Source organism: Chenopodium quinoa, unplaced genomic scaffold (assembly GCF_001683475.1).
Source record: "Chenopodium quinoa cultivar QQ74 unplaced genomic scaffold, ASM168347v1, whole genome shotgun sequence".
NCBI lineage: Eukaryota > Viridiplantae > Streptophyta > Magnoliopsida > Caryophyllales > Amaranthaceae > Chenopodium > Chenopodium quinoa.
The window spans coordinates 1,272,583-1,344,168 of NW_018744582.1; the positions used below are offsets into that span (position 1 = coordinate 1,272,583).

Sequence of the window (71,586 nt, forward strand, 5' to 3'; positions counted from 1 at the left end):
GCTCTTACCACTTGAGCTATCCCTCATTCTCGATTGCCTTTGTATTTTGAGGTTACTCTAATTGTTAAATTTTTTTTTCTCAATGTAGCCAAAGCCCATTTTATAACCCAACACGTTGTAAAGTATTAAAAAGTAAAAAAATAAAATAAATAAATAAATAAAATAAAATAAAATAAAAATTTATATATATATATAGCTTGCAACAAAAAAGATTATTGTAGACCAAAATTGACTTTACGCCTAAAGATTGTAGGTATCGTTAATTCATTTTACATAATACATTGATGAGAATATTTGTACAAAGTTAGGACCACTTTTTAGCTTTGCCATGAGTGGTGATCACTCGTATACTAGGATGCACGGAAACGGATACGGACACGATACGGACACGGGAAAACGGCAATCCTAAAATAGGGGACACGGGTACGACGTATAACAAGGCATATAATATATTAAAAAAAACGAGAATTTGACAACTAATTCAATAAAACACTAAATAATTAGCCTCAAAACACACAATTTTAATTAAACAAGTAAATGAACAAAGCGTACGGACATAGTCGGATACATATCAAGAAACCATCAAACCAGACATGTCTTAATAGTACTCTTCAAGTAATCAAACAAAACTAGAAACATAACACAAAATCAAACATCTCATCAAGTAATCAACAAAACTGTCAAAACACGGTGGTGGGCGGTGGTTGTCTGGCTGACGACGAACAACAAATTGAATTATTGAAGCAATTGAATTTCAGAAAATCAGAAGTTCTTACACACTTACACTGATTAAAACCCTAAAAAATTCCCCAAATTAGCATTACTCGAATTCACTTCAGAATCACAGCAATTGTTGAATGGCAGAAATTGAGCTCCAGTAAAGATAACAATGGAGCTCAATTGTTGAATGGCAGAACACCAAGAAATAAGCACGAAAAGGCTGAAATTGAGCTCCATTAAAGACAACAATGGCGGAGACTCAGAAAATGAAGACCGATTAAGTTCTCTCCCAGACTCCATTCTCACCGACATTCTCTCACTTCTCGACATCCAAGGATGCATATTCAGAACTTTAATTGAATTTTTAAAAAAAAAAAGTAGAGAAGAACCATACCTGGTGGCTGACACGGACGACGGGCGACAAGGTGGGCGGTGGAGTGATAGGTGGTGGCTGAGGACGAGCAGGCGAACAGCAAGGGCCAGGCCAGCAACTCCAGCAACCCCCGCAACAATGAGAGATGAAGGCCACGAGCAGCAAGGGCCAGGCCAGCAACCCTGACAACCGGCAAGGAGGCGAGTGGCGGTGACGGAGACAGCAAGCCGGCGGTACGGTGAGACCTACAAGTCGGCGACTGAGCAAGTGAGCAGCAAGGGGTTCAGTTGAGACTTGAGAGGATTGAGAGTTTGAGAACTGGAAACTTGGAAAGAGGTAGAGAGGCAAAGCATAGGAATTTAGGTATTTCGCGTGTCCATACCAAAACGGCCCGTGTCAGCCCAAGACACGGCCCGTGTCCAAAAATCAAAAACGGTTAAAAAAAATCGGACACGGTTTTCTGCGTGTCGGACACGTGTCGCCCCGTGTCTCATCCGTGTCCGTGTCCGACACGCGTGTCGACTCGGACTCTTCAGATTTTTGGCGTGTCCGTGCATCCTTGCTCGTATACGAGTGAATTATTGTTATACAAGTGGTCCGCAATGGGACATTACTAGTTAGACTCCCTATTTAGTAAAAGTTTCAACTACCATAGTTACTATATTTCACTCGTGACTCACTCCAATTATGGTCCAATTTTTGTATTTGGTCCTGCGGATTGAATTGCGTGCTAAGTTGATATTTATTGCGAGTCGTAAGGCGTTGGTTTTATGAGATATCATATCTAGCTTTTATGAGATATATCTTTGCTTTTACTCCAATATGAAGAGAATTTTGTTTCCTGATCAGTGATCACCCCACAAGGGTTAAGTTGTACTGTACTTGGATCTCAGCAAACTTTACGCCGGATCAATTAAATCTGTGTACGCGAAATATACATGAAGGACCATATTGACATACAAAACCATTTACATTCATTCACATAAATGTTTGCCAACAAAATGGGTTGAACAAGAGACACGTAATTACATTTCAGAGCGCCAAAACCTAGAATCTATGTTTATATCTACATTTCTTTTAGCCATTCTAGGTCCAAAATACAGGAATACAAGAGAAGCAAGCAAAAAGGATCATCATCCTCACTTGTCAATCAATCCATTTCCTCCTCACTGGACATAAATGTGGAATCCTGGAAATCTGCACTGCTAAAAGTATGCTCCAGACCATCTGTAGCAGTGGTTTTACCAAAATTCCTCAAGCCGACAGTTCTTGCAGACCTTTCAGTAACTGATGTTAGTCCCACTGCTGCAAAGCTGTTAACAATGGCATTAACATCACTGATCCCACTGTACAGACCTCGGCTTCCAGCAACAACAAAACCTTGCTTGTCCTTATCATTCAGAACACCAGGAAAAACCCCCATCAAAGAGGCAGAGGACTGGCTGCTTGAGCTTCCAAGCAACAACCTCAAGGTCTCCCTTGCACCTTCGTCCACCATTGATTCACTCTCAGAGATCATTGGACCAACCAATTTGGGATACAATGGTGGTATGCTGGTCGCAATACCAGGCCCTGCGCTCACCAAATACCCTTGGCCAGAAGAGCAAACATCGACAACAGGAATGTGCACAATTGGGTCACACATTAGGGGTGTAAAGGATTGAAACTGTGAGTTTTGCGTAGAAAAGGAAAGCCTTGACAAAGGATCTGACAAGAAAGCAGGGAATTCAAGAGATGGAACACTTGCCAAGTCAAGTGGCGGAATTTGTGAGAGCATGCTGTGGGATCCTGTGGCTGGTAATAGAGTGGAGAGTGGTGGTAGTGAGAATGGTTCGACATACGGAGTCGGAAGTTTGGAAATTGATGCCACAGATGGAGAAGTGCAGGGAGGACACCAACAGTAGTAGGGGGAGAATAGAGAGCCAATGGGAGGGATTTGAGTTGTTGCGCTTGAAGACTCCGGAAGACAGCCATTCCCAAGTGATTCCAAAAAGCTCACTGGAGAAACTGTGTTGGTTGCAAAAGCTTCAGAAGACTTGCCCTTGTCAGAAAGATTCAGAACTGGCTCATTCATGAATGAGCTGTCAACAACAGGAAGATGGAGGTCTCCACGTCGCCTTAGTTTCTCTCTTGAGGTAACTCTCAAGGAAGTCAGAACCCTTGGCAAACCTTCTTTAAACGAACTGGGCCGCGGGCTCAGGCTTCCTAGATATTGTGTGTGCCCTTTCACTGTTTGACCACTACACAGTCTAGTACGAAGAGGCCTCACAGCAGTTGATGAAGAATGAGCGTTCAGACCTACTTCAAAGTTATCTGATCTTTTGTCGGTCCAGGGAGCAGACAAAGCAGTGGAAGAAGCTTGAAAATTGTTGACACTGGGACCAACAAGATAGGAGCGTAGGTGAGTTGCAAAGCACTCAAGACGCGATTCACTGATGCCAGTTAATTCAGCCAATGTTGGTTTCCTCTTCAGCAAATCCTTCATCTGGTGCACCACCAATAGAAAAATCACTGTCCACATTAGCAATGTATCCATATAGCAATTACTCTAGATCTTTCACATACTGCAAATAATGACTACTGCACAAACAATTTACATAAGCATATTCAACAATTCACATACCTTCCAAAGCAAGTCACTACCAAGTAATTTTGATTTCTCAGAGCACCAAAAGTAAAAAGGTTCTCCATCAGGAAGCTTCATCACAAAAGATCGACCGGACTGATCTGCAGGTATTTCCTCAACTATCACAGCAGAAGACTCAGATGTATCACTTAATGTCGCCAGTCTTTCAGTTTGGCCATTATCTCCCACAAATGAGATGCGCAAATCAGATGATGGAAGAAGAGTGAGGTTCAAATTTCCCCTGTAACAAAATAAAAATTAGACTCTCTTTCTTTTTACATTTAGCCAAATCAACACAAAAAGGAGAAAACCAACAAATTCTAACAGTAAAATTAAAACACGAGACAGTAACAAATTTGATAGAAAATAGCTTGAAGTATGAAAAAATTTAAAAAAAAAAAACCTTACAAAAATGTAACAGTGAACTAGAAAAATGTGCTTTCTAACAAACTCAATATCAGTCCCTCAAGAAACAAATGAACTAAGAATGTTATATTATTCACCCATGACCTACTTCTGCTACTTAGCTGCTAATTTTTTTTTCTCCTGAGTTTAAAAGAAATCCCCTATAAACTACAAGTAGCTATATTGTTATCTCAGACAATCGGATGTGTATCAGAAAATAATTATGCATCATGAGCTCAAAAAACATAGTAGCAGACCAGGGGATACTTGATTAGACTATAAGGTCATAAAATGCTTACTACAACAGAAATGGCTTGCTACTATCTGTTTCTAAAAGATGAATACAGGGACACTTCAGGAATCCACAAGGTCTCCAGGCAGGCAATACATCAATACATTTTATTATATTTTGGACAAAGAGGTAACATCCTTGCAAAAGTTTTAAAATTCTCCATTACAAAAAAAATCAATTTCTGATCAAGACTCTTATTTAGTAACAAGTAAAAAGAACTTTTGATAAAAATAATTATTTCAGGCTAAAACAAATCAAAAACAAATGTTCTGCATCAAACAAGAATAAGCTGTAAATACAAAGTAAAAGATTGGTGAATACGTTCAGAATCAATTCATCAGAAAATTTGAATCAAGAATACCAAAGTAACTGCTAAAGTTTATAGCATCACTAGTTCACTACAGACCAAAATTAACATGTTTGAAATAAAAGCAATGTTTATAGCAATATTTATACAAAAGCCAAGAATCATAAAAAATACAGAATCACACTATAAAAGGTCCTGATATTAAGTGCAAATGAAGCAGATTATATATAACATTAGGGTATGAAACTACCTTTGTTTCTTCTTAATTCAGAGATCATTATAGATACGTCCAATTTACCTACAAGTGAAAAGATATTTTCATTTGGAAGGATGAACATTGTCATCATCAATAAAATACAGGATCAGCATCCCTACTTAGATTTCACAACTATATGAAGTATTTCCCACCCACACCAATTGGCCAATTTTTGTCACATCAATGTTATATTAGCAGATAACTCAATAAGGCTACCGTCTAGAAAGGTAAGGAAGTCTAATGTACTAAACCTTAACCCCCAACCCCAATGCAAGTAAAAAGAGGAGGTTTACATAACATAAACACGATAATTAAGAAGTTTCATAGTAAATGAGCTATGATCATGTGATATGCGAAGTATGAGAAAAAACTAACATTGCACATCAAATCATCTAGATATGTTAGTCCTTAGAGATACAACATACAGTGATCAGAGTATAATGTTACTTCACATGAGTGATATTGTAATTCTATTTTTCTAATCAATCACTAAGACTAAACAAATAATAGCGGAAAGAAATTGATATTAAGCCACTCAAAATAATCACAATACAATATTATGCCAAAATCCGTATGCTAACAAGATGACATTGATCTACATGGTAGACAACCTGCCAAGACAACCTTATTCGGAATAACTAGATAAATGAAAAACCCCAACTAGTCAAGTAAAAATCAAAACCAGTACTGAACTATACCACTTAAAATAACAAGTTCTATCAATTCTTAAAGAGCACAAGTAGGGATACAATCCGAAACACACTCGACCTGGATTGATAATCTAGCATGAATGAGTTTCCAACACGTTGATCCCATGAAAACCTCAGAATATCCTGAAAAAACATAGTTTTTGTACACAACCAGAGACAATCAAACATATAAAGAAAAACTTAAATGAAAAACCAATTAAATTAAGCAATTTAGACACCTATTAACATCATCACACTCATAACACCACAGTTTATGCATACTAGACTACCTAGATCATCAAGTTACACATAATCAAAAAAGGTAAAAACTCCTAGCAGCCTACAAAAAATTCTAATTCAATAACATGTGCAATGAAAACCCGGCAAAAAAGTTCAAAAATCATACAGAGCCCAGCCCATAGATGCATATGTATATAAGTACCAACAACATTACTAAGGAGTATTCGAATTATTATAGAATCAAACAGAATTCTAACTTAAACCAGCTACAATATATCATAAAATATAGTATCATAGACTCATAGCTACAACATTTTCCGAAGATTCTCATATAATCTCACACAATGTCACCAACAAGGTTCATAATAAGTTTAATCGATATACCTCGCAGAAGTTGGACACAACATTGATCCTTGCTTGAGCACCTTCCCAACTCGCATTGAAACAAGAGGAACACACAAACACCTCGCAAGCAGCCCAACTTCAGATGTTTCAAAGTGCTGTTCATTCAACAAACAGAATCAAAACCTAAAAATTAGAATTCAAATACGAATTTCAATATCAGCAATCATTAGAATATACTTTTGAAGTTCAAAACAATCACCTGGCTGAGATGAGAGAGAAGGCGATCTTCGGCGGCACCGGAAGAAGCATTCGCCTTCAACAACGGCTTCAACCTCTCATCGGCACGACAAGCGCCCATATGTTGCACATCCAAAGCTTGAAGCCACTGCAAAAAATTGTTCTCCCTATCACTCTGTTGAAGCAAAAGGTCTCCATTACCTTCATCAACTAAAATCTCTCCCAATCGATCCGCCAAACTTGCTGATCCATTACTCTCACCATTCGCCGTTGAATTTCCGACCGAAGATTTAACCGTCGAACTCGCTTCTTCCGATTCAACATTCTCATCGCTGTTAAATCGTCGGAAATCATCTTCTCCATTAATTCTGTCGCTGTTCATCGATTCTTGCCTTTTCGAGTCCGCCATTTCTGCTCCGATTATCAAGATTCAAAACCCTAACACCTTAATTCCTCGAAAATTCCACCAAAAAATGGCACAATTTTAACAAAATTAATCGAATTAATAAATTATGAAATCCAAATCCCTAGATCAAAAGCTAAAAGTTCGTCAAATGGTAACAAAAATTCCAAGAAATCTCAGATGAATAATCGATCAATCAAAACCAAAATCTCCAGGGTAAAATCGGCGAAAATTTTCCGGTGTAAAGAAGAGAGAGATTGAGGAGAGAGAAAATGATAAATCTGCGATGAAAACCGCAGCCGTAGTTCGGAAACTCCAAAATAAGATAATCAGGGAGGAGAGAGAATATATTTATACAGCGAAAGAGTGGCGGACGTGAAGTTGTGAGGTTAACTAGGGTTTATTAGAAGAGGGTTAAATCCGGCGCGTTTTGATTAGCTAAGCCCCACGTCAAAAACTTTATGGACCACATTTAATGAAGAAAAACGCTAACCAGCGTTACGGCCTCACGGGCGTAAGAGGACTAAGGCCTTGTTTGGTTCACCTTATTTTTACTGATTTGGTCTGATTCGATCTGGTCTGATCTGATCTGATTGTCTGATTTGACCAAACTTTGACTTAAGTGTACGATAATCTATAAGGAAAAAATATATCAAGTGGGATCTTGTTAGATTCGTAATAATGTGTAGTTTATTAATATGTAATTTTCACAATTTTTTTCATTACGAAATTTAAAATATTTAGCGATAAAAAACGCACATAAAACGATATTCTGATCTGAACTTATTTTTTCTGAAATAAGTAAAAATAAGTTGAACTAAACAAGGCCTAAAAGTGAAACTAATGAACTATTAAAGTAAAATTAACTTTAATAACACCAATTGATATGCATTCATAACTTAATACGGCGTACAATTTTAAGTAATATATTAATTACTTTCAAACTTCCGGGGCGCTCGCTAGCAAGATCCTTTGATGAATTAATCTCGGTCTTGTTTAAGAATTTTTTAATCAAAGTATCAAAAATTTTAAGAGAATATCTTTAATTTTAGTAATTTAATTTTAGTAATCTAGATACGTTGTTTTAACATTGATTAATTAATAATTAATTACTGGTTTGTGGTGATTCACAAGTGGCAAATTGATAAGGTAAAGAAATGCACTTTGGTACAACATGGTAAGAAAATCAGAAAATCGATAATTAAAGATGCGATGTTGAATATCGTCACAAAACGTCGGTTTAATTAATGATTGTAAATTGCGGAATAAATTTAAGTATAATTTGAAATTAATAATTAAGTACGGAGTATCTCTAAAATTTGTAATTTCTTCATAAATTTTCGTTATTACCCAATACTCTAATAGTCAATATAAACTCTCAATTAGTTATGTATACTAATGAAATTTTGCATTGTAAACTAACTTTACCATGGAAAATAACATTGATATCCTTTCAAATTATTTTCAACCATTGTCCTTAAATAAAGGATCTTGCTTACAAGCCCCTCGAACATTAGATAACTAATTAATATATGACCTATATAGTACTCGTATTTTTTTTGGAATCTATGTCAAAATTACACGTCAATTAATGTAATTAATATTTATTTTAATTTAAATATTTTCACTTTTAGTTATTTTATCTAACATTTCGGTGGCACTCATTAGCTTTATTATTTGTTGTTTAGAGAGCCACAAGGGCAGAGGTAAGGTGAGATCGATTCCGAATCTCTTGGAATCGGGAGGAAAACGTCTTATGGGTTCATATTTTATGTATTATTAAGTATATTGCTCAAATGATTTTCTTACTAGTAAAGAGAAGACGTCTTATGGTTCATATTTTATGCTAAAAATACACTTTTATTATATTTTCTCCTTATCTTATTACAAAGTTGATGTTGATTATGATTTTTTTTCTTTTTTGTTAAGGAGTAGCTAGGTTTTAAAAAGAAGAATGCCAAGGGGGCTCCACGTAGATGTCCTATAATTGAGGGTCCCACTACGTTGGTAAAGTGATGTAAGGTGGGACCCGTAATCAGAGAAAGAGCCGGGAGAATAGCATAGAAAATACGTCGTGTGGGGTAAGTTTACTGTAGAGTCGCAGAGGTAGGCTAATTTGAGGCGATACTCTTGTCATTTTTTATTTTCTAATTGTAAGAGTAGATAATTATTTTTTATTTTCTTGGTGAAATTGTAGGAGTAGATATTATGAGTGCGAATACCTAGGGTTGGCCGACCTTTTGGCTATTATACTTATGGGCCGACTTTGAACATGCTCCTTAATTTTAATAAGATTTTTCAGACACACGTAATAACTTTGAGTATGGACATTTTTTGTGGCAATTGAATGGGTTGGGTAGTTGTGAGATCTTTATTTTATTTTGAAAGGTAACCGTACATATATGCTTTTAGAGCTACAAATAATTATTAATTTAAGAATATATTTTAAAATTAAGTACAAATTTATAATTATAAAATCACAAGAAAATAATGCGTCTTACGAAGGAAAGAAAGGAAGGGTACTTTTCATTAACGTTTGTCACACTTTCTCCTCCAGCTAAGGCAAAGGAACATCATTTTACTTGGTTTTGAATCTTGTGATAATCCTTTTGGACTCCAGTAAACATCAACGTATACTTTGGTGCCAGACAATAGCAAGTGACTATAACACGTAGCTATCCTTGTCGTCATAAACCCAAATATAAGGTGTATACTGAAAGCAGAATGCTTTGATAATTTACCGCTGCTCAAGATGCTGAAGCGCTGAGCTCCGATGGCAGCAATACATAAAGTAATGTGTGTTTGACAAAAAAATTAATATGAATAACACAATAATTAATAATCCAGCCATTTTTTTTTTTTTTTTTTTCTCCCAAGGCTTACAAATCAAGTTTAACATTTTACAATTTGGCTACTCGTAATATGAAACCCTTGCTTGACCATTCACAACAGAAGCTGCATTTCCAGAGACTCACATGATTCCTTCCTTCATCAGAATACGGTATCATAGTTAAAGCCCATAATTGGCTCAACTCCGCCATGATTTTACTTCACTTTTTTTTTATTTGCAGCTGGAAAGGTATACCTATATGGTGAGGATAAAACAAGCCTACAACTATTGAGGCTTTGATAAGGCACCATTCTTTGAAAGTAATAGACGTGCTCCTTTCACTAATTCCTCCTTAATCATAAATAGAACGGCAGCTGCAAGAACACTTTGTACAATCTTTGTGCTCATCCCTTTGTAAAATCCAGACAAACCCTCGTTATGAACTATCTTCGTGAGCGCATCAAATGTACCTGAAATGGTAGAACCAAATAAATAAGTGATAATATGGCACAGCATACACAAGAAGTTCAATCATAAACGCAAAAGAATGGAAGAAATCATTCAAGGCAAGATAAACTTCTCGATGTCTAATGTACGCCTCCACAAGCATGGTCATGGTGCCTTGAATTGAGAAATGAATTATCAATAGACAATATTGGCATTAGTTCCAAAAGTTATTGTGTGGCTCATTCTAGGTTGCAAAGCAATGCACCAGGTTAATAAGTTCAGAAAAAATAAGTAAGATAATTTAAGTTCAAGAAAAGTAAGGCCACCCAAGTTCAATTTACGGCTAATATAAGTTATGGTAAGTTCGAATAAGTAATAATCTAGTTAATAGAATGCACCCTATAGTGTAAAATATGTGGGGGTATAATTAGCCTTAAAGCCCCGATAGTCATAATAAGCCCACTAATGCATACATTGAGTTATGGATGTTTACAACATTACAAGTAGAATTCTGCTACCGTTGAAGTCATCTTGGTCCTTCTGTAAGGCACATGACTCTCTATCAAGTAGAGTTAGTGGATAAATGAGTAATGTTTGAAAGGTAGGAACATTGTCTAAAGGTCCTCAGTGGTACCCTTCTCACGGGCAAAAAAGTTGAGGAAGTGAAAAGTAAATAAACAGTTAGCAAATGGTGATATTGTGGTTATAAGGACCTGCAACAGCACCTTCCAAATTGGATTGGTCTAATTCTGTTGGGTGTTCTTTTCTTCCATACACGCACATAATTTTAATGGGTTCAAATGCTTTCTAAGTTCTACCTGCACGATATCCAGGAGGATCACACATGCTGTCTGTGATTTACAAATGAAATACAAATTCCTCCCACACCTCATGACTGGAATAGCATTGTTAATTGCCTGATTCAGAGGGTAAAGAAAAAATCTAGTGATACTCAGATTGTGTGCTGTAATTCATAGAAGTATTTGTGCAATACAGGAAGCCAGAAACCCTCAAATATACGTCAATCAGTCTAGTGATCCTATTGTGATTGCTGAAAATCTTTTTCTTTTTGATTAGGATGGTTGTAGATATCAGGCAAGTACTATGTTTTTCCTTCAATTATAATTCTGTAATGTGGTTGTGCCTGAAGCCAAGGGCAACCGGTCATTAAAGGTGGCTCTAAGGTTATGAACCTATGACCTCATGGGAATGGGAGTCTCCATTTCAACTCAAGTCTCCATCTTGTTTCTTGTAACTCCAATATGATTATGAACAGTTGACAGTTGAATGATTAACATAGAAAATTTTCTTAGAAAGACTGAGTCTAACACCAACACACTACCTGGTGTTGTGTTTTAGAATTGGGTCGTTGGATCAAAAAATGGGAGAAAATTATTAAGCAAAAGATTACATGCCTTTGTAGTGATGCTTTGTGTCTGTGCCAGCAATTTGCTTTGCTTGAAGCCTCGACTGCAAAGAGGAGCAAAACAAATAATTAGATGGCTTTTATACTTCGCATATAAATGGAGGTTTGGGAGTTGGGACATCACAACACAAAAAGGTTTAAATTAAAGGAATGTGAGGGAAGGGGCAACGAAAGTCAGCCTAATAATCTAATCTGCTTCAACAAACCTTTGTCAAAACAATTTGTCATTTTCTGCACCCATTGGACAGCAGCATTCAGGGGTTACTTTAAAGCAAAAGTCCTAACTAATTTTCCTACTTATTTCAAAGAACTAAAATAACTTTTGTGAAAATACCTAACTGACGATCTTTAATTAGATGTGTTAATGTTGCATACAACTAATTCTAACCAGACCTAGCCTAACGCAAATAGTAGAAGGTTGTTGCTGTAATGAGAATATAGCCAAATTCAAGATGTCCATCTCTGTGTAAATTTTCACCACCAACCATTTTCTAAAACCCAGCTATTAAAAAATATGAAGTCTTTACCTTTACCACCAAAAGGGGATATGTCACGACAGTAGCTCCAAGCTTTGCTACAGCCCCAAGTAAAAATGTCTACCAACACAAATGCAAACAATTCAAATGAATTGAAAATTAATAGGCAGTGAACAAGAAAATTGGGAAAAGGGGAAGTGCAGTTTTTTAAACAAGCAGGAAGTGAGCAAGCCACAAATGTGATGCCCAGAATTTGGTGACACACAACTTTTAAATTCAGATAAGTACAAACCTCTAAAGCAGTTACTCCCTTGCTACCATTTTTATTCATTGCACGCCTCTTCCTCAGCTTTTCTAATAGGGTCTCATACAGCATGAACTGTATAGAAGGATTACTTACCTGCAAACCCATCACACATGGTCAATCACATACCTTTTGTACGAAACAAATTTAAAAAAAATATAACAAAGAAATAACTTGGGGATATATACCATTATCAATGTTGGTATTACACCTTTCCAAAAGCCCCAGAATCCAGCTTCATCATAAACTTCTTGAATCTACAAAATACTACTGTTTGTCAGAGCAAAAAACAGTGCACTCAAAGACCACCCCCTCCTTTAAAGAACAAACTAGATGCACAATCAAGAAGCACCATAATACTTTTTAATAAATAAAAGACGGATCATTTTAAAAGAAGACTTGTGTCAAGCACTCAAAGTCTAAGGTCTTTTGTCTTTGTACATTTATGACCCCTCTTCTTTGGCACAATAAGCCTACATACAAGAAAGAGAAGCTTATTCCTGAAAAAAAAAGTTAAATTCATCCCTTGAACAAGATACTTATACAATTATAAACATGGCAATCATAGGATTAAAAACAACTAAAACATATAAACTCTAATGAAAAGAAGAGAGTACAAGGCATAACATTTACATACTGCATGGCTAGTTCCATAAGGTGGTGGCTCTATTGCAACTAAACTATCTTCAGGAGATCTTATAGCTTGATTGGGCTGTACTTTCTTGGAAGCCTTAGTGTGCGTCTGTGGAAAATAAAGAAAATTAGCATTATGTACACCAAAACATTTGACTCAACCTGTCAACATCCTTCAAATTAAGTAAGAAAAAAGGGATAAGTTACGGATGTTAGATGGCAGGCAATGTAGTCAAATGCAATTAAACAATATTCCGGAGAAAAATGTTCTCAGGGTGTTTGATGGAAAAAGGGGGCAACATCATCTAACATATATACTCAGAAAAAAAAAAAAAAAAGACCTTGACATTTACTTCCATGAGTTAGGACTCTAACAGGATTGAAGTGGAACAGATAGAGGTCAGGGGCAATAAAAAAATTAGCAAAAACAGCATGCCCAAAGATTGGTACGGGAATATATTAGACTCCCAAGGATTTAACCAGAACGATAGGTAGATTGGTAAGCAAATTAATCTCAATTCAAGTGTTGTGGTGTCATATCCAGCTAGTCTTATCTCCTGCCCATTATTGAGGTTCCAACAATATTTTAGGAAGCTTACTGAGAATCTAGCTTAGCTTGGAATCTCATGAGTGTTAATACGTACCAGACTTGATGAAACTTCAGTCATAAACAACAGGAGAAAGGATTTGAAGGAGACGACACAACACTAATTGCGATGCGAATCTGAAACTATTATTGATTAATGGACTGGAAATAAATTATTAAAAAAAAAAAAAAAAAAAAAAAAAAAAACACTAAATCTTAACAACTGATGTTTGTTCCAGTAGGAGAGGGATTTTAGCAGCAGCAAAACAAATTCACTACAAAACAAAAACAATAACACCACCCAGATAGCTGGTGGGCAAGAGATTGATGTGATCAAAGAATGTGTTTAAAGTAGTTCAGATAAAGTAAAATATATTTCTTATTGTGCTTCAGTTTAAAACTTCTTACCTGCATCCGAATGACAATAACCCATATGGGATTTGTCAGCAACACATTTGTACACCTAAAAAAATGGAGGAATTAAGAGTGTGTTGATCAGATAATAGGTTACAGAGCAATAGGATCAAATCAGGCTCTATAAAACAAATTTAGGAATTAAGAGTGTGTTGATCAGATAATAAAGCATCAATTACGTGTTCTGGTTATTATATGACTAGCACAATCAAAATTATCAGTAAGAAATAACCATCCAATCATGACCCATTGTGTGGGGTCTATGAAAGGAAGATGTAGCGCACCTTACAATAGAATAGTAAGGGTGGACAAGGCATGCGAAGGCCACGGTAACATACACACACACAAGAAACAAGTGACAATTACACAAGTATGAAAGGCCTAACTGCAAATTCATATTCACAAAAGAATGAATATAACACAGTAATCAAGAACTTTTTTTTAAAAAAAAAAAGGAAAAATTTTATTGTAAACCTTCTTTCAAAAAAATCAAAAAATTATGAACTCCACAAAGTCCCATTCTGAGTCATGCCATCAAAGTCAAAGCTGTGACTTTTGTTGGGAAAATCAAGCACAATGTTTTATTAATGAGTACCTTTTAAAAAAAATTAGTCATAGAAAGCAGATTTAATAGGTAGGCAAATTGTTCAGGTGTCCTAACATCCTCCTTCTATACACAAGATTGAACTTATATTCATTTCATCATTTGACTTCACCAATGCCCTACTTCCTTACCAGGGGCAAGAGCTGGCTCTGCAAAGTGAATTAAACTCCAATAGCAATTTTACAAAGACAAAGCATGATACAGGAAACAGGACATGTGATATGCGATATGCTATCAAACATATGTTCTAATTCTTTTAGCAAACATATCACATACTCATTTCATGCTACCCATACAAATATACAATATACTACCTCCGTTTTTTTTTTTAGTTGACACCATTCTATTATCACGCTTGCCTATGCACAATTTTAACGATTAATATCTCTAATTATAAACATTGTAAAATTATAAAAAGTGGATATTAATAAAATATACATTAGGACGATTCAAACAAGATCTCACATGACTATGTTTTATCGTAGCTATAGATCACAAAAGTTAGTCAAAGTATAGTTGGTGAATAGTGCAAAAGTCAAATGGTGTCAACTAAAAAAGACAGAGGAAGTAATATTTTAGAAAATTAACTTATAAGAAAGTACAAGAGGCAAAGTCATGTTTGAAACACCTCAAAATTACTTGTAAAACTAAATTTTAGAGGAAGCGTGAAACTGTGCATGTTGCAATATTTACAGAACGGACGAAGCTTTTTTTTTTTTTTAACATTTGTTGGGCTCAAGTCTTGCAATTATAAAGCTTTCGCTCGTGTATTCTGTTCAATACCAGATTTTCTTTTTTATTTTAAGGTGTTTCAAACATAACTTTGCCTCTTGCCCTCTTGTACTTTGTTAAACTTGAGTTAGAAAGGCGAGGAATATTGGACAACAAAGACTCTGACAATGCCTTAAAGAAATAAAACAATAAAACAAAATTATAGAATATCTAAAACAGAGAACAAAATTGGAAAAGTAATTACCCAGACATAGCAGCCACAATTAATGATGATAACATGCCAACAGATCCATCACCAAGTCCTCTCTTCCTGCGGTCAAGAGCAATAGCTTCAGCCTTATTCCTGAATATTTGATAGAAATAATAGTAAACACCCTGTATCATAAGAATATCAAATGAGGATCGAGGAAGAGAAATCAACAAGCAAGTTCAAACCACCTAAACGTTATAGACCAACTTCAGCTTGTAAACTAAGTTCAATTACATGGTAACCTAGCTTCTAATAACCATCCCCCACTTAAATGCCTTGGACAAAAGGCAAGGAGGCAAGAGAAAAGAAATGGGTGCAATAAAGGTTGTACTTGACTCTTTATAGGGCTGCGAAACAAATTGTAGATATAATAAGAAAGAACCAGGCATAACAATTACTTTATTCACTCATTAATAAGAAAGCATACTGTTCTTATATCCCCTATAATTCATCAATTAGCCATACATTTGAGTATATTTCAACACTATAGCATGTCAATGACAACTACCACCAAGCATAGCATTTTCGAAAAATGAAACAACAGGGGAGCTTTTTTATTGTGTAATCAAAGATGAACAAGAAGAAGAAAGAAGTTATTAATTCACTGCTCCAGAAATATCTGACTCATGCTATTCTCATGAACCAGCAAGGAGTAATAATTGATTGTATGACTTCTTTTCTATTAGATTCTGCTTAGATATGCAGGTCACAACCTTAGTGAAGGAATAATGTTTCAGATTGCATTATCCTAACTCAAGCCAACAGCCCGCCAAAATCAAAACAGGATTAAGGTCAGAATTAGGTGCCACTGTGCCAGTCTGCCAGATATAATTGTTACTCCGCATATAAGAAATCACCCATGATGAAAAAAGTCAAGACAGCTCGCAGCCTCGCGCACAATTCTTGAACTGCAATAGCAATCCCATATACCCCCTAATGCGCAAATGATAGTCACAAACTCAGAGTCACAGTTAAATACTCTGTAAGTTTTTTTATTTGACAGGAAAAATACTTCGTAAGTTAATGTTACTACTTCGTAAGTTAATGTTACTCTATAAGAAAAAAAATAGATTTAGAATTTCATTTCCAAAACATACCATAATTGTAGCAGATAAGGATATCAAATAATTTGACATTAATTATGGAAAGAAGCAAAATATAAAAACAAAATTTACTTCTTCAACCAGCACCATACAAAATGAAAGTAGCAATGCCAAATATCACTAGTGGACAAAAATTACAAAAACATTCCCTTCATTTCTCTTCAATAGCCACATTTCAATTTAAGGATGTCCAATATAAGATACATCACTCTCGGCAAGTTAAATTTCGAATTTCCTCGTATTAATCTCGCTATTTGGCATTATACTAAGATAACCATTTATAAAATATTGTAACCAAACGTGGCATATTAAAGTGCGACGGAGGTGTATTATTGACAGAAATTTCTCACCTGAGAAGCAGCAGTACCTACTAATGACGGAGTCAAACCTCCATATAGCCTCCCCCATCCTTCATGCTTCACAACCTAAATATACACCCAAATTCACACGAAAATCCGAAATCCAATCAATATTAAAGCTCAAATTTTAGAAATATACCTTCAAAATAAATTTCAAAAATAATGAACCAAATACCTGACACATTTGTTCAAGAGTTCCAAGCTTCTTCTTCTCCTTCTTTGGGTCCCGATCCGTTTGCTGCCGAGTGTTAACCTAATTTCAGTATATTCAAAAATAACACCAATGATCAAAATTGGACCATCGAATTTCAAGTTATTTCAAATTATGCAAATGAAAAATTGAAAATGAAGAAGAGAGGGAAAGAGAGGAGTACAGTTTGAAGAGGATAGGTGATGAGCTGAGCGATGATACCGCCGCCGGCGCCGGCGAGGCCATTGATGAGAGCATCCGACATACTGCAACAAAATTGTTGATTGGAAAATGAGGGTTTGTTGATCGATGAGAGGAGAGAGGAAATGAGGGGGGAGAAGACGGTATCTTGACTTTGGATGTAGCGAATGCAAGTTCGCTTTCAGTTGTTGCGTTTCAACATCAATTTCATCAAGTTTGATGTGAAGGAGAAGGAGAGTTTTGCGCGTGGTTGTTGCGTTCGAGTAATAATTAATCATTCTCCTAATTATAGCCCAAGATATTTGGGGATATTATTATCTGTACTGTCTATTAAAAGACGCTTTACATGCTCAAAAATATGATCTTACAAGATTTGAAAGTATTGAAACCATAATCTTAATTTTAAAATTCTAACATGTTAGTCAGCTATTACCATATTACTTAGTACTTACTGTTTCGGGGTTTTCTGATGTTCTGCGGGAGAGTTACAATTCCGAGACTGGAACCGGACGCCTGTACCTGCAAAATAACGGAGACTCCTGAGAGCTCCGCCTCCAACGGTCAAGTTAGTACCTGATTAAGGAGTAATTAATACGGAAATTAAAGTAATAAGACCTCTCTAGGTGAGAGTGTTTAATGTTGGTAATCTGCTTTGTTAGCGAGATTAGCCGGTTATTAGTGTTCCGTAATGTTTCTGTCCTTCTCTGTTCTTCAGGTGAGGTTAATTGCTTGATCAATTGCCTCTCAATTGCTTGATCCCTTTTAATGAGGATTAATTAAGTATTTATAGTCTTGAGAAGCGTGCCACTCTCTAGGTTTAGGGTAAACCTAGGGCTGACCGGGCCTCTAGACAGGATTGGGCCTTGTTGGCCGGTTTTCCCATTTGGCATGGGTGGACACGTGGCGTGCCTCGATTGGTCCGTAGAGGACGTATCTGTGATTGACACGTGGCAGGGTCCTATTGGCCTTCGTGAAGGACACGTGGCGGAACCTGGTTGGTCCACTTGTCAGACGGTGATTGGTGGATAAAAATCCTCTAATCATTTGCCCCTCACAGGTGGCACGTGACTGGTCACGTGTCGCCTGTGACAGGTGTCGCACGGTGACAGGCGACGGCCTGCTACAGGTGTCACCTTGCAAACGGCCGAGAGATTTTCCCGCCCAAATTTTGAATTTGGAAGCGACCCTTCGCCTTCTCACTTTGCCTATATAAGGAAGTGCTGACTTCGGTCATTTTCACATTTGAGAACTTTGCGAGAACATTCGGACCCCTGAACTTGCTCTGACATTTCGGACCTTTTCTGCCTACCGCCTGTTCTGACAAGCCGACTGCACCGGATTTCCAGAACTTCATCAACCGTCACTCGTTCAGGTAACTCAGTTCTCTTACTCTTAATTTTCTTTTTATTTTTTGAAATGGCACCACGGAAGCACACGACACGACCTAAGTTAGTGATCAGCCGGTCACCGGGGACGGCTGAATCTAGGACTAGGAGTGCCGCCTGCCCTTTTCTGGACCCATCTTTGCCCTTTATACAAAGTCCGACTGTATCTGTGTCTATGCAGAACGTGATGGCCAGAACAAAAAAGACTGCTATGATATCAAACTCAGACGGCTCCTCCCAAAGGGTGCTCATTAGTGAAACATCTGACCAGGCGCCAGATGTAGAATTGAAACGAGGCGGCTGCCAAGCCGACAGTTCTGAGAGAGGGGCCAAGGTGGTCCCTTCCCATCTTACCGTTGATATGTCTAATTTTCCTCCTGCTCCTTCTAAGGGAGAGGAGGCGGGCCCCTCTGGGAGAGGGGAGGAGTCGTCCTCTTCGGACTCGTCAGAGGACGAGTCCGAGTCCAGCTCTTCTGGCCACAGTTCTCCAGGCTCAGAAGAAAGACATAGCCGCCTACAAGAGGCGAGACTTTCTCATGCAGTTGAGAAGGGGGACAATTGGGCGGAGCCGTCCGCCTCTTACAGAGAGGAAAACGCCCCCTACTACTGCATGGTACCCCGGGGCCGGATCGCAACCATGCAAGACAAAGTGGAGAGCTTTATTGCTAACCACAGAATGGGCCCGGAATTTTTACTGTTCGTGCCGGATCCAGAAGACACTGTCGTCTGGCCGGCTGGTACCAGCTATGATGACGGCTGCTTTGGCTGCTATGTGGCGGCCATCAAAGCTGGACTGCGCTTCCCATTACATCCGGTTGTTCAGCGGATTTTAGATGGGTATGATTTGGGGTTATGGCAGTTAGCCCCCAACTCTTGGGTAAACGTACTCGGCTATGTGGCCGGGTGCGAAATGTACGGGGTGGAGCTAAGCTTTGAGGCTTTCGCCCACATGAACTATCTCAGCCGGACCCCTAAGTCGGGAGGTACCGGCTGGTATCAATTAACAAGCCATAGGGGTTACCTCATGACGAGAGGTAAGGCGAACAAATGGAAGGATTGGCGGAACACCTTCCTTATCATTGAGGGTTCAGACACGGAGCTGAACCAACGTTTTAACAAGTGGAATAGGGATCCGCCTCTTCTCGCAGGCGGCCGCAGCATGCCGCCTGTTCCCCCAAAGGCTAAAAGAGAGATCCTAGACAAAGGACTCTTCAAAGTAGAGACTAGGGTGAACTCTACTTCAGGGGTACGAGAGCAAGTACCCCTAAACTGCGTCCCGAGCTTCAAGTGGCTCTATGACGAGTACTTTTTGGCCGCCTGTGGCCTCAGCAGTCGGTGCTCTAGAGGTAGCCGGCCTGACAAATACTCTGTTTTTTTTTTCACGCCTTGTTTACTTGGGATCTTTACTAACTTTGCTGTTTATTTTTTGCAGCTGACGCCATGAGTAAAATAACAGCATCCAAGACTGTGGCGGCCATGTTGCGGGCCTCTCTCATGCAACAGTCTTGTGCCGACTCCCCCAACAAGGGGGCACCCTTGGTAGGCTTCGAAAACTCTTCCTCTTTTAGGAGTTGTCTTATGCATATACTAACTCTTTTTGTTTTCAGTCTGGCACTCCAAGAGCTTCTTCCTCGCAACAGCCGGACCCCAAGGCCCGGAGGACGACTGTTGCAAGCTCTCCTGGGTCTTCCAGGAAAACAGTGGCGGCTGAGAAGCAGCCGGCCACTTCTTCTAAAACCCCGGCGGGGCCGCCTAGAAGTATGGACAATCACTTGTAAAAACTTTCACACTTGCTTCCTTCTTGACTAGGTCTAACTTGCTTTTTTTACGCTTGATGCAGCCGGCCCTCAGGGGCTTGACTTGGTTGAGGTAGCCAAGTCCATGATCAAAGTAGTTCCTCCATCTGAAAGGGAGGCGGTCAGGGGTGCCGGCACCCTTGACCTTGATGGGATTGCAGGGGTCCTTGCTGAGGTATACTTAGCATATTTTTGAGTATTTGAGTTCCAGGACGCCTGTTATCTTTTTTGTTTGGAAACTGACGCCTGTTTTTTTTTTGTACTTAGGCCCTGCTCCGAGTTAACAGCCTTCGCAAGCCGATTGATCGGAAAAACAAAGAGGTAAAGGCCGCAAAAGATATGGCCGCCTCCAACTGTGATAAGGCAATGTTTCAAATTGCCCAAAATGAAGTACTGACCATTGATATTCTTTATTATCAGGCGCAGGCTACCGCCGCTGTTCGGGCTCAGTTAGAGGCGGCCCAGAAGAAGAATGACGAGCTGGAGGCGACCGTCACAAATCTTAAGGCCGAGCTGAAACCTCTTCGCCAAAAAATGCACTCTTACGAAGCCATGGAGAAATCTTTGGCCAACGTAAAAGAACGCCTGGTGAGCCAAGAGAAGAGTCTTACCCAAGAGCTCTCGGAAAAGGCCGAGCAAGAGAAGAAAGAGCTCGTCCGGGAGATGGTGGAAGACTCCACTCAAATCCAGCGCATGACCTGGGGCCGCCTGTTCCCCAATGCCGACTATGCCTCATGGGAAAGAACGTACCGCCAGTGTTCGGAAACATATAATCAAGAGATCCTGGCGGCTGCTGAAGAAGAGGCGTTGGGGGAAGCGTTGGAGGAGGAGGAGCCGGTAGTGGCGCTTGTGCCGCTTGGGGGTAAGGCATCAAAAAAGGATGCAGCTGAAGCCGAGTCCAGCAAGAAGAGTGCTGACCAGGCGGCAGCTGCTAATACTGAACTGCCCCCTTCTTAAGCTTTATGTATTCTTTCCACGGCCTGCGTGCCGTTTGCTTTGTATTTACCCGGCCAGGGGGCCGGGGCTTTGAATATTCTGCTGGTCTTTAATGACCGGCTTATTTTTAATCAAATTTTTGTTTTGATTCAAATTTGTCTAAGTATTCCATATCTAATATCCCATTGTTCACTAGACCGACTGTTGTACATGGCCGAACGTTGCAGACAGGTACAAATAGTAAGTACGCCGCCTATGCCCCTGGACGACTGGTTGTCTGTTTCCAGGATAGACGATTAGTCGGCCATTTATTCAATCGGTATTCGAACTATTTATTCAATCGGTCTGACCAAGTAAATAGTATTACCTAGTCGCCAAGGAATTAAGTAGGATAACAAGCGGCGGGTACCGGTTGTTTCCCTTTATTGCCAATGTTGGCTTTTAACTCGTAATTTGTTAACCTAGCAAGAGTAGTGGTTGAGAGCCCCTGTTTATTAAAAACAGGCGGACGACTCATACCTTTTAGGCTCCATACTAAGTTTGAGTGACTATTAAGTTAACATAGGAGTTACTTAGTCTTCGTCACAATCTAGATTGAGTAGTAGAGGTACCAGGCGGCGTAGGCCGGCTAGACCCCTTGATTCGCCAATGTTTGTTGGCTATTAACTCAATAGGTACCCCCTGCATTTATCCCAAGTAATACAGGCGGTCATCTGACTCAGATGTCAACTGCTACCACTGGTTTGGTTAGTGATAGAGTTATCCTTGTCTCAAAAACGGCTACGTGGTTGCCCTTGGGGACAGTCGTATAGGTGTCGTGTAATTAGTTTATAGAACAATGTTCCACCCAAAAGGGAGCTGCTCTCTGCGACGAATTTCATCCGGAGGGATGCCGTCGGACGCCTGCTATGATGTTGGGACATGTCGTATTAGTTTTGTAGATTTGATCAGGTGGCTTGGCGCCTGGTCTGATCATTCGGCCGGTGGCCTTGGTAAGTTCTTGGTGAACGTAGGTGCTAAGTAAAAGAAGGGTAGCCGCCTGTTAGACACAGGGTCGGCCAGGCCCTAATCTTTTTAGCTAAGTATTGTGAGTAAAATACTCAATGGAGAGTAGCCGACTGTAAAGGTACAGACGGCATGCCCCTCTTTTCAGGAAGTGAGTCTAATGCCAGGCGCATGGCTTCCCAGTTTGCCTCTTCGTCATATAGCATTACTCAAAGAGTCGGCTCGTAGTGTTCTATTGGAAGAACAGCTTCCGCACCATAAGTTAGGAGGAATGGAGTTTCTCCAGTCGCCCCTTTTTCAGTCGTCCTAATGGCCCAGAGAACATGTGGTAGTTCATCCGCCCATAGGCCGCCTGCTCGTTCAATCTTTTTCTTGAGACCGTCTGAGATGATTTTATTAAAGGCTTCTACCTGGCCGTTTGCTTGTGGACGGCCGACAGATGCAAAGTAGTGTGCAATTCCTTGGTCTCCCAACCAGCTTTTGAGAACAGGCGTCTCAAATTGGGGACCATTATCAAAAACCATAGACATGGGAACCCCGAACCGAGTGATGACGTTTTTCCAAATGAATGAAATTACATCTTTCGTCTTGATTCCCTTTACAGCCTCCGCCTCTACCCATTTAGTGAAGTAGTCAACGGCAACAAGTATATACCTTCTGCCGCCTGTAGCAGGCGTATATGGACCCAGAATGTCCATGCCCCACTTAGCAAACGGTAGTGGGCTGTGAATGGTAGTGAGGTCAGTAGCCGGACGGTGAATTAATTTGCCAAACCTTTGGCACTTGTCACATTTTTTCACCATCTCCATTGCATCTGCTTCCAAAGTAGGCCAAAAGTAGCCCTGCCGCCTTGCCCTTTGAGCAAGCATCCTACCACCTATATGAGAAGCACAGTAACCAGAGTGAAGATCATCTAGTATCTCTCGTCCCTTTTCAGGAGTAACACACTTTAAGAAGGGTTGAAGGTACCCCCTCTTGTGAAGTTCTCCCTGTATCATTTCAAAACAGGAGGCTCGTTTTTTCAGTGCTGCCGCCTGTTGAGGATCATCCGGCAGTGTACCGTTTGTCAGATATGCCCTGATTGAATCCATCCAGGTTGAGCTTCTGTCTAGGATTCCAATAGGGTTTTCCTCGATGCTTCTCTTCTCCATTACTTCCCAAAAAACAGTTCGAGGAGTATCGGAGGAGGCGGATGATGCTAATTTTGACAATGCATCTGCCTGGTTGTTTTCTGATCTCGGCACTTGGATCAGATGGAAATCCTCAAGGGAGCCGACTGCTTGTCGGACCGCCTGTAAATACTTGATCATGGCCGGATGGGTTGCTTCGTATTCGCCATTGTACTGACTCACTATCAATTGTGAATCAGAACAGGCGTCTATTTTTCTTACCCCTGCCGCCTTGCACGTGCGGATCCCGGCTAGTAAAGCTTCATATTCTGCCTCATTGTTTGAAGCCTGAAAACTGAAGTGTAGAGCATACTCGAACCTGTCGCCCTCTGGAGATTGACATACGACGCTTGCTCCACAACCATTTGAAGTAGAGCTTCCGTCCACATATACCTTCCAGACTTGGTCTGGAACTTGAGGGTCAGGAGGACGAGTCATCTCTACAATAAAGTCAGCAAAGGCTTGCCCCTTCACTGCTTTTCTAGGCTCGAAAGTAACTTCGAGGCTCTGTATTTCTATGGCCCATTTGATCATTCGTCCTGACGACTCCATGATGGTAAGGGGCCGCTTGATTGGTTGGTCGGTATACACGACGACTGCATGTGCCAAAAAGTAGGGCTTCAATTTTTTAACAGCCATGAAGAGTGCAAGACCAAATTTCTCCACTAGGGGATACCTCAACTCGGCATTTTTCAGTACGTGACTGAAAAAGTAGACCGGGAGCTGACAGCCGTCCCTTTCAGCAAGGAGCACAGCGCTTAACGCATGATCAGAGACGGCCAGGTACATGTAGAGATCCTCTTTGGGCAAAGGGCTGACCAGCCTCGGCAAGGAATGCAAGTGAACTTTTAATTTCTGGAAGGCGGCCTCAGCATCCGGCCCCCATTCAAACCTTGCCTTTTTCTTAATTGCCTGGAAAAAGTATAGGCATTTGTCGCCTGATCGGCTTAGGAATCTCCCCAAGGCCGCCAGACAACCTGTTAACTTCTGAACCTCTCGGATGGTACGAGGCGACTGCATGTCAATGACCGCCTGCACCTTCTCAGGGTTCGCCTCTATTCCTCTCTGATTGATAAGGAATCCGAGAAATTTCCCAGACTCAACTCCAAATACACATTTCTTGGGATTGAGCATGACATGGTGCCGCCTGAGTGTGGCGAAAGTTTCTCGGAGGTCCGTCAGATGATCTTTCTGAAGTTTAGTCTTGACAATCATATCATCAATATATGCCTCGACGTTTCTCCCAATCTGATCAAAGAACACTGTGTTTATCATTCGTTGGAAGGTAGCCGGGGCATTCTTAAGACCAAACGGCATGACCGTGTAACAGTATAACCCCTGATCAGTGACGAAGGCCGTCTTCTCCTGATCTTTCTTCCATAAGGGAATTTGATGGAAACCAGAATAGGCGTCCATAAAACTCATCAAGGCATGACCCGCTGTTGAGTCGACCAGGTTATCAATGTTAGGCAGAGGGTAACTGTCTTTGGGGCACGCCTTGTTTAAGTCTGTGTAGTCTACACACATTCGCCAGGTGCCATTCGGCTTTTTAACAAGCACCACATTTGCAACCCAGTCTGGGAAGTAACATTGCCGAATGAACCCTGCATCAAGTAATTTTTTAACTTCGGCGGCTGCCGCCTGACTTCTTTCTTCGCCATGGTTCCGCTTCTTTTGTCGTACCGGCTTCTTTTTCGGATCCACAGCGAGTTTATGTACTGCCAGATCAGGACTAATGCCTGGCATTTCATGGACTTCAAATGCAAAGATGTCCTTGTATTCTTTCAATAGGTTGTGAAAGTCGTCACCAAGGTTTCTCAGAGCAGTCGTCCCAACTTTGACTGTTCGGTCAGGACGTGAGTCGTCTAAGATCAGGTCCGCATGCTCACCAGCCGGCTGAGGGCGGAACTCATCCGGCCGCTCCTCTGCCAATGATTGCTATTTTCTTGCTTTTCTTGCGGACTCTGTCTGGGACGCCTTTCTCTTTTTGTCGCCTGTTTCTTGAACAGGCGCACTCTCCTTGACATTGTCAAGGTCTGTTTTTTCTCCACTTGACCCAGTGGCCATAACAGTGGGCTTGACATCCGAGAGATAGCACTCTCGGGCCATCCTCTGATCTCCCCTTAGGGAGCCGACTGTTCCATTATCCCTCTCAAACTTAAGAAGCATAAGAGACGGGATTATAACAGCCTTGGAATTATTCAGGGTTGGTCGACCCAGAATCATGTTGTAGGCCGAGAGTTCCTCTACTACTAGGAACCGGACTACCATGTGTCGTCCTTCCCCTTTTTCGCCCAGGCGAATGGGTAAATCTACTCGTCCCAGTGGGTGGACGACTCCTCCTCCAAACCCTATTAAAGGGTGGGAGGCCGGATGTATGCAGTCCGTCTGATATTTCAGTTTTGACAGACATTTGCTACTGATGAGATATGAGGAGCTCCCGGTATCTATGAGGATTCGGCCAACTCTCTGGTTGGCCACTTTACATTCAATAACGAGAGGGTCGTCATGCGGCCCCCTTACCCCTCCTAGATCCTCTTCAGTGATGACAATCTCAGGAAATGTATATTTGGACGGCCGTTCTTGGTGAACGGAATTTACATCTAACCGCCTTATATTATCTTTGTTGCCCCAAATAGTGGGGCCGCCTCCTGAGAAGCCGCCTGCAATGGTGTAGACGACTGCATCATCTGTATCGGAACTGTCGGCCTGTTGATTCTTTTTGGCCGACTGCCTTTTTGAGGAAGTGTTCCCCGTAGATTTCTTGACATAAGTGTCAAGATCACCTTGCTCAGCCAAGCGGTCTAGGTACCGCATGAGACTGATGCAGTCATTGGTGTGATGACCAACGTCATCATGATAAGCACAGATTTTGTCTTGGTTCCGGTTGTTTGCAGAACCCTTCATGGGGACCGGCTTCTCAATTGAGAACCGTCCCTTTATTTCTTTTAGGATAAACTGGTTATCCTTGTTAAACACATACTTTGGGGAGTATGGTTTGAATTCTTTTTTCTTTTTCTGGGCCGGCTGTTTAGAGGAATCAACCGCCCAGACCTCTTTTCTTTTCTCATCTTTGTTAGACGACTGAGACTGTCGTCCTTCTCTTTTGTCGAACCTTTTCCCGTCCGACTGTTTTATCGTACACAGATCAGTCGCCTGTATATAGGCTTCTGCTTCAATCAAGGCCTCTTGAAGAGTCGCCACCCTTTTTCGAACTAAATCAAATTTGAAGGTAGACCCGTCTTTGAGACCTCTAAAAAAGTCAGTATAAGCTACCTCATCCGGTAACCCTTGAATCTGTATTCTCATCAGGTTGAACCGCCTGATGTAAGAACGAAGCCCCTCCTTCTCGCCCTGCTGAATTGTTCCCAAATCAAGGGTCGTTTTCTTCGCAGGGATGTTCATGGCGAAGTTGGAGGCAAATAAGTAAGCAAGCGTCCTGAAGCTGTTTACACAACCAGTCGGCAGGTTGCCGAACCATTGCTGTGCGATTCCCTTGAGAGTCGCTGGGAAACACTTGCACCAAGTGGGATCATCCAACCCTTGAAGGTACATCAGGTTGGTGAATGCCATCAGATGGTCTTCTGGGTTAGTAGTGCCGTCATAGGCGCCTACTAGTACATTTTTTACTTTGGCCGGCTGAGCGGCTTCAGTAATTTCCTTGGAGAAGGCCGACGGCTGTTCACCAAGTCTAAGCAACCGTAGCTGCCAGTCCATAGGTTGGACGTTTTTTGCTGCAGGTCCACCAAATGGAGGTGGCTGCATAAAATACTGTTGTTGCGGCACAAATGGTAAGTTTGGTACCGCCTGGGCACTATGAAAGCCGGACTGACGGGAGGTGCCGCCTGACTGACTCTCATGGTACGACTGAGTATGCCTCATCGAGGCATTTCGCAAACTGTCTTGAAAATTTGAAGTAGAAGCCGACTCTGACAATCGGTCACTCTTCTTCTGCTCTAGCAGTAGCCGAGCATCTGTGAACGTTTGCTTTGACCCGTCCGCCTGAATATGACGAACCGGTTTCCTATTTCCCGTAGGATAACGGAATTTTGTGAAATCAAGAGCAGGTGGCTCCCGCTTCTTGGATTTAGGATGAGGAGTCGCCTCTCGCCCTTGAACTGGCTTCCTCTTCAGTGAAGTGGAAGGTTTTTTGGCCGACTGCTCTTTGACTGAAGCAGGCGGCTTTTTGTTGATCAACTCTTGAATCTCTCCCTTGAAGTCCCTCATGAAGGTCATGAGTTCGTTCCTTGTGATGGGAGCAGACCCATCAGTCGGCTGTTGCCGAGCAGGCGGTGCGCCTGCTGGCTCGCTTCCTGTTTGAAGATGCTCCCGTTCCCTCCTTTCGGTATGACGGGTACGTCGGGCCCTTAGGGTCCCGTCTGGAGCTGTATGAGTTTCCACTTCAAATTCACTTTCGGTGTCATGGTCCGACTGAACTTGAGGGTCGTTTAGGGGACGCCTCTCTTCAGGAGTCGGTACAAACTTGGATGCCATCTCTGAAGTACTCTCCCCACAGACGGCGCCAAATGTTTCGGGGTTTTCTGATGTCCTGCGGGAGAGTTACAATTCCGAGACTGGAACCGGACGCCTGTACCTGCAAAATAACGGAGACTCCTGAGAGCTCCGCCTCCAACGGTCAAGTTAGTACCTGATTAAGGAGTAATTAATACGGAAATTAAAGTAATAAGACCTCTCTAGGTGAGAGTGTTTAATGTTGGTAATCTGCTTTGTTAGCGAGATTAGCCGGTTATTAGTGTTCCGTAATGTTTCTGTCCTTCTCTGTTCTTCAGGTGAGGTTAATTGCTTGATCAATTGCCTCTCAATTGCTTGATCCCTTTTAATGAGGATTAATTAAGTATTTATAGTCTTGAGAAGCGTGCCACTCTCTAGGTTTAGGGTAAACCTAGGGCTGACCGGGCCTCTAGACAGGATTGGGCCTTGTTGGCCGGTTTTCCCATTTGGCATGGGTGGACACGTGGCGTGCCTCGATTGGTCCGTAGAGGACGTATCTGTGATTGACACGTGGCAGGGTCCTATTGGCCTTCGTGAAGGACACGTGGCGGAACCTGGTTGGTCCACTTGTCAGACGGTGATTGGTGGATAAAAATCCCCTAATCACTTACCATTCTATCAAAAATATTAATAAGGATCTTTGTTATGGAATTAATGTAACTTGGGGCATCACCCGACCTAAAAACTAGTTGTTTATGTAAAACTTGAAACATTTTTGGATATTTAAAGGAAGTTATTATTATCAGTTATTGATTAACAAAATATTTTCTCATGTAAACTCTTTATATTGGTTGACTCAAACCTAGAAATATTTTTGTCATGGACTATAGAAATGGTAATTGGATTATGTACTTGTATGTAGTTTTGTGTTTATTTCGAGATATAACTCTTTCAAAAACGATTGTTTGTCTAATTTAAGATGGCTTCGTGCCGGTGATATGTCGAGTTTACGATGGTGGAATACATTAGAACTTAAAATGGTATTATTTTCCCCACATTTCAAATGCAATTGGACTTATGAAGATGCAACTTGCATGAATGATGTGGCATCAACATATTTTTAGGGACAGTGTCTTAATTCTTAGGATCCTAGACTTAATTTGGTTCTAAATTATGCTTGAATTGCATAGCATTGAACCTATTTTTATCAAAATTAATATTATTTGAAATTATCAACGTTTATCTAAAAGTTTGAGAACTAACTTTTCCTAAATGAATTAAGTATATCTAAATGCATAAGAGAAGTTCAAGAAAATTAAGTTTGTATAGGCTTTGATAAGCGTTAATAGATGCTACACACTTCAAATTCCAATTAAACAAGTTACGAATTTAGTCTAATTAGTTTAAATAACTCAAAATCAGGTGAATTGAACACACCATATAAGTGGTAACAAGGTGAATGGAATTTAGAGTTAGGTTTTAAATGTATAATTTGACGTTTGTCTTGAAAGCTTGATCAAATGCATTCTCATTCTCTTCCTTCAAAAATGAACATAGTGGTCCCACAATTTTTCTCTCTTATCGCTCCTCGAATGATTTTGATGACTAGTGTATCCCATACATGAAAAGCGGTAATTTGATGCATGTTTTCACGGTCATATAAAAACATTATAATATGTTTTAAATTCTTAAAAGTTTCTCCGTTTAACATAGCCTACAGACACAAAGTTTCTCACTCATTTTTTTTTAATTAATGTTAATGTTCAAGTTGTTACTCCGCGTGATTCTATTTCTTTTTATTTTATTTATTTTTTATTTATAGGAAATTCTATTTTTCATTTACCCTCCTATATTCCCTTAATTATTTGCTATCGGTATAATGTATTAATGTTGCAATTATTTTGAAATAAGCCAACGAAGTTTTTTAAAAGAAACTTTTTTGAGATTGAGTGATGATTTTGTCGGGGCTTGACCTGTGTTTGACAAACATGTTTTTTGTCAAGCATAGGCATACTCTTTTCACCTTTTTTTTATTATTGTTTTTAATTTTTATTTAATCAGGTATATCATGCGCAACTGCACGTATTAGGCGTTATATTTTGGCACAGCCGTTGTTGGGGCTAATGGGCTATTACAAATTCATAATTTTTCCACCCTTTCCCAAATTGGAAATAATCCGCGTACTATTCATGGCGCTAAGAGTCTTACAACGCTGCCGGAAAAACATAGCTTACCTGAACCAATTCTTTCCGTCTAAATTTGCACAAACTATCAAATTCATACACACCGAAACTTTAGTAAGCCATCTTAAGAACTGCTCTAATTTTCCAGCTCTACAATCCCTTCAAGCCTCCATGATCAAATCAGATAATATTGGAGATTGTTATGTAATGACCCAATTTATCAGCGTTTGTTCTTCCCTTAATCAGATAGATTATGCAAAATTAGCTGTTACCCAGATGAAATTTCCTAATGTTTTTGTGTATAATTCATTGATTAGAGGTGTAATTGATTGGGGAAGACCAATTCAAGCTTTGAAATTATACAAGAAAATGTTGAGAACTTCAATTTACCCAACTAGTTATACTTTATCGCCATTAATTAAGGCTTGTGGTCAAGTGTTTGATTTGAAAACTGGGGAATGTGTTCATTGTCATGCTTGGAAAATGGGGTTTGAAGCTCATGTGTTTGTGTTGACTGCATTGGTTGTTTTTTATGGGAAACTTGGTAAGCTTGTTGAAGCACGGAAGGTGTTCGATGAAATGCCTGACAGAGATACTTTTGCGTGGAGTACTATTGTATCGGTTCATGCTCGGGGTGGAGATATGGCTTCTGCGACTAACTTGTTTAATGGGATGCCTCGGAGGAATGCTACTGCCTGGAATACTATGATTGATGGGTACGCGAGGCTAGGGAGTGTTCAGGCTGCGGAGTTGTTGTTTGATCAGATGTCTGAAAAGGATTTGGTTTCGTGGACTACTATGATCGCGTGTTATACTCAGAACAAAGAATACAAAAAGGCGTTGGCTGCCTATGATGAGATGCTGAAGAATGGGATCTGCCCTGATAAGAGGACATTAGCAACAGTAGTTTCATGCTGTGCACATCTAGGAGCTCTTGATTTAGGGAGGAAGATTCATTTCTATATTGTACGAGAGGGGTTTTTACTCGATGTTTATGTTGGGTCTGCGTTGGTAGACATGTATGCCAAGTGTGGGAAATTAGAAAGAGCACTTGTCGTCTTTTTAAACTTAAGGGAGAAAAATCTCTATTGTTGGAATTCAATCATTGAAGGGCTTGCTGCTCATGGGGATGGAAAATCAGCGATTGCAATGTTTGATAAAATGGTAGAGGAGAATGTTAAGCCTAATGGGGTAACTTTTATTAGTCTTCTTAGTGCATGCACTCATGCAGGGCTAGTCGAAGAAGGCCGTAAGATATTCCAAAGCATGATTAATGATTTTCAAATTTGTCCAGAGTTAAAGCATTATGGATGCATGGTTGATCTACTATGCAAAGCTAAGTTGCTTGAAGATGCACTAGAACTGATTGGAAGTATGAAAATTGAACCAAATTCAGTTATCTGGGGTGCCCTATTAAGTGGTTCTAAGCTATGTCAGAACTTAGATATCGCTGAACTAGCAGTCAGTAAGCTAATGGATTTGGAGCCTGATAATTGTGGTTACTATAGCCTGCTACTTAGCATGTATTCTGAAGCAAGAAGATGGGAAGAGGTTAAAAAAATTAGGGCTTTGATGAGGGAACAAGGTATAGAGAAATGTTTTCCTGGATCTAGTTGGATTGAATTGGAAAATGAATTGCATCAGTTCGTTGCTGCTGATACATCTCATCCTGCATCCAGTGAAATATGTATTTTGCTGGATGATTTGTATGGACAGCTGAAGCCTGCATGTGCATCTTTCTGAACATAACCGAGTATTTGATCAAATTTGCATACATTTCATTGCAAAAACATCTTCTAGTGAGGATCACTTGCCAGTGTTAGTTGCCACCCCCTAATTAGATAAATACAGTTTGAGTAAACCTTTCTTGGGTTAACCTCAATTTTGTGTTTTCATAAAGCAGGTGATGGAATAAACAAAACTCAATAAGAGTTGTAGAACACTCAGCGAGAGTAAGCTCCTTGTACACAGCTGATTTTGGGTCTGCATGAAGGAGTAGGTGAAAATATAAAATTAACTTATCAGAAATCTAATGCAGAATGGTTTGGCATCTATCTTCTAAATTCTTGTGTGCAAGCTCGGTGATTTTTCGTTAATGACTAAATTTACAACAAAGAGGGAGATGGTCGTCTGGTATATATATATATATATTTTTTTTTTTACAAAAAAAACCAACTCCTAAAGATTGCAGTCTGCGGATTCAGAGAGCAGGAGAGGCCTGGTGTACTTACCAGCGACTGTGATTTGTCCTCAGATTTGAGTTTGATAGCTAAGTAGGCTGGAAAAAAGGAAGATGGACAAACCAAAACCTAAGGAAAGTGCAAACTACGCCACCCATGCTCAACGTTGCTAACTTTATCTAAAAGTTGGAAAAGCAGGAGTCCTGCAGAGATGGTAACTCTTTGTTATATTGGCTTAACTCTTGTTTCATTCATAATATTGCAGCAGATTAAGTAGGAAGAATAAACTAATAGACAGCTCTCTCTCATACATTCCTTAATTGATCCATCACTGGACTTCAAAATTTCAAAATCAAAGTTTGAAGCAATATTGTTGATGACATGTACATTTGTTAATTATGCTGAAAAGAAATGCTGATATGTTAGTTGTTGCATTGTTGGTTGTGAAAACAGCAGCTGTTACTAGATGGTATTGTGTGATATGTGGTACTGGTCATGCTTGATCTAAAGCTTCCCCTAACCCCACGCCCATAAATTCATGTCAGATTGCAGGCTTGTGTTCATTTTTTTGAATCATTTTTTTTTTTCCCTCTCTTTGCAACTTACATGTTATTGTGCTTATGTTGCTGCAAGATTACAGATTACTTTGGTTGATGCCAGTTTTGATTAGGAGTTCCGGTGCATAGAGTTCTCTTTTCCAATTATTTGGTTCAAACATCAATACCTGCAAAGTACAAATTACATGACAAATTGACAGATTGGCCAGATTTTGCAGGGTTGATTGCCTGGTGGATGAAGGCAGCTTGGGCCTTGGGAGGACTGTAAATCTTTAACTCTTGCTCCAATCTATTTAAGCCTTTAAGGTGCAAAAGATTTCAAACATATGTGCTGCTCATTGTTCGTTATTAACCTAAACTTTTGCAATATGTTGCTCTTTAATCTCTGCTCATTTACATTAGTAGTAGTTGTAAGACCAACTAATGCATAAACTTTGTTACTTGGATCCCAATTTTCTTCCCAAAAGCAAACTCAAGCTGATGGTTTTGTTTGTGTAGAGTAGAGGTGTGGTGCTGTAGACGGTGGCTTGACTACCAGTAACTCAGTAAGTGGTTGTGGAGCATTCGTTGGCTTGTGGTGCTTCATAGTTGCAGTTGTGTAGGCTACTAAAAGATGAAATGAGCAAGGACATATTAAGTGGAGGTTGCTACATCTTTGTATGTTTAGATATTGGGTGGCAACCGTGAAGTTGAAATCTAATTATCTAACTCACTTATTATACGAAATTATTTATATTAAGATAGGATATTTTAAATTCAAATCCGAATTAGTTGGAGCCTAATAAGACTATTGCACGCTTTTGCTCAATTTCAGACGCTAAGCAAAATTAGCCTTGGGCTTGGCATCTAGCAATGTGTTCAAACCTAATTCTAGCCACCCATGAGAAGCAATTACTAATAACCGTCGATCAAAACATAAAATATCATAAAATATCAATCAACAACCGAAATACAGGGGCACGATCGTCAACTTCCCCTAAAAAAACTTCCCCTTTATCCAAAAACAAACACTCCAAACACCACCCTTGACCCCATCCCACGTCACTTTCTCTCTCCTCAAAAAACCCCTCTTTCAATGGCGATGTCACGACCCTCCCAACCACCTCCGCCGCCGCAACAACCACCGCCGGCAGTCCGATTAAACCTCGAAATCACCATTATCTCCGGCAAACACCTCAAAAATGTCAACTGGAAAAACGGCGATCTCAAACCCTACGCCATTTTCTGGGTCGACCCGGATAACAAACTCACCACCAAATCCGATGATTCCGGTAATACCAAACCCGTTTGGAACCAGCGATTCCTCTTACCCATAACTTCCCCTCTTTCCGACGCTTTTCTCTCTCTTGAAATCTTCCATTCAAAAGCGTCGGAAACCCCTAAACCTTTTGTGGGTTCTCTTCAAGTTCGTCTTTCTACCCTACCCGAACCCGATAACCGGAATATTATTCGGACATACAACGTTCTCCGACCTTCTGGTCGCCCCGATGGTAAGATCCGATTAAAGCTTGCGATAAAGGATCAAGCTTTACCTCAGCAACCTCAACCTCATAGTGGGTTGGAGTATGATTACCAAACTACCCCTCATCCTGGGTATTATTACTCTTCTGCCCCTCCTTATCCGTACAGTAGCTCCAGGTCAGCATCCCCTGCTCCTCCACCGCCTCCTACGGCGTTTCCGTACTCTATGGGGTACTACTCGGGGTACTTCCCTCAAAGTGGGGTCAGGTCTTATGGGGCACCGTCTGCTCCGGTTGATTACAGTCCTTATGAGCAGAGGACGAGGACAAGTGGCGGTTTCGGGCTCGGTACCGGGTTAGCTGTTGGTGCGGTTGCTGGGGCGCTTGGTGGGATTGCATTGGATGAAGGGTTTAAGTATGAGCAAGAGAAGATTGCTGAGAGGGTTGATGAGAATTATCTGCCAAAAAATGATTTTAGTGATTACCGTGGTGAATATTAGTGTGCAGGGATAGTTATGGCATGATGACTCTATACAGTTTGGGGGGTAAGCTTGCTTGTTGTTCATGGCTGTGTTTAATCAGCTGGTTATTGTGGTTTTATTGCTTTGATTATGTTTTATTAAACAGTTTGAAGGCCTTTGTGGAATAATTAAGTGTATATTGTACATAGTTCTACTTCTACTTGACTTGTTTAAATGGTAATGTTAACCATAGAATTCCTGTTTTTATGATTTGATACTCTTTAATGTATGACCGAGTTTCAGTATTTCACATGTTATAAGAATTGATTGATGGATCATATGCTGTAGCCCTGCCACTATTAAAATGTATGTTGGATAATGTTGGGTGTGGAGAATGGTTATGTTTTAGGTGCAGAAGGATGCTTTCATTACTCTATTTTGCTCGTTAGGCATGGTATAATCGGTTTAGCAATGCAATGCGTTGATTATAAATGTTGGTCAGGAGCATCTAGTGGCTAGGGTTATATACATAAGGAGCTCAAGTTGTTTTGTGTTTATTATGGGATTTGTCAAAAACTCAAAAGTATTGAGTGATTTAGTCAATATTAACAAAATGATCATGGTGAGAATAATGTTCTAACCGCATAAGGATGGTTCTTGTATGAGTTAGTTCTCTTAGTCGTCTCTTGGTGGAATGGTAGTTGATGTTATGAGAGCCTGTGTGTGCTGTACTCTTCCTCTTGGTATGGATAAAATGCATGGGGCAAAAAGTATTGCCTTATGTATTAGCTTCCAAGCAGTACTCCACTGCATCAGCATTGATAGGAAAGTTGATGAAGGGAAGGGACCTGTGTTATCAGGAGATGCTTCTATTGAAACTGGTCTGATTGAGTCATTCTTGTGAGGGTAGAGTAGAAAAGACTCTGCAAAACCATGTAGGATATGTGTATTGGCCTTGTCTGGAGAGAGATGGAAATGGACTTAAGAGTGGGTCTTTCTTAAGTACAGAATTCAAGAGAGAACCTGCAGTATAGCTTTGTACATGGGCTGTTTCAGTTGTTCCAAGGGAAGTAGAGTAAATCAGAGAGTTAGTGGTGAAGTTGGACATGTGGTTTGTCTATGTTTGCTGGTGAATGTTTAACAAAATGCTTAACACGTGTTGAATGAAGGGCTTACATTCCTCTCATTTCTCGGGTTTGGCCCTTTTTCTTTTTGTGTCCCACTTTCACTAGAGAATTTTAGCACCAAAGTATAGACTAGCTGTATTATTTTTTTTCCTTTTTTTTTTTTTTTTTGAGCAAAGATTGATTCATAAATTAAAAGTCATACGAAATCTACAAAGAGATTTTTATGTATCAAATACATGACAATTGAATCAAATAAAAACATCCTTTCAGCAAAGCTACTATCGTTGTTGCAAAGTATTATTTTTTCCCTTATTTACCACTCTTTATTAGTGGAAAATTTTAGTACCAAAGTATAGGTTATATAATTTTTTTTCCTCTTATTTACTGCTCTATATCAGCTTTCATTACTCTGCTCTCCCCATTGTTTCTTTTGTCACAACCTCTTGGTTCCTATACAAATAGCCTATACTTTGGTACCTATCTGGTGCTTGATTCTCCGATAACTAAGGCTGTATCTGTTGCAATATTACAGTGTGTTTTTCAACAAGTTCTTTAAATTTTTGATGCAGAGTATAGAACTATCATTTTTAGTGTCTTAAGTTCTCTCAAGCAGTCTGTAGTTGTTATTATCTGCTATTGATGATACATTTGAAGTATGAACTCTGCTTTGTGTGTTTTAAAACTTGTTTTGTACAATAGCTGATCTTGTCACGCCTATTTCAAGGTAGGGTTTTAATTGTGCAGCTATCTTTTTCCCAAGGTAAGAGGTTTTTGTGAACTCTTGGATTTGGATATGCCTGTGACAAGGACCTTACAGCCAAGTCAATTAACAATGGAGCTACATCTTGAAGGCTGTTCTCTGCAGTTTCCTGCTTCCTTTTCACAGTGAGTGAATAGAATTCTTTTTTGGAGTGATGTTTGAAGTGTTTAGCAAAGAATTGACCTAGTGGGCCACAACAGAGTCCTTTGTGCATGGGCAAGAGGGCAATGCTCAAAAGGTGATTTAGACTAAGCATAGGTTTATCACTTTTAAGTGCTGTATAATAATGGTAGGAAGGACCAAGTGTGGATTCAAAACGTGAAGAAACTGTAGATAGAGACTTCAGTGCAGCGATTCCATTGCCCTTTGACAAGAGGGTGATTTAATGATGGTTAGATGGACCAAGATTAGGGATGAGATTTTCCACACCTTGCCTTCTGCCTACCTCTACATATGCTGAGGACTTTTCAACTTACTGGACGGCCTGTGATAGGTGTATTCTGGTTGGTTTGTGATCTTTTAACTTATGTCCTTACCTTTTCTTTCCTAAAGAGGGGGGGGGGGGGGGGCGCTGGGAGCTATTTTGTTGTGTCATAACAGGCGGTATTTTGAGGACTCCTGAGGGGATATTAGTGATCTTGGGGACTTATAACTAGCAAGGGACCATTTTGGATGACATGAGATTTGATTTTGTACCTCCGTTATAATTTTGGAGTTTCTCAGTTTCCCAAGTAAAGTTTCTCATCAATATAAACAAAACAAGCACATCTATGAAAGTATAGAATTAAATACTGTATTCAAATTAAAAGTTTGATTGGCGGAATTTGTTTTCAATTGAAAATGTTTCTTTGTGGAAAACGTTTCTTAAGGGAAATAAACTCTTTCCATTCTTGGAAAAATGTTTCCCATCCTTGTACAAATCAACGGAGAAAAATGGAGTAGAAAACCACTTTCCTCACTAGTCGAAAAAGATGTGAAATAAGTTCGCCTCGGTGATAAACCCTAGCAGCCCTCACACTCTGTGTAAGATCTGTAACAATGAACTACTTTACACTCTATTTTTATGGTTACTTGCATTGGTGATTAGTTGATTACACATGGGGTTTGCACATTGAACTTTTGAGACACTTCACTCTCAAAAGCTATTATTGTTTACTACTCAGAGCTACTTTGTCTTGGAACTAATGAATCTTATCTGAATCTGAACTGTTTTTCTTTCATTTAATTGTTTTTATCCTTTTCTTCATTAGTATTTATCGACAAATTACCAGAGAACTTGCATTATTTTCTCTCCTCTCACCAAATGGTTGGAGTGTGGAGTTTTGCAGCTTGGTTTTGTGCATTGCTGAGGTGTCTGAATTGGCCTCTTATCTCAGCCTTATCTGTGAACTGAAACTGCTGTGAGAAACAGAATTTCATAGCTTTGTTGCATTGATTTTCCCTGTCGATATGCTAGTTACAATGTTTGGTTCTGCCTTGGATTGTGCCTTTTCTGCTTTTCTGATTAGTGATGAGATGTCGAAACAGAATACTGAGTTCCTGGCAAAATGACTCGAGGAAATGATATCAGGAACGTACCTTGTTTTGTGGTGTTTGGATCAATCTTCTTGGAAAAATCTATGTTATATTGTTATTATAGGATTGTACATGATATTTGAGGAGTCTTCAAAAGGGGGTGCAAATTAATATGACTATACGAATTATAGATTTCTGTCGAGAGTAAGTGCTTCTAGGTTGTTTTTAGACCAATGATAGATAGGACCATCCCTTCCTAGTGACCCCTTATTCGGGTTTCCACAAAATTTCTAAACCACTTTTTTCATCTTCAAATGTGTTAGACAATATTGTTTTCAATTTTTTTAAGATTTTTTTTGACACCCAAAATACCAAAGTTCTAAATGTGGACACTCTTGAAGTCTTGTCCCAACATTTTATCTTTGCAACTACTCATACGGCAATCTTGTGAAATCGAAGAGTCTCTCTACTCTTGACTCTGGAGTACGTAAAGGGGTATTATGTTACACCAATATCCAAGAGCTGTTAAAAAATCCAATCTCAATTGAAAGAGTAACCCTAATATCTTATATGGTTATGGTGGTATATATTTTTCCGGCTTGTCAGTACTCTTTATATATGCGTCTATTTATTAGGATAATCTATCTTAGTAAATAGTAACTATAGTGGTATTATTATATGTTCGTTGGTCTTCTTCCACTAAGAAGGAATATGAAATATTTCATTGAGGATATTCTTTTATGTGTTGATACTAAATTTGCGAGATTTTTATTTAATACTGGAATTGTGAACAATGAAGACTCATTAATTTTTTTTGAGGGAAATGAAGACTCATTAATTGCTTTGGAAGAAAATATCTGTGAATAGTTTAAGTTTTTTTAATGAAAGGCACAATAATTATCAGTTAATGGCATTGGCTTATTGTGCCTTTCAATCAACCATTACGTATTGGAAAAGAAACTATGTTGTGAACTAAAATTATGATCGATATAGTCTGATGACAGATGACTAACTATTGCTGAGGGTGAAATCATTTTTTTTTAACTTGGGAAAAAAAAAAAAAAAAAAATCTTTGATGACTTAAAAATTTATATGGTGATGATAATTATGAATTTTGATATTACTCGTAACTTATTATGAAATCCTATGTTATACGAAGTACATAATTATCCAAATTATGTGACTTTGAGACCGGGCAAAGAGGTAAGGAGCAACATTACTAGTGGTAGTAGGACCTATGTTCAACTAAGGTTGTCGGAATTAAAGGCCCTTTTGCAAGGTACTCCATAGTTTTTACTTCATTTGTTTGTAATTGTAATTTCGTTTTCAATACTATGAAAAAAATATCAGCAATGATCGTTGACTCTCAAGTCTTAGGCCATGTTTGGTAAATGGCTTTTTGGTGGCTTTATGGTTAGCTTTTGGCTTTTTTATGTGGTCAAACAGTCAAAAAAAAGTGTTTGGTAATTGGCTTTTCATTAAGCGAAAAAGCTGACTTTTAAGCCAAAAATATAAAAGCTGCCATGAGTAACATTTTTGTTGGCTTTTGGCTTGTTGGCCCACAAATTATCTAATAAACAGCTAACAGCCACCAACTAAATTTACCAAATACTTTTATAAGCAGCCAATTTCAAAAGTCATTATAAAGAGCCAAACATTTTAGCTGGTCAAACAAGCCAAGTGAACCAGCCAACCGCCAACAATCATTTACCAAACAGGGCCTTAGTGTCACCTTTTTTCTAAATATGATTATTAGTATTTTCTACACATTTTTTTAATTTTTTTTTTAAATAAAGGATATTGAACAATTGATATATCTAATGCTTCGTATATGAAATAACCATAATTGGCAATAGTCTTTACTATTTTTTCATAAAATTTAATATTAGTTGTATCTAACAATTTATAGTTGAGTCGAGTCCACTAATGACTAATCTAACTTTTCAATCCCCTAACATCTAGTACATACGAAATTATTAATAAGTCAGTGATGAGTGAGAATCTAATCGACTAATCTGATCTAAATTTTCAATTCCAAAACATCTAATACATTCGGAATTAATAAGTTGGTGACGAGTGAGCCTCTAATTATTTTTTCTTTTTCTTTTGATGGAGGGAGGAATTGATACTTGATTTGGAGTGAAAGTGTGGCAATTTGCATTCCCTTGACTCACTCCATTATCTATATTCCAATGTTGTCACCATTATTAATTCTCCCACATCTTGTTTACAAAATTTAAGTTGGCAAATAATCAGATTCTACCTCATTATCCATAGCATAGAGCATCTGACAAACTAAACCTATCTTTTTTAGTGTTAGTAGCCACGTGTTTTTATTTAAATATAATAAGTGGAATTATTTCTCATATTTTTTATGTCATGATTATATGATTGATGTAATTGACCTTGACATATACAGATTTTGGTCATTTGTCAAACAGTTTCACACACTTCCATTTATCTTGGCATAAATAGACAATCAATTTTAAAAAGTCAACTTTGTCTAATCACATAAATTTTGAATAATCAAACAGTCTGGATTTCAAATGAAATATATTTATATTTTTATAATATAAGGATTAAGGTAAAAAGTAAGACTGCAATTAGAATTAGAATTATGGCACAATAGAAGGTTAAGATAGAAGAACATAAAATAAGGGGAAAAAAGAAATATGAAAAAGGTCGCTTTCTCTCATCTTCTCACCCACCCATTAACCCGATGCCCTGGCAAACACGACGGGTCGACCCTTCAGGGTCATCAATCAAATTTACAACCCAACACCCACTTCAATTTCAATTTCTCCATTTAGGGCCTAACAACTAGTTACAAATTGCATAAATTCCGGGTCGGATTCAAGACCCGCCATCGTCTCAGGTGACAAAACCACCTCAAGGTCCACACTCCCTCCACCTTCCCGACCCGGGAAAGCGGATATCTTCCCATCGAATTTATTAGCCCGCCCGCTTCTCACCGCCACAGGTCTTCCCCACCCGAAATCATTATCGTACATCGGGAATCGAGGCGAACTACCCATTGTAATCATCGCCCCATCAAAATTACCCAAAGGAAAAGTCCTGGGGTTACTCTCCCACTCCGAAACGTACTTCCTAACGGTGTCGTTTCCATGATCCTTCACGTTTTTATTCAGCTGTTCCGCGGCCCACCGTAAATCCTTGGACAACACATCATCAACCAAAGCAACGGTTGGGATGCTCTGAATCGCGTTTCCGAAGTAAAGTGGGTCCAACTTCGGCTCCAATCTATGACGGCAATTAACCGCCATCCTAAACGTCGTCGTTTTATCGGGATTTAGTTTTCTCGCGCGTGTAACACACCTCCATAGCAGCGCGGAGAGAGATTGAAAAGACGAGATCTCAACCGCCATTGATTCCGTTTCGGTCAAGCTCTGAGGTTTCGAAACGGCAACTGCGTTTCGTAACCAATTTTCGATTTTCGACGCCATTTTTCCGTCTTTGTTGTTATTCCATGGATCATTGCTCTGTTTCCCGAGCATTTCGACGGCGGAATTCGACAATTTCCGGTGATTCACCTTCGATTTCAATTCCAAAATTGCTTCTCTGCTAAAACTGAAAATTCTCTCTCTTAAAGGCTCCTTCTCATTGAAGGTAACCACCGGACCACCTTCTGGAACCTTCAGAACCGCCGGCGAGATAATCACCGAATTCCGGCTAAAATCTGGCGACTTCGTGATTCTCTTGACTCCCCTACAAACCTCAGCAAAAGTATTGAAAAAATTCCAGAAAGAAGTTCCGTCAGTTACAGAGTGATTAACAGAGCAACCGATGAAAACACCGTCAGCAAGCTCCGTCACCTGAACCGCCAACAACGGCTGAAAATGACCTTTGTAACTAACAGTCCGATCATAGGTGAAGAACTCCTTGACGACGTCAGGGACGTCGGTAGGAGAGAGAATGTCACGGATAAAGACACTCTTCGCAGTGGCGTGGATGAAGTCAATTCCAGCATCGTTGCAAGTAATAAGAACGTAACCGAGGGAATCGGTCACGAACCGCCCGGCGAGGGCGGGGAAATGAGTTAAGGTAACAGCGAGGCCTTCCTTAAGGAGGGAAATCAAATTGGCGGAAATGATGGGCGGTCGGGTGAATAGACCGCCTTTCTGAATGTAATGGCAGGAAAGCATAGGGAGGTCAGAGACTGAGAGTTTAAGGTCTTCCATGGTGGAAGGTTGGGAGGGGATAACAGTGGTTTTTGAAACTACTGTAATGGATGATGGAGAAGATGATGATCTTAATTCTGAGCAAGTCATTTTGTTTTTCTTTTCGGGGGTTCGGAACCGGGAGACCGGTTAATTTCCAATAATTTATTAATTTAAATTAAGTTCCGCCAAAGTGAGGATACAGGGAGGGAGGGAGAGGAGGAGGGAGTGAGGAGTGAGGAGTGATGAAAATTGAGGGGTGTGAAGAGTGGTATTTATAGCCTTATTGGGGGTGGGAAGGGAGATTTGGGTTCATGAATGATGCTGAGGTGGAAAATGTGTTGTACTATTATGCTCAGAGTTAAGGGAGCTGACTCTTTTAGTTAATTCTCTCTACATTTGACAGGTCTTCTCTCAATCATTTTAGTTTTTTTTTTATTTTATTTTATTTGCGAATTTGCTGGACAAATATTAAACAAGTACTCTGTATATACTCTGACATTCCCTTCATTTGTTTAAGTCAATGACTTAACGCCCTGGGAAATTAGGATGCATAAAAATCCATGGATTAATACGAGAGCTTAATGTTTGGTAACTTGGTTGGGTTTAAAACTGTTTTGTTGGAAATTTTGGTTTTTAACTACTTTTATTTGGTTAATTAATGGTGAAAATAGTTCTAAAAAATGAGATTTTTTTTTTTCCTGGTACTAATTGAAGTCACATTTTTCCTCCTTTTCCAGCTCTCTTTCTATGCACCCATTGTGCCATTCATGTTCTTCATTTCACTACTATTTTGATTTTTTTCTAATACAAAAATATAATTTAGGCGGATTTATGGTTATATCTTTGTGCAATGAAAATGATAAAGGGAATTATGTTGAGGTTGAATTGGTGTGACAACTATAAATGGATAACAACCTTGGTATTTTTGCATGTAACAACCTTAGTATTTTTGCATGTAATAATTTTTTTTCCGAATTTTCGGAATTTGAAACAACCATACCACACCTCTAGGTGGCTTTGTAAGTTGTAACCTCCATTATTACTACTGTTATTATAACAATTTATGGTTCTCATTTATGGTAGGAGTTACAATTTTTATTTTATCAAATTCCAATATACATGTGACTCAAATTAAATTAGCTTTGTGTTATACATCTTGCAAACGAAATGAGAATTATACAGAGTACAACATTGTTTAACTTTACACGATATATACAATGCGTGTGGACACATTCATCTTGTACATACAATCTGTAAAGACTAGAGAGTGTTAATTACATGAATAAATGACACGGTTATCTTGTACATACGTTTTATGAAATGTAACACGAATAAATGAACCGTTTGTTGTACAAATTGGAGAGAGCTTCATCATGTTCGGTGCTTCCAAGAGTACGTATAACAAATTATGAGATCAAATTCATCGAAACCACCAATATATGATAGTCAACATATTAGTGACTCAAGGCATCATAGTCAACCAAAAAATCCCCTCGATCAATCGGTCTTCATTGGAGAAAATAAAGGGTGTAATTGGACCAAATATAAAAAATATGACAACCTACTAAATTTCTTGGGATAAAGGGTTTCCTCTAATTCACCCGGCAAATCGCAGATATCCGCCATTCTTCTCAATTTCCAATTCAGTAATCCATGCAATCGAATCATTCATCTCACTCACGTGTTCTCTGCGTGTCTTACATCTTTACCTTTCATTTTAACTCAAATCCTTAACTTCTTACCGTGTTGTATACGCGCTCTTATCTAGTTTTGTGTACATGATCCACGAAGCTCCGACTAAGAAAGTACAATTGTTTGACCCGAATTACCGTGGATAGTACGGGATCCAAGAGATACTAGTAATCCGTAGTCCGTATCATTTATTTTGGGATTTGTGAATATTATCAACTTTGATATTGTGCATCTTATTAGATGGGACAGAAATCAATTACTAAGCGGATAGTTTTCATATTTTTAACGTGTTTTTTATTTACTTCAAGTCATTGCTCATTTTGCGGCTTGTAGACTTTATAATGTACGGTCTCCGTCTACCCATTAACTTATTTTTGTAGTTTTCACAATTTTGGATCTATTGTCACTTATTTTGGGGGGAAAAAATGAAGATATGAAATATACTAGTTATATTTATGTTGATATAAAATCACGAAAGAAAATGTAAATGAAGTTTGATTCACAATAAAAATATGTCTAAAAGTAGATGCCTTATTCATAATGGAGGGATAAAAGATTAACTTATTCAATACAAATTATTTTACTTTACGTATAATTTTATATCATTAAAAATAAAAAAGTATACTGCGTAGTTAAAAAAAAATCGCAGATTCTTAGAGATAAGCGTATATTGAATGTTGAATATATAATACGAAGTAGGAACATTGAGCGAACAAAATGTTTGTATATCTGAGTAGTTACGATACAATAACAAAATAAAATTCGCCAAAAGCATTAATGTGGTCATGAAACACATGAATTAACCTAATATAGGTTTGTTTTTACCAACCTTGTTATCTATAGGCACAGCCGCGTAGCTATTTCATATTCAAGGCTTGATTATCATTTAGCCCATAAGCCTACATGACATGCTATTGTGATAGTTTTATTTGTTCCTTATATACCTAAGTACGTCAAAAAAGTATATAGCTACTCATATATATATGGTTGACATTTGGCAAAGTCTTTGTCCATTCAACATTGTACAATTTTGTATTTTTGTAGCCCAATTTAATACATAGCTCACAATTTGACAAAAAAGACCCATATATACAAATACAAAGTCATTTTTAAATTTAATCAGTTATATGTGACATCAACAATTTTAAATTACGAACTCTAATTAAAATAAACTTTATTTGGTGAGCTTGAACTCAATTTTTGGTAAATTTCATCTAAGGGCTAGACAAGTTTGAATTGAATATCAAAGTTTCAATTCAGTGAATTAAACTACTTTCGATTCACATTTGTAAGACAAATTAAACAATATAAAAGTACAAATATATCAAACTCCATTCAACAATTAAAGAAGAATGTACAAATAAAATCAAACTACATACTCTGTATCAAAAATAACAAACAAATTTAATCTTATGCAATGAATGTTTAATTTTGACAGAACATACATACGTAGTCGTACTAGTAAAAATGGGGTAGCGCCGACTATTTACGTTCTGTATGTTGGCTGTCGTTCTTCAAATCCCCATTAATTTTATAATATGGTTTGATAATCACATTTTATCTTAATATTTCTAACTGTCTCGTACTATAACATAAACTAACAATGGTCAAGTTGAATATTTATTGTTGTTATTAAACTATTTTACATTATTACTAAATATAACAGCTTAATTAATTAGCTAACCTTAAGACTTGATTTACAAATCTTTTTGTCATGAAAAGTCGGTTAAGAGAATCTTTCTAAATGTAACCATAAAAACCGCCAATTCTGATATGTCGGCGTGAACATAATAATTTCATAATTATAGTAAGGGATACAGTAGTAGCAAGCAATCTAATAAGAATCATGTTGGAAATAACCAAATATTATGACAATTGTTTAATATTTGACTTATGGGTTTGATAGTACTATAAACTTTGGATTAATTTTATTTAATTAATAATTATAACATCTCAGGTTGGATGTTATGTGCCACTTGTATGCCAGTTCAATACAAGTAATGTCCTGCCTTTAATAACGGGATATTAAGTAATTAAAAAGAACAGTTCACTAATTGTTGGCAGCATAACACTATCACATACACTAATTGACTATTTGTAACGCTACGCTGCACGAAATTTAAATCAGTTAGACAGCGGCAATACGAGAAAAACATAAATTTAATAAGATTAGGAATATTACAAGACGTATGTGTAAGTTCAGTTAAAATAAGTTTAGATCGATAGGTCAATAAGTTGGATTTTACACCACCTCTTTCTAAAAGTTCCGGTTATCTAAATGAGGTTTACCTAGTAAGCTAATTAACGGCTTAGAATAATTAGATTATCGATGAAGTCCCAAACGGCCAACCCAAAAGGTTAACAGCAAAAAATAAAATAAAATTGAGGAAACAGTCAGATATGGCTTTCTAGAACGACAAATTTCGATGTCCAAACTAAATATTGGTTCATAATAATTCTAAATTTTTTTACCTAGTCTTTTATTTTTGTTTGAAATGTTGATATCCGGGTGCATATAGAGGCGAGGTAGGTGCGAGTAATCTTTTGCTCATTTTATATACTCCATGTTTTTGAAATGAACAATTATAAAATATATCAAATGAACAGAAAAACACCGTTAAATGTACCTGCTAACTGGCTAAATAAGGGTGCAACCGTGCTCTAAAAAATTTCATGACAACAATAGTGAATATCCTCATTATTGAACCAATGTGTAGTAGAATTCAAACAACCTTACAAGGAGATAGAGAGACAAAACACAATGTATGTTCATGAGCCTGTATAATACTCCGTACGTATGATATACCTTGGATAATAATTTTAGGTTTTTTTTTTCTAATATCGGATAATAATCTTAGTTACACTATAGAGAGTAGCAGCGCCCGTCTTGTGTGCGGCTGGCCACACCATGTGGCCGGTTGTAAAAGAACAAAGTATTCCCAATAAAACTGACCGAGTAACTCCTGTAACACTTGTAACACTAACAAAGTAACTCCTGTAACAATCGAGTAACCTCTATAACCTTAACGAAGTAATAACCTCCATTGTGGCTGGTCACACAGTGTGGTCAGCCACATATAAGAAGTTATGATAGAATAGTACACTCTTTTCAATATTGTATTTAGTTTTTAAAAATATAAAATTGTATTGAAAACAAAAAGGATGATAGATCGGCAAAAGCTAGCTTTATAATAGTAGCTTTCGCAAAACCTAATAACCCCAAAGTTATACTTGTAAAAATTACGAGGTAGGATTTTTTTTTGGTATGTTAAATGTTCTAATTGACTCTCCCCCGATTCCAACCCCTCCCCCCCCCCCCCCAAAAAAAAAAAAAAAAAAAAAAAAAACTTGGGAAAAATATCATTTATTTGTTTTATTATTATTGTCATTATTTTTTTGGTAAAAAACCAGCTTAGGCGCTAATTTAACATCCTAATAATAGATCATCGAGTTATTTAAGAGAAACCCAATCCCTAATTTGAGCCAAACCCAAAAAAACTCAACCTATTAAAGAGCCTACCAAAATGAAATTAAAAAACTAATCAGTGTTGGTGGGAAAGCAGGTGCACACTCCCACCTAGAAAAACGATACAATAAAAACAAAATAATAATAATAAAAATAAAAATAAAAAAAGGTTGAACCTAACGAGGTAGCTAGTTAGCCAGCAGTTCAGTGAATTAGAGAAGTGCATGCATCACATTCGTGGAACCTGATATAAGCTAAGTTAGCTAACCACAAACAATCTCTATTTCTTTGACGTTGAAAGCTCGCAATCTTGGTCTTACTATTTTCAGTACAAATAACCTGCATGAACTATATATATTATATTACCTGCACCTATATTAGCCTGCATGCTTATATAACGGTCCAAGTCAAAAAGTAGTATAACCTATAGTTTTTATTGATAATTAACTTTTGGTTTATTGTACAATGTTCATGGTATTTGACTAATTGGTTTTCATGTTCTTTGAACTAAATTGGTGTAGCTAAATAGGTAGCTATATATTTATTATTAGCCGCATGTATCATTGTATGTATGTGTTATGTGTATATATAGTATATAGATTATAGAGAGCCCGTCATTCTTACACCGGCCTAATGCTTACAAATTACTTAGATAATGTTGTTGATTACTGATGTTGATTGCTTCACTTCAACAACTAACAATTTTTTTTTCTTGGAATCTTTGGTTAGCATGCTCTAGTGTTTGTTTTAACTTGGAAATTTTAGTTATTGGATTATTCTGTTTCAGTTTTGTTATCGTAGTCTTTAGCTAGTGATTGGTGTTGCCTAAGCTTTTTTGATATTTTTCAAGACTTCTTAAAGATATACTCTCTTTGTCCGAAACTAATACGAAGTAGAATTTAATAGTATGCCGTGAAGTTTTTTTTTTTTTTTTTTTTTTTTTCATAATCTTTCTTTATGTACTTTTCATTATTACCTGTGCTTGACTTCTAGTTTAGAAATCATGACCATTTGTTTTTATACATCCTAAAGTAATATATAATGCGACTAAAATTAAGTTCCTTAAAAATTTCCCATTAAGGCTAGGCCAGAGAAACAAATTATGCGATGTTGTGAGTCTCAAATCACATCAAAGAATTTTAGTTAGGTACTTTAGTTGTATAAAATCATACTGTAACAATCTACGCTACGGTTGTACGTATACTTGGGCTTGATCCCCTCCCCTTTTTTAATTGGTTTTTCTCTAAATTTTGGAAGATAATTATTGGGCTACTAAATAACATACACAAAGATAAAATATCAGTATGACTGTTTATGCTGTAGATATTTACTAAAATTTAGGCAACTCAATACTACGGAATATTTTCTACTTCATTCAATCCATGTACAGTAAAAACATGCACGATGACAATATTTTGTTAAACCTAAGGTCAATTGAAAAATCAATACTGTATGATATATATACTCCTTTATATATAAACTTTTTTTTTTTTCATAAGTTGATTATTTGTTGAGGTCATATTGTTTTACCAATAAAGCAATTGATGAAACGTTTATATCCTAATTTATATTTAATGACTCTTACAAGAAAAACTAGAGCAAACAAACACAATTTAATAAATACACTAGAATTCTCTTCCTTAATGTTTGTTTGAATTTTTTACTTAATCGATAAATTACATATATTTGTAGAATAAGAAATTTGTAGAATAAGATTCCACTAGGGGTACTTGGGATCCCGGGTACTTGCCTTGGATATTAGATGAATTAAGTGTTAGTTAAAATTCAATAGTTCTATATATATATAAACACTCTTGAACTTCCTTAAAAATAAATAAATAAATAAATAAACACACTTGAACAACACACCCAAGTTAATTTAAACTAAACAAACTTCTATTTGAGAGGAAAAAAAAAACACACACACACAATCTAACAGTTGTGCCAAGTTATTGGTACATATAATAAGTTACCGAATATTAAAGATATATAGAGGGTACTTTTTTCCATATATCAATAATTCAGTATTTTGTTTATCAATTTAACTAATATGTGGTTGAATTGACTGTCAATGGTTTTATACGCCTAATAAAACCTCTCTTTAACTTTCGAATTGCTGTTTTACAAATAATATAACAAACAAAAGATAGTTTTTTTTATTGATGAAAGATGCTATTAAATAATATTTATTTTAATTATTAAATAACTAACAGTTGAAGTCGCGAAATCCCACCATCAACAAGTACAAGTGGTTATGTCTAAAACAAAAAGTACAAGGGGAGTTGCACTTGATAATTATCAACCTGTGAGTCCTTTTTAGGGGATATGGGTGGGCCATATTTGCTATAATCTTAACTCAATTTTTTTAGTAAGCAATGCCACCACTTGATAAGGGAAAGTGATACATTGAATACATGCAATACTTGGTGTAAATGTGTAATTAGCTACATAATCCTGTTTATCACAACTAGAACTATATGATTATCATTTATCAAGACAAATGAAAACCAAGAAATGAACGAGCATGATAGTTAAGTGCTACCTAACCCTACGTTAGATTGATTTGTCCTTTCTCTTAATTGTTCTTTTAAAATTAGCCTACATACATTATAGTCGTCTAATAAAATTATACTAGTAATAACAATATTCGATGTGTATGTATATTTTTAATAGTACTCTAATATTCTCATAACTCCTGATATAAGGGAAAGGCCCCATAAAAATATTCTTAATGCCCCAAAAATGCTAGGACAAAACTTGGTATAGGGCAGTTTTCGATGGCAGGTACCATGCAAACAATTTTGGGAAATAATAGTAGTTGGACAGTTATAAATGATTGTGATATGTAACTTTCCAAGTTTTAAAAATAATTATACAAACTTAATTAATGGTCCTTACAAAATGAATAGAATTGCGTCGGAAATGTAAATATAAGGACATCTCAGTGCGCCGAAGTTTGTAAAATTGTGAAAAACATTGACTTTTTTCTAGTAAATAATGTGTAAGCTTGATCATATATCAATATCAACAACGTGTACATAGGAGAATTGGAAGATATGTTTTGCCTTACTAGTTTGTGGCTGTTTTCTTTAATTTGGTCATATTAATTTGAGATGCTAATTTTGGATATTACCACCCAAAAAAAAATTGGTCATATTATACAATATGTTTGTTTGATTTGGACGTTATAAGTGGAAGACCAGTGAATTTCAAAAGAAAAGTTGTAGATCTCCCAAGAGCTCCAAACAAAGATACTTTTGCTTGTGGTTTGTTTGGTAAGTGATTGCAAACTGAAGGAATGACACTGAATTGTGTATTGTGCTGTATATTAATTTACTAAGGAGAGTAAGGTAATGGAACTCCATTTAATTATTTAAATTTAGATAAACATTCATAACCATTCAATATCCCCTCTAAAATAATAGATGATGATCATACGATTTTATTAAGAAAAATGATTTATTTAGAGGAGTGAATTTGAACTATTTGAATTGCCCTAAAGGCTTAAAAAATAATTAAAAAAACTAAAATATTCTACATCAATCAATTAACCTATATTAAAAGCAAACCTAAAATGACACTTGTTACAATGTCATTAATTATTTTCCCGTCACATTCATTATTTTCTTATTTAATTACTATATTTTATCATATTCGTATATTCTTATATTATATATGTATGATTCTATTACATGATATTATCAATTATAAAATTCTATTACATAATATGTGTGATTAACTAGGATATAAATCATGATTGATGCAATTTTTATTTATTTATTTTTCTTTTTTAAGAAAGGATTGACACAATATTTTGGTTAGTGTATAATGTGTTGCTTATTTCTTACTGTAATTGATTCTATTACATAATATTATCAATCATAAGATTCTATTATATATTATGCGTGATTAACTATGGATATAAATCATTAAATCTTATGATTGATGCATGATGATCTAAAATGTACCCATAAAATCAAAGAATGATAATCTAACATATACCCATAAATCTCCCGCAGTACTTTTTTTTTTTGGAAGGGACCTATAATCTTACTTAATTAAAACAATTGAGTGATTCATTATGAGCATATGCCAATAGCTAAGCTATAATATCTCAATTAGTAGCTAGATACTCACATTATTCGGGGTAAACCCATATTTTTATTATTATCAAAGTATTATTTATAATTAAGAGGGGACAAAAGGGTCATCATTCCAACCCTTCTAAATTCTAACATGTCAATTATGCTTTTTAGGCGACTATTATTATTAAATAAACTAATATAAGAAAATATATACATAGTAAACATATCAATCATATCGTTTATTAATTATCACAAAGTAATATAAAATTGAATAAATTTGCATAATACATTGTGTGATTTGTGTCGAACAAAGTATCTTAACAAATTAGGGACAAAGGGTGTATCCATGTATGTGTGTCGTATAGGTAGTAATCTAAAATTTTCATTTTTTATAAGTGTTAATATAAAACCTCATAGTCCATAAATTTCTTTCATTTTATTTTATTTATTAAGTCTTTTGCATCAATAATATTGACATCTTTGGCATGGGTATAAATTAAAATTATAGATATTTTGTTTCCTTTAAAAATATACTTCGTAATTTTTTTGGTACATAATTGTTGCAATATAATTCATAGATTATAAAATTTAGTAAAACCGTGCATGACACGGGACTTAAACTAGTAAGTACATAATGTTAATTTTCAAATTTTTACCACAACTTATTATTAGAATCTTCCCAAAAAAAATAATGCCTTAAAGGAAATTCAAATAAATTAAAAATAATATATAATAAACATCAGTCACCAAAAAAAAAAAAATTTCATACTACAGAGAGGAATAAAATAAAACAAATAAAAATAAACTACTAATAATGTCACTCATGCAAGGGAGTTTTGACCCCTATGCAAACAAGAATTTTCACAGAAATATAATGCAAGATCTTAAAAAATAAATTACAAATAATTGAGAGGTTCTAAACTTCAAAAACACATTTGAAAGCTATAAAGAAGACGCCGAAGGTGTAACAACAATTGTGTGAAAAACATCATTGATGTAGCAGCAGTTGGACAAAAAATGTCTTTAATGCACGAACTGTTAGTTGATTTAAGCTTATGAGCTCCACATACATACGAAACATTTAAAATCTAGCGAGGTTAAAAATCTGTTGCTCAAGTAAAAGGACATTTGAACTCCACATGCATGCACCTTCAAATATATATCTTCGTACGCCATTTCATTATTTTCATATACATTGATGTTAACCTTGCATGTGAAATTTAACAATATTCACGAATTTTACTTTGATCATCATTTAGTAATACTTTTATGAAAGAAAAACTATTACAGTACCATGTAGGACTTTGTTCAATTCGTTTCAATAAATATATTTTAAAATATCAACTTTTTATAATTTTTATATACAAAATTAAGTATATAGTAATTAAATCTTTACATTGACAAGTGTGTGAACAATAAATGTTAACATAAATATAAAACAAAGGTGATAATAAACTATTGTCTTTTATGAAGTACTTGATAAACCTCGTATAAATCAATAAATTATTGTCTTTTACTTTAGCAGGAATTAAAACTTCTTTTCAATTTCAGCCAATATAATACTTTATATTTGGTACTCCTTTTGTTTCAAAATAAAGCCAAGTTTAACTGGACACATATGCAAATGCAAAATTTTGACTAATAATATCTTTACTTATCAGTAAATACAAATTATATAAAAGTTCACATTCATGAACTATACATCGAGAAACTTCTAGCAAGTACCCATATGACTATTTTTTTTAATGCGTAAATCACTAACATTAATCAAAGTAGACTATGTGAATAGTGTAAAAAATGAAAGTGGGACATTTATTATAAAACAAAGGGAATAATAAGAAAATTTTAAATTGTGTAAAATGAAGGGAGTAATCACTCCGTCTTTATTTAGCTGACACACTTTTTTTTTTTAATTTTTTTTCAAACAAATGATAAGCATCTCTCTTCGTTTTTTTTAATTAATTCTCTACTACCAATTATCACACAAACACACAATAAAAAGCAATACTTATTAACTAGATGTAGTAACACAAAGTAAAGGTTCATTACCCATTAACTATGATGTAGTATAAAGTAACACTTCTACTACCAATTATCACAGAATCACACAATAAAAATAAGATTTCAATTAAATAGAGAAGAAGGCAGTATTAACCATTGATTGAATTAGTGATCCAGAAACAGAGAGGAGGACAAAAGGAACAGAAATCACAGGATACATTAGAACTGAATGCCAACCTATGTAAGCCATATCAAATCATTAAAGGTATGGCCTTTACTCTTTGGGACATCGATCTATAACAATAAAATTAGAAGGTGCATGCATGTACTATGCATGCATCATTCTCATCATCCAATTAAAATGACATGAGTGGTCCGTATTACATTTAATATTATATATTATGATGCAAAAAAACCATTTTTTTCAGCTGGGGTCATTTATGCTACTCCAACAACTGATTTATGCATTCACTTTCTATATTATTTGCTTCCCAATTTCATCATTTTTGCCAATTCAATTGTTGTGGGTGTCTTTGTACTTATCCCATTCATTCCATCTCAAGTTTTTCAATCATTTTACACTTATTACCCTAGAAGCCATGCACTGCATGCCATATATGCCCTTCCTAATATAGATGTGGGCCATTTCAAACTTTCTAATTGATGCCAAAGATAAGAATCTATTGTCAAATCAAACTTGTTCTTATGCTAGCTAAGGTAATCAACGGGTTAAATGTTTCAGTATTACCTCCAATTCGTCTCTTAAAATCTTAGACCAGATTCAATCTATCCCAAAGCCAAATGTGTCATGAGAATTACTTTTTGAAACTTATGGTAAGCCGCTTATATCATCTACTCCGTATCATCTTTAATTTGTTAGAGGATCAACTCAACCAAAACCTCTCATCATATCATACGCTTAATATTCCACTTGAAAGTAGATGAGATTCGAACTTGTGACATTTGTATCACACTGACTCTTGATACCATGTTAAAAGACCAACTTAAGCTATTGGTTGAGGATCAGGAATATGTTTTTGTACTCTATCAATCTTTTCCAATAAGGAAACTAAGCTACTAAGATCACAATCAATGTGCATTATTTGTGACTTCATACACATTAATACGAAATATATAATAATATCAATGATGATTAAGTCAACATATATAAGAATGAAAAATTAAATTACTTCATCTGTATACTTGGTCTATGGTTGTTGATGTAAAAATGAAAGATACAGAAAAATGCAGATACATGTAACACAATAATCCGAGCAAGTGGAAGCAGCTGTCAGCACGACTCATTGATTCATGACCCATAAAATGATGTCGGAGTTACTTAGTTTTGTAGTTGTAACGCAGCCTATGACAATTGTCAAAGTACTACTACTTGCCTTGCTAGTTGCATGCCGTTAAGTTTCCTGAAATTTAATCATCTTTTGTTTTTCATGATTATTCTCATTTGTTGTTTAGTTTACGTACGCATGTACTGAACTAATTAATGATGATTTTTGCTGTTATTCACTTAAACGATTATGCACATTTTTCTTTCGATAGCTCTTACGGAGTACTTTGTTTTTCTAGCATTAATTAGCTTGGATCAACATCAATAACTAATTCGACAATTCGTCAAAAAAATTAAAAAAAAATCAATAACTAAGAAAGATCCGTGGATAATACGTGTCGAGTCGAAAATGGCAGCCCATTTATGTATATAGATAGTTTTGACACTTACTAGATGTAATTTGAAATTAATATCTACAAATCACTAAGGACAAGTTAAAATTGAAAAAGTTTTGTATACATTTCAAACTTACATTATACACTTGAAATGCATATTATCATTCACTGTTTGAAATTCACTTGATCTTGAGAATAGGGTACACAAACATGTTATGTTATTGCTCCGCACTTTTTTTTTTTTTTTTTTTTAATAAAGAACCTTAGTGAACCAGCTCAGTTACACAAATCAACGCTTGAGAGTAGAGGGGAAAGTTAAGGGTAAGGGAACCCCCCTACTCTCAAGTAATTATAGTTGATGGAGGTCAAACTTATGGCCTCAAGTTTATAAGGTGAGCTCTCCATCAACTCCGTCAAACTTGTTTGTTAAGCTAGCCTAAAATTGGCACACTGTTAATATTGGTTTGCTACACTAATACTCATACTTTTATACATATACGGATATACCTTATACCTTGCAAGTTACAATTAAGGTAATAAAATACAATAAACCTCCGACAGCATATAAAGGCCCGGTGGATTTCCCGTCATTAAAATTAAGGCCTACGTTTGATGGATTCGCTTGACAAAATCTAATCTTTGTAGTCGTTCACTCTTTCAAGTGCTCATCAGATAATATGGCCTGGCATCAAAAGTGCGACACAACACACTTAAAGTAGGGTATACTTTTTAAATGCTATGTCTAATTCATGGATTAATTAAGAGTCAAAAGAAATATGAACAGAAAGTTTCCATTTTTTTTTGCCTTTTAGACCATATAATATGTAGAAAAGGTAACACCATTTCGTATTATAAAAAAGCACTAATGCGCTAGATACTTTGGCACACTCTAGCATACAAAAGTTGCTTTGAATTTTCAATTTATAGGGTGGCGTCTTGAGTTTTGATTGATAATGATGAGATTTTTGAACATTGATTAGATAACTACAATTAGTTGTATATATACTTTTTTCGTTTTAAATTAAATTAGTTGACACTACACATTTTGCTTATCACGTTAATCGATGCATAAATTCAACAGTTGATATGAAGTCTCCATAAATAACTGCAAAATCTTAAACAATATTGTAGAATATCATTGGAAATTGGCATCAATCACAAGGAGTGAAAGTTCAATAATAACTCCCTCGCACTTTCTCTTGTAATTATATGTAATTATTATTTCCGAACAAAGGGATTATTTAAATGGGAATTAGTCCTCCTTTTCCTTAAATGAGCAGAATCATTTCTTGACATTGACCCTAGCTTGCTAGCAGCTAAATGTTGGATTTACAACCAAACGCAGTCTTATCACACTAACACATGATTAGCTAATACAAGTTGAAAGACAAAAAAAGGGTGAATTCAAGCCCACTAGATGATATAATTCACGTGATTTAAGTTATGATTCTAATAATTAATGTAGGGGTAATTATATTATTATAGTGGGTGTCTTATTCTATATGACTATGTAATTAATTCCAATAATCAAATGGATAATGCAACTATCTTTTCAAATTAAAGCTCCTTTTTCTTGTATTATATGAACCAAATCTATGGAATTTTCTCATAACTACATATCATCTATTAAAATTGATTATAAATTTTAATGAAGGTAATCTAGCCAAATTAAATCATTTAAAGTGCTTGCTTTCGAATTTTCCACGATAAATGGATGCTTCAAATTATAGGAGAAGTACAATGCATATGATCACTAAATGTTCTCAACATAATTCATTTGATTTGAGGGATATGACTATGAACCACTATAACACTATATATTAAAAAACATTATAATATACAAGTAGGTTAATATAAATAATTTTATGGGTCATATTTTGTTACCCAATCAATTTCTTCGTACAAAATATACTTTTCTATATATATATATAAAAAAAAAACTAATAGATATTTTATTTTAATTATTTGGGCAATTATCACCCACCATGGTGGGCATTTAATCATAATGTTTTGAGTTAGTGGGGACATTTTTTTTTTTTGCTACTTGTCGCCTTAGGATTTAACTATAACTTTGTGGAAAATTGGAAAAAAATTGTACAGTACAATTGATTATATCTTTTATTTTGGACCAAAGTTTAGTTAGATTTCATATCATTAAGAATTGTCCAATAATAATAATAATAATAATAATAATAATAATAATAATAATAATAATAATAATAATATGAAATGAATTGATTGTTATTATAATGATTTTCTCATGTGTTCCACGGTTAAGTTTGGTGAAAAGGTAAGCTAATTTAGAATTAATATGATAAACTATTGAAGTTAGTTAGATTGGACATACTTTAGTTATATGTGTATTATATTGTAGACATACTTTATCTGAATTTTTCTAAATTGAAGCTAGTTAAATTGGACATACTTTAGTTATATGTGTATTATATTGTAGACATTATTGTTTTATTAGAGTTTTTTTTTTTATCTGAACTTTTCTAAACTAACACGAACTTAATTCAAAGCCAATTATATCATGAAATGAGTACTAATAATCCATCATTAATAAAATTTTATCGAAAGTTGCAAGAGTTAATTAAACTTTTAACAATCAATTAATTTAAAAAGTATCCAATAACATATAAAAAAAGCTAGCCAACTTTTGTAAATGTTCACCTTTGATGTGTAACATTGAAGTTTAGTTTATGTTGCGTTCTAAATCTATTGTTTTCACACTAAGATAACATCGTTTCACACAAATTTTTTAGATTTAAGTATAAGTATTAAATATCATAAGGACTTAAGAAGTAGAATGATATATTCCCATGTAGGTTTGATTTGAAGGATCGAAGGTCATGCGTTTGATATATTTGGGGCAAGTTCAGCGTAATTGAAACCACTAGACAACCATTAGAGTGAAGGAAGATAGATCTCTTGCCTTAGTATAAAGTTTGTTCCCTTTTAGCCTAGATCCACTAATATATAAATAGAAGATTGGACACATTGTTCTAGTTAAGTTGAATATGAGAGTGAAGACCTCGAACAATATATGAGAACTCATAGATTTTATGCCAAAAGAATAAATTGTGTCACGACTCACAATGTTGTAAATGGTGCTAGATTTTTGTAGGTTTTTCTTTTTTGTTGATAACTTTAGGTCAAATTAAATGCATTCATGTCATCGTGATTATATTTTACACGTCTTTTGTGTTAGAGATACACTTTAATTTGTTTGCTTTTTCTGGTGTCAATTTGAAATCTCATGAAACAATGAAATTACGACTTATTAGTAAAGCTCTATGATAAAGATCGGCAAATATGCATGTCATCCAAGTTAAACCACAACAATTATGCCTCAACTATAAGATTAGAGGGGGAAAAAAAAAGTTGTACTTGAATTTTTTAAAATCCAATAACTAATTATTGATGACATTTGCACATTGCACCAACAAAACCATTATTATTGTTATTATAATTATTATTGATGACCTATGGAATATCGGAATTTTAGTTGGTTGGGAGACATGATAATACTCCTTAATTGTTTGGGCCTTGGCCCATAAAACATAGAAAATTGATAGTACTATGGATCCCTAGGTAGCAAACAGATTGACCCAAGTAGGAAAATATAATTGAACAAGGACAAAATATTCGTACAGCCTAAATATGGGCCACTACATGTAGTCCATTGTAATTATTACGTACTTTTTCAACCACCTCCATCCAATGAAGTATTTAGTTATGGCCCACATGTTTTGTAACGAAACCCCAAAACAAATTAAGATTTGGAAGCTACAACGATGGATCACCTTCCTCTTAGTACAACATAAACAATCCTAACTAAGGGTGAGTTTATTGGGGGTTTGGAGTACAGTCTCACTCCAAACTCATGCGTTAATGTAATAAAAGACTCATGTGAGTCTTGGAGTTGGTTTGGAAAATAAAAACTCATCTTCAGACTTTACATGGGAGACAAAGTGCTGCAATAATTGCTCATGAGCCAATCAATACTTGGCACCTCACCTAACAAAGATGGCAATTCAAATCCAAGATTCCCAACGGCTACTTGCATGTAATTTGAACTTCTTCCAACTGCTATATTGCAACGGCTAAAAATTAACGATATTAACTTAAATGAATTAAAGATATATAATTATCGTTGTGTATTATCTCGTCCATAAAAGGTTTTATCGTAATTATCGTTGTGTATTATCGTCCACCTCACCTAATTATCGTTGTGTATTATCGTCCACCTCACCTAAAAAGTTTTACGATATTAACTTAAATGAATTAAAGATAATTAAAAATAAAAAATAAAGAAAATAAGTGAGTCTGGAGTGAGTCTTGGGATAATGTGTGAATTTGGAGAAACTCTTGTATGAATCTGAATAATAAAAAAAAAAACATTTAAAAGTTAGTGGAAAGTTGATGTGACAGAGTCTGGAGTCTGGGTCTGAGTTTGGGGATAAACTCACCCTAAGTTGTACATTTATATTTAATGATGAAGTTTGTGGAGTATAATGATTATATATATTATATTTTAAGAAAATGTCAATTGTATAAATTAGTACAATTGTTGGACTAGATTCACTAAAAAAATAATTCTTGTACTAAAAATTTGATTAATATCCATTTTTGATGATTCAAGATAAACATTTGATGAAAAGAAAAATCATTATGTTGTCACTTGTTGCTGTTGTCTTTGTAAAGAAGGTTTAGGTTGGCTATACCCATCAAGGAAGAGAAGAGTTATCCACTTTGAGTCTAGGAGGAGATTTTGTCCCAAACTATTGACAATTAGAGAATTAGCCCACAAGAAATATAAATGAATATATCTCATATATTCTTTAATATAGGACAACTCACAATATGCAATTTTTTAAATGGAATCTTAACAAATTTCATTACATGCAAGTTGCTCTTTAATAATAATAATAATAATTACTTTCACAATAGGTGTTATTTTAGCTCGTATGACGGTATAGCTGTATTAATAATGATGGTTGAAATCTATAATTACATTATTATAGATAAGAAAAAGACATATACAACCCTTAAGAAGTTAAAACTGGAAAAAATAGACATTGAATAAATATTTATTACATCGATTTACTCGTGAATTGTCGATAAATTCCCAACTTAATACTAAAAAAGGAAGTATATTAAAAGATTGCATATAACATTACCCTTATAGATAATAATAGTACATTTTGTATTGTTTTGAACTTATCAAAATTTTTCAACTAAGCAGAGCCATTATGTCCTACAAGTACTATACAACGTTTGTATTTAAGGATAAAATATAATATCTTACACTTTTATATAAAAAAATGCCAAATTTTAATCTATACAAATTACAATTTTGTCTATCACACAATAGGCTTAGTTCGTCATATTACTTCAAATTAATACATTAATAATTTTTTTTTCATCTGAAATTCACTTATATGACGGTAGTATAGACAAACTATTGAAGCCCCCAACTTGACCCATCGTGAGCCAAAGTTTAATTCATGGGCTTAATTCAACCCTTTGATAACCAAAAATTTATTGTCTAATGGGATTATTTTAGTTACAAACCCATGTAAAATTGCATTGCTCAAGTGTTCAACACACGTTTTTGCGGCGCTTACTCTGAGGAAAAGAACGTGCTTATTACCAAACTTCAAAACAAAATCAGAGGAAGAGCAGAACAAACAGTCATAAATCCTCAAGCTTCAAATCTGCACTTGTTTCCCTCAATTTATCCATCAAATAAAGGTATATTTAATTCCTCAAACAAAATACCCAGAAAAGAAATCATCTTTTTCAGTTTATATTTGATTATAAATTTATAATCTGTTATAGAAGCTTATATTCATCAAATTTAACTGCAAATTTAGTCAATATCTGCTATATTGAGGTGGATTCATTTTATTTCCCATTGAAAATTTATGATGATAGGCAAGATGTTTAATCAGTCAATTTTTAAAATGCTAATGCTTGTATTAGTATGCTGTATGATTGTTGTAGTTCTGTCAATGTTTAAATTACCTGATGTTTCAATTGGGAAAATGAATGATTCCTCAAAAATTAGGGGCATTTATTCAAAGAATGAGATATTGGCTAAATTTGGGGAAATGATGGTTGGAATGTTACCGGATGATCTTGCATTTACAGTGTTTGTGCCCTCTGAAAAGGCCTTTGAACGTGATTTGGGATTAAGGGCAAACCACAGTTATGATCCTAAAGAATTGGACAATGTATATGCAACGGTTTCTCATGTACTAGGTTTTTCGACGATTCCTCGAAAGATTTATACTGATTTACTCCCTGATGGAAAGGGTTTGTCATATGATTCAATCTCTGGATTTGCATTGTATATTTCAAAGGATTTTGATGGGGTTTTGGTTGTTAATAGGGTTAGGGCAAAACAAGTTAATCTTAAGAGAGGTGAGGTGGTGGTTCATATAATGGATGGAGTTGTAATGGATGCTGAGTTTGAGCAGTCAGTTAAGCCAGCTGATGAAGATGAAATGGCAATTAAAGATTGATTTTGGTACTGATTAGTTTTACATTGGTTCTGATATCGAGATTATTGGTTGAGGTTACATGGCTTTATATGAAGTTTGAAGTTTATAGATATTCTATTTCCGTATTTTGTGTACTAATACAGTTGATGGAAGTTGATTTGTCAGTATGATTGTTGAAGCTGGGAAAATTGATCATATTAGTTCAGTCTTCGGCTTCTGGTGCACATATCACATTCAGAAGTGTTTTGCTTATTTTGCTTGGATTGTTGCCTATATACTATTTTAACTCTTATCAACTGGTTTGTGAGTATGGTAGAAGCTGCAAGAGTAGTTCTGGCTGGTAAGTGGTAACAAAGATGAAAAATACTTGCACAAAGTAATGCATAGGATAGAGTTCTGATTTGTTGTTGCTAACAATTTATAAGGCAGTAAACCTGTGTAATGTACCATGATGAAAAAATACAGAATTGCATAGGATAGAGTTCTGATTTGTTGTTGCTAACAGTTTACAAGGCAGTAAACCTGTGTAATGTACTATGATGAAAAAATACAGAATTTTTGACTGAAAAGTAGGATTAGTAAAGCTTTTAGTCTCCATTCTGTAGAACTTTATGATTCAATTGGTTTGAGCATATCTCCAAATAGTTCATAAGTCGATTTCCTGACCTGCAATAGTATGTGTTCACCGGCCTAAACGACGAGCAAACACTCGAACGTGCCATCCTAAAGGTTTTCTGAAGTGACAATGTAAAAAAGAGGGTGCTGCTTATTTCACAGATTGTCATTAGACAAACTAATCTTTTGGTTATTTTGAACACGGATCATTTCTCACAATGTATTCGTGCAAGAGGTAAGGGAGGAAAAACTACTAGCATTTCTAGGAGATTATGTACAAACTACCGAGTGACCCCTCAAAAACCAAAGGAAACAGAGGAGATTACCACCTACGTATAAATATGAAAATAAAAAGTCTACTGTTGTGAAACATACATTAATTGTTGCATGATTCAATGAAATTTTTTGCTTTAGTGGTAAATGCTAATGCTTGGAATTTCCTTCAGGCTCTTCTTTTATGCTCATCTGTAGCTCATCAACTGTGCTGCTGAAACTTTCAGTTTTCCCCATGGCAGTAAGACTTGCATCTTCTGTGGTAACGATGGCTGCTGAATTACCACTTTGCATTTCCTTTAGCATTGTCATAACTTCGAACATCGTAGGTCGTTTTGATGGATGATCATCCAAGCAAGAACAGGCAAGCTTCAAATGCTGCAAGAGCTCTACTTCCAAGTTTGGATCTTCCTTCATCAGCTCAGGATCAAATACATCACTTATTCTCAATTTCGCATGCATCTTAACCCAGCTTACAAGATTATTATAGTCACCGAAATCAGCTGAATCTGTAGGTTGTTTCCCTGTCAGCAACTCCAGCAACACCACGCCATAGCTATACACATCTCCCTTGGTTGTACACCTAAAGCTTTGGTAGTACTCAGGAGGAACATATCCTGGGGTACCAGCCAATGTGCTCACACTCAAATGAGTATCCATTGCACTCATAAGTCTAGCCATCCCGAAGTCAGATACCCTTGCTTCTAAGTTTTCATCTACCAAAACATTACTAGATTTCATGTCGCGATGAATTATGTGTGGGATGCAATTATGATGAAGGAAAACTAAGCCTCGAGCTGCCCCAATCGCTATCTTTCTCCTCACACCCCAATTCAGCTTTATTACAGACTTCTTCGGATCATGTAAAACATCTGCGAGGGATCCATATTTCATGTATTCGTAAACTAACAATCGTTCTTCCCTCACTTTGCAGTATCCCAGGAGAGGCACAAGGTTCCGGTGTTTGATCTTCCCAATGGTTTCCATTTCAGCAGTGAACTCTCTGTCACCCTGCCCACACATATATATCAGCTTTTTGATAGCAACCACACTCCCATCCTTGAGCTGAGCTTTGTAGACATCCCCAAACCCACCTTTGCCAATCAAACTGTCATAATGGAACCCATTTGTGGCTTGTAAAAGATCAGCAAAAGTCAACTTCTGTAGGGGCTTCTCAAATGTTGCAAGGTTGATGCTCAATGCCTCGCGATTACTGGTATATCTCCAAGCAGAAGTTGTGTTACCGTCCATGTATGTATCCTGCAAAACTTCCTTCTTTCTCCTCTTCTTCAGCTCAATGCCCACTATGATCAACCAGAATATGCAGAATAGAGAGGAGAACACTCCCATTGCCACATTTGCTGCCATGGAAGTCTTCCTTCCATGCTTTCTATGATGTGATGAAGTTTCACTTGTGTTTCTGCTGCAAATCGGCAGGGGAAACCCGCAGAGGCCAGTGTTATTGGAGAATCTAGAAGGCGGGAAAGTCTCAAACTGTCCTGTTACAGGAATCATACCTGAGAGGTTATTGTTTGACAAATCCACATCCGTCAAGGAAGAAAGACTGCCTAAAGACGGTGGGATTAACCCCGAGAGATGGTTGTGCGAGAGATACATAACACCGATGTTTTTCATCCCTGCAAGATCTTCAGGAATCTGACCAGAGAGGTTATTATGACCCAAATTTAATATCCACAGAAAGAACATTGTGCCGAGCTCTTTGGGGATACTGCCCTGGAGATTGTTATAGGACAGGTCAAGGAAAATCATGGACCCATTGTGATAAAAATTTGGCTGAGTATGACCTAGGTAGATCTGCTGGAATTTGCATATAGTAGGGATTCTATAAACAGCCTTGCGCCTTATACCGGAAAATTCGAGCAAATTCCCTGTCCCATGGCAACCATTTCCTCCATAGTTTCTCAAGTACCAATACTTTTTACTAACATTAAGTCTAATAGCCCCTGACTGTTTGGGTAAGGCAGGAGGAATACTCCCACTCAACAAGTTGCTATTCAAATCCAACCATAACAAGCTCTTGCATTCCCCTAACTCAGGTGGGATTTCGCCATAAAATGAATTATTTGAGAGCTTGAGGATGGCAAGATTATTCAAGCTACCTATCCAAGATGGTATTGTTCCACTCAACTTGTTACTCGACAACGAAATACAGTTCAAGTTTGTGCAGTTCATCAGGCCAGAGGGAATGGGACCAGTCAACTCATTGTAGTCCAAAATCAAATTTTCAAGTGCTCGATTGTCTGCAAGCTCAGAAGGGATAACCCCATTAAGCCTGTTCATCCACATTACCAAATCTTTAAGCTGGGTTAGAGTACCCAAGCTACTTGGGATCGTACCAGTAAGGAAATTGAAGCTAAGATCAAGCGAAACAAGCTGAGAGCAATTACCTATACTCGGCGGTATAGGGCCAATAAACTCATTGTTTTGAAGGTAGAGCTCTCTCAAGTTGCTAGGCTTTCCCTCAGGATTTTGACAAATACCAGATGGGATTTTCCCTGAAATGCTATTAGAGCTCAAATCTAAAGACTCTAAGCTACTAAGCATAGAGATAGAATCAGGCAAAACACCCTTAAAGAGATTAAAAGCCAGCTTTATTTTCTTCAAACTTTCCATTTTTAGAAACATATCAACAGGCAAATCCCCAGTGAAATTGTTGCTGGAAACATCGAATTTTTCTAACAAAGAGCAAGATTCAAACCCAATAGGGATCATACCAGAAAAATCGTTGACTGATAGATCCAACTTCACCAAAGTTGAGCAAACATCATCAGCAAAATTATGAGGAATCATACCTTGAAAATTGTTGATGCTCAAGTAGAGAATCTCCATACTTTTCAAAGGAAGTGAGGGAAATTCACCTTTGAACTGATTATGAGACACATTTAAGAAACTCAAGTTGTTACACTCTACAAGTGAGTTCTCAATCTTACCAACAAATTTGTTTGAAGACAAATCAAGATGCTTCAAATTAAGACAATCTTTCCCAAAATTAGGAATTGGAGTCGAAAAATTATTGAAGGAAAGATCCAAATACTCCAAATTTGAGCACCCAAAAAGAGAAAAATTTCCCTCAAGTTTGTTCCTCTTTAAATTTAAGTGACTCAAATTCTCACACCCTTGAGATAATACCCATGGAAGAACTTCCTCCCCAGATAATTGATTCCCAGAAACATCTAATGTTTTGAGGGAAAGCCCATAAACAACATCACTCAAATTTTTCGTAGAATCTAATTCATTGAAAGAGAGGTTTAAACTTGTAAGTGAGGAACAAGTTGAAAACCGCGGCAAATTGAAAATTGACCCTGAAATGAAGTTGTGGGAGAAATCAATTTCTGAGAGAGAAGAAGAGCAGAGAAAGAAAGGTTGAAGAGACCCAGAAATGTTGGAAGATGAGAGGGAAAGAGAAGTAAGGAGCTCAATGGAGAAAAGATAAGTAGAAACAGAGTAAAAATCAGTGGAAACAGAGAGTGAGGTGAAATCTAAAGAAGTAACCCTGGAATTGTCGCAGAAAACACCAGTAAATTGACATAGATCAGTGGAATTTTGCCAATTTTGAAGGATTTCTGGGTTAAGGAGTGAAGATTTGAAGCTCAACAATTTCTGGGCATCTCTAAGTTTTCCATTGGAAGAAAGAGAAGCAGGTGAAACAGGGGAAAGTAATGGTGGAAAGAGAGTAAAGAGCAATAAAATAGTGTAAATTTGGTTCATTTTTTCTGGGTAGATATTCATTGAGCTTGTCTACTTAGTGGGTTTCAGTGGTTGAAGTTTAAAGTGTGCCATTATTGAGAAAGTTGAGAGCTTTGAGCAATGAAGAGAAAAAAAAAAAACAGGATACAGAGGAGAGAGAAAACAGAGAGTTGTGAAAATGTGTAATGGTATTAGAGTAACTGTTGATTGGTTTTTCTAATTAAAATTTTTGGGGTGTTTGTATAGTGAAATCCTCAAAAGACAATTTTATTGACGAAATTCAAACTTAAGTTTTCGACACTAAATATTTCTTTGGTTTCTCATTTGTTTTTGATTAGTTTTAACACTTTCTTATGGTAAATCACTATGACAGAGTACTTCTTAGTTTTATGCCGCTAACTTTACTTACACTACAATTCATTAAGAGTGTTTCTATAAACTTTTCTTATTTTGGTCTTTAGAGAGTCAGAACTCACAAGGGCGAGTAATATAAATCGATCTCAGGATCCTATGGAATAGGAAGAAAGGCTATAACCACGTGAGCTATCTCTCAATCTCAGTATTTTTGTAAACTTTGTACACACTTTACTATCGCAATTAATTAAAAAAAGGGGGTTTTTGTGTAGTATACGTTTAAGTTTTCTTAATGTGTATAAATATTCAATAATCATGGAATCCGTATTCAACACACATGTGATTATGGCCATATATGGCAAATTGGCAATAATATTGGTTCAAAGAGGATGATAGATAGATAGTTAGTGTTGGGACCCATGTATAATTTTGGCGTTGTAGGTTGACAAGTGAGGGTCCAGTGACTGGGAGGTGCACGTGGGTTCAGGGCTTTGTTCATACTCCTACGGTCCAGCCTAATATTGAATGATGGAGAATTTGAGTTTGTAAGAATGCAAGAAGAGAGTGAAAGATTACCAGAAATGATAACTACGTGATATTACAAATGCCCTTTTTTGTGATTCATATTTAATCGCATTCATCTACTCTCATAATTGAGGACAATAATCCACAACAATCCAAAATAAGTGTCTACAATCTACATAGCAGAGTTATCTTGACATACGGTGAGTTACGACAGACCACAACGTTAGGAGATTATCCTACGTCTATATCGCCTCCTCCAAATTTGTACCAACTATGCGCATTTGAGCATACACATTTAACACATCCACAACAATGACCAATGATACATAGCTTCATCATTGAAGTGAGTAATCGCCAAACTAAGGGTTGAATAAGTTCAAATAAGTCAAAACAAAGTTACGACCACCCCTAGAATAGATCAAAACAGTAGAGCTAGTAACGAGTAGTTCACAGTATAAATCTAGTATTATACCGGGTTAGTCAGTCATATTAAGCTCTACATTTCACCTATTTCCACCATTGTTCCCAACATTTTCATTAACTTCAATGAAAAACTAGGGCAAGTAAATCCAATAAAAGATGATTTTGGATGTTTATCAATTTAGGACCGTAGCCCTGTAGTTGAGTGGCTGAAGTAAAAATGAATATCAATTCTACGTTTCAACTGAACTGGACCGATCGAACTAGTCTAGATCTGTTCCAACTTGTACCTGAATATCCAAAATGTGGACCATTTTATAGTCTAGGTTAGAACGTAGACATGACTAATGATTTTGACAACTTCATCCCACCTTATAACGACGATTTAGAACGCCAATAAATCATACGATACAGAATCAACCACATAAAAGGGCGTCAGCCCACACAATAGACCATATATACTATCTAACCTTTGATTACCCCAATTGCAGCTGCCTTTCAGCCTCGTCATCCTTAAATAATAACTGGTTGACAGCAAACACTAGAAACAAAAGCACTTGCCCTACAAGGCTACAATGACACATTCTACAAGCCTCCCAAAACCATCACTACATGGTATTATCTTACTCGGCCGTAGGCAGATGCCCAACTGACGTGACAAACAACATAGATAGGCCGAGAGCAGTCCAATTTAACTATATCAGCACCTGATGGCAATAATGTTATGCTTGGCAAAACAAAAGCACCCCTAACCACTCAAACAACTGCAACAGATGGATAAAATCTAAATTCTTGTACTGTCAACCAGCTTATAAGACTTTCAGCAATTTTTAGTCTCTACAACTCATGAGTTATTAATAAATTTTCTACATTATAGCTCAAATATATGAATACATACCTCATCTTTAATTAAGTCTTTTGCATGAAAATGTTAGTAGCCCCAGGCTGGAGACCTTAGTAAGTAAATTACATAATCATGTTGACACAGCACTTGCGCAGCATAAAAACTGCAAGAGCGAGCACATGAATGTCATCGTAATCAAGCTACCAAACATGAAAGATGCAGCAGCATCTCAAAATATGAGGTACTATGAAACAGATGAAAACAATGGCATCTTTCAAACATCTAACACTTTTAAAATATCTGATTTGTCTCTTCAACTCATGCAATGGGTAATTGAACTGCCTTCCCAAGTCCCAACTTTGCAAAGCAAAGACAAACTAGGCACATGTAAGCAAATTTCATCCCAAATTCTAGATATAGCAGTGAAAGCAAAATCTGTACTCTTCCTGAAGCTCATTAACTATGCTACGGTTCTTGAATTTAGCTCCCTACTGCAGCAGGTACAGCTAAGGGCTTCGAGTCTTCTGCCTTCTCATGCTCCTTGTTGAGCATCTAAAAAAGCACAAATAACAAAACAACCAGCAAATTAGTGATAGTTTCTTTGGAAATAAAAAAAGGTTCAATAATTAATATTCTCAATAACACCAGTTATCTTTTAGAAAAATAGCTCTATAATGAGTGATCTTAATACAATTTGGCTAGCATATGGCAGATGCAATGTTATGATGTTAACCCAAGTTCAATGCAACCCTGTTACGCAGCCTAAGTTAGCATTAGCTGCTTCTGATGAAGTCACATCTAAAAGTATTAACCAGAGAACAGCTAAGAAAATCTGATACTTGAAACCCAAATTTTTACACAATGACGATATTTTTCAAAGTTTGAAAAGGAGGGGGAAACAGGGATACACAATTTTCGGAAGATTAATACAAGATATTACAAATCATAAGCCAATGGTCATGATAAAGCAAAGGGTCCCAACCATTGTCAACCCTCAACTCCACACACTCCAACAAAGGGCACTCCCTACAAACATCAATATATTTGAGCACACCAATCATGATAAAACCAAAAATAAGTAGCGAAGGTCCCAACCAATCACAAGCCAAGTGCCCAAAAAAAAAAATCCCAAAAACTATCATTTTTTATAATGTTTAGTGACAGTTTTGTTACTTCAGGTTGCCATCAATAATTCCCATAACAACGAACAGTCAAAGCAGGTCATAATGACTCAGAGCAACTCCAAATTAGACTACACTAATGGAAAGGAGTAACATAGGCATTAGAGATAATAGAGAATAAAAAAAAAGGTTGTAGAACGGGTAAGTTAGAGCCAGTAGGCAGAGAAAAAGCCATGCAGGATATTGAATTGCTAATTGCTAACTTAGTTTTCAGTCAAGCTCGTGGGAGTGATTCGGGCCACAGAAAAGGTTTTATAAACCTATCATCTATTAGTATTTTCATTTATAAATCAAATTCCCCATTAATCTTACTTCGAAATCTGTCCTAAATATGTTAAACGATAACAAACATCCAATAGCAATATTTTTATTTTTACTAAAGTCAACTAAGCAAGAACTCACTCAGAATCTTAGAGTGAGTCTTAGTCAGAGACACCAAGAGCACCTGCTTTTGCATTTAAAAAAAAAAAAAAAAAAAAAAAAAAAGAAAGGAAAAAAAAAAAGGTGCACCTACTTAATTTCCTAAAAAGTGAGTATATTAAAAGAAATTCAATTAATAAAATAAATTTAAAGACCACAAAACTATCATGTATGTGAAAAACACTGAAAATTTATTGGCCATATTACGTAGTACATATTATCTATATTTATGAGAGAGAAAATTTTCACCTTGTTGTTAATCAAGTTGTGGAGGGCGATCACACTTCGGATAAGAGAAGACAGATATATAACCAGCATCATGTCATTTGTTTTGACTGCAAAAACAAGCAGGCACACAATCACAAAACAATACAAAACTTCATACAATATTCAAAAAAGAAAAAAAATATACTTTGTTTTCATACCTGCAAAAGCCTTGACCAACTCAGGAGCACTAAGATTAGGGAGAAGGTTGAACACATCCTACAAAAATAATAATAAAATAAAAGGCAAGAAAAGTTCGTTAATAGATGTAAAAATTAGCAATGAACAAAGGCTAAATCACATTTGATTAGCAAAAAGGTTGAAAAGACCTACAAGAAAAAAAAAGAAAAAGAAAAAAAAAAGAAAAAAAAAAAAAAAAAAAAAAAAAGAAGAGAGATTTGCTCACAAAATAAGCTTACACTTCCTCTGCTTTTTAATTTGTCTCACTTAAAATCTTGCACAATTTCCAATGCAATCTTGTAATAACAATATCTTTTGGTACATATTACAAAAAATTACAGAAAAATTACATATTTGAGACCTAAAAAAGGACGATAGCAACAAGATCCAACACGGCTAATGTTTTGAAGTATATTTTTACCCTTAAATTGTTAGATTTCATTTAGAATGGAATTTCCTTAAGATTCCGAATGAAATAAATATAAAAGAAAAGAGGGAATAACAATAGATAAAGATGTACAAAACAAAGGGTAAAATTACAAGGAAAATAAACAATTTGCGCACACAAATATAAAATAAAAACAATTAATGGTTCTTCACAGTTTAAGGAGATCATGAGTTCGTGACACAACACAAGCAACCTAGATTTGGTAGAATTATATCACCGTTCATTCATTCTTCAAGAACGGTTTTACATGGGGGTGGAATAAAGTAATAGACAATGTCAAGATTTTCCCCATCTTTTAAATATGAA

At 36.6% G+C, this 71,586-nt stretch overlaps 8 protein-coding genes across 9 annotated transcripts in view; 3 read left to right on the forward strand and 5 right to left on the reverse strand.

Moving 5' to 3' along the window:
* Positions 1–2,006: 2,006 nt before the first annotated feature.
* LOC110699232 lies at positions 2,007–7,224 on the reverse strand. Its single transcript, XM_021876723.1, has 4 exons — positions 6,513–7,224; positions 6,293–6,408; positions 3,717–3,960; positions 2,007–3,578 (listed from the first exon to the last, which is right to left on the reverse strand). The coding sequence occupies exons 1-4, from the start codon at positions 6,897–6,899 to the stop codon at positions 2,244–2,246; spliced, it is 2,082 nt and encodes a 693-aa protein (XP_021732415.1). The 5' UTR covers positions 6,900–7,224; the 3' UTR covers positions 2,007–2,243.
* A 2,174-nt stretch (positions 7,225–9,398) lies between these two features.
* LOC110699233 (peroxisomal nicotinamide adenine dinucleotide carrier-like) lies at positions 9,399–17,709 on the reverse strand. Its single transcript, XM_021876724.1, has 11 exons — positions 17,432–17,709; positions 17,233–17,310; positions 17,049–17,123; positions 15,590–15,720; positions 14,004–14,058; positions 13,014–13,118; positions 12,565–12,633; positions 12,365–12,472; positions 12,124–12,192; positions 11,586–11,640; positions 9,399–10,193 (listed from the first exon to the last, which is right to left on the reverse strand). Exons 1-11 carry the CDS (start codon positions 17,510–17,512, stop codon positions 10,009–10,011), a joined length of 1,011 nt encoding a protein of 336 aa, XP_021732416.1. The 5' UTR covers positions 17,513–17,709; the 3' UTR covers positions 9,399–10,008.
* An 11,901-nt stretch (positions 17,710–29,610) lies between these two features.
* Positions 29,611–33,836, forward strand: LOC110699234 (pentatricopeptide repeat-containing protein At1g06143-like). 2 transcript variants are annotated; one of them, XM_021876726.1, is made up of 2 exons: positions 29,611–32,768; positions 33,330–33,836. In XM_021876726.1, the coding sequence occupies exon 1, from the start codon at positions 30,315–30,317 to the stop codon at positions 32,115–32,117; it is 1,803 nt and encodes a 600-aa protein (XP_021732418.1). In that variant the 5' UTR covers positions 29,611–30,314; the 3' UTR covers positions 32,118–32,768; positions 33,330–33,836. The 2 variants fall into 2 exon arrangements, with proteins under 2 accessions (XP_021732418.1, XP_021732417.1); XM_021876725.1 differs by lacking the exon at positions 33,330–33,836 and having other exon boundaries at positions 29,611–32,192; positions 32,278–32,988.
* Positions 33,837–34,035: 199 nt separating this feature from the next.
* LOC110699236 lies at positions 34,036–35,370 on the forward strand. The gene has a single exon (XM_021876727.1). The coding sequence runs from the start codon at positions 34,187–34,189 to the stop codon at positions 35,069–35,071; it is 885 nt and encodes a 294-aa protein (XP_021732419.1). The 5' UTR covers positions 34,036–34,186; the 3' UTR covers positions 35,072–35,370.
* A 5,643-nt stretch (positions 35,371–41,013) lies between these two features.
* LOC110699237 (uncharacterized acetyltransferase At3g50280-like) lies at positions 41,014–43,152 on the reverse strand. The gene has a single exon (XM_021876728.1). It carries the CDS (start codon positions 42,721–42,723, stop codon positions 41,248–41,250), a length of 1,476 nt encoding a protein of 491 aa, XP_021732420.1. The 5' UTR covers positions 42,724–43,152; the 3' UTR covers positions 41,014–41,247.
* Positions 43,153–60,957: 17,805 nt separating this feature from the next.
* Positions 60,958–62,596, forward strand: LOC110699240. The gene has a single exon (XM_021876732.1). It carries the CDS (start codon positions 61,470–61,472, stop codon positions 62,067–62,069), a length of 600 nt encoding a protein of 199 aa, XP_021732424.1. The 5' UTR covers positions 60,958–61,469; the 3' UTR covers positions 62,070–62,596.
* A 228-nt stretch (positions 62,597–62,824) lies between these two features.
* Positions 62,825–67,266, reverse strand: LOC110699238 (systemin receptor SR160-like). The gene has a single exon (XM_021876729.1). It carries the CDS (start codon positions 66,684–66,686, stop codon positions 63,087–63,089), a length of 3,600 nt encoding a protein of 1,199 aa, XP_021732421.1. The 5' UTR covers positions 66,687–67,266; the 3' UTR covers positions 62,825–63,086.
* A 1,528-nt stretch (positions 67,267–68,794) lies between these two features.
* Positions 68,795–71,586, reverse strand: part of LOC110699239 (26S proteasome non-ATPase regulatory subunit 7 homolog A) — an 8,428-nt gene continuing 5,636 nt past the window's right edge. Inside the window, exons 8-10 of the mRNA XM_021876731.1 lie at positions 70,814–70,871; positions 70,638–70,723; positions 68,795–69,339 (exon numbers count right to left, since the gene is read on the reverse strand). Coding sequence (XP_021732423.1) covers positions 69,268–69,339; positions 70,638–70,723; positions 70,814–70,871 — 216 coding nt within the window. The 3' untranslated portion in view covers positions 68,795–69,267. The remainder of the gene's footprint in view (positions 69,340–70,637; positions 70,724–70,813; positions 70,872–71,586) is intronic.

Excerpts from the sequence above, each read along its gene's own strand:
- LOC110699238 (XM_021876729.1), bottom strand. The coding sequence starts at position 66,686 with ATGAATATCTACCCAGAAAAAATGAACCAAATTTACACTATTTTATTG.
- LOC110699237 (XM_021876728.1), bottom strand. The coding sequence starts at position 42,723 with ATGACTTGCTCAGAATTAAGATCATCATCTTCTCCATCATCCATTACA.
- LOC110699234 (XM_021876726.1), top strand. The coding sequence starts at position 30,315 with ATGGGCTATTACAAATTCATAATTTTTCCACCCTTTCCCAAATTGGAA.
- LOC110699240 (XM_021876732.1), top strand. The coding sequence starts at position 61,470 with ATGATGATAGGCAAGATGTTTAATCAGTCAATTTTTAAAATGCTAATG.
- LOC110699236 (XM_021876727.1), top strand. The coding sequence starts at position 34,187 with ATGGCGATGTCACGACCCTCCCAACCACCTCCGCCGCCGCAACAACCA.
- LOC110699233 (XM_021876724.1), bottom strand. The coding sequence starts at position 17,512 with ATGTCGGATGCTCTCATCAATGGCCTCGCCGGCGCCGGCGGCGGTATC. Across the intron at positions 15,721-17,048 it reads TAGGTACTGCTGCTTCTCAG|GGTGTTTACTATTATTTCTA; the intron begins GTGAGAAATTTC and ends CTTATGATACAG. Across the intron at positions 13,119-14,003 it reads TTATTGTCATTCGGATGCAG|ACGCACACTAAGGCTTCCAA; the intron begins GTAAGAAGTTTT and ends TATTTTCCACAG.
- LOC110699232 (XM_021876723.1), bottom strand. The coding sequence starts at position 6,899 with ATGGCGGACTCGAAAAGGCAAGAATCGATGAACAGCGACAGAATTAAT. Across the intron at positions 6,409-6,512 it reads TTCTCTCTCATCTCAGCCAG|CACTTTGAAACATCTGAAGT; the intron begins GTGATTGTTTTG and ends TTGAATGAACAG. Across the intron at positions 3,961-6,292 it reads TTGTGTCCAACTTCTGCGAG|GGGAAATTTGAACCTCACTC; the intron begins GTATATCGATTA and ends ATTTTGTTACAG.